Raw genomic sequence first — 72,089 nt, 5'->3', positions numbered from 1 at the left:
ATCCACTTTCAATTCCAACCATCGTCCATGCCAATGATAGATCACAACCAACAACCCACATGCATATTCCATGCATGCCAAAACTAGTGAAGGAAACATACATTCAACTCGATACCTACAAAGAAATCTGATGTAGTTGTTGATCTTGATGCCTTCTTTTGCTTTCTTGCTCTTCCTTTGCCTTCTTGCTCGAAGAATCCAAGTATGCCACACCCACCAAGAGTGCTCCAAGAAAACTCTAAGTCTCCAAGAGTATCAGAGAGAGAGAGAGAGAATAATGAGAGAGCTCCAAAACTAAACTAACAAAAGGTTACCAACTAATCCTCAAAAGCCTTTTTATGAATGAGGTCTCTATTTTCTTCATTTTCCATTATTTTCCTTCAATTTCCTCCTCACATGCAACTTGTGACCTTTCACCTCCATTTTCTCCTAATTTCGATTATTTTTATAAATAATGTGCCAAAAATTTCATTTTGCCTTTCCAAAGCCTTAGCCATTTCCTTTGCCAATTTCCTTATCCATAAACAATAACAGGTGATCCCCATCACTAGGATTATTCCCAACATTCAGCTTGGAATAAGTGTCTCATGATCTGTAGTTATTAATTTTCTTTTATTTAATTTTATTACGTGGAATTTTCACCATGGATGTTACAGAACCGTCCCCCTTGGGGGAACACTGTCCTCGGTGTTCAACAACACCTATAACCACAAAATTGGCTTAAGAAAAATATACCACCAATGGAGCTTTATAACTTAGCTCGATGCAATATTTACAATGATAGAGCTACTGAGAAGCAAGTAACATAACATCATAACAACATGCCGCATAGTGGAGCTTTATAACACAACACATTACAATATTTACAATGATCATCTTGCTAAGTGCCAATCCATGTGACATAATAACATTATGATAACATAACCACATGATAGAATAGTAACATGACAACATAATCATAATGACATAACACCCATACTGCATAGTGGAGCTCTATAACATAGCTCATGGAGGTATTCACATCCATATGCATGTGTACATATAGCAACACCATCAAAAGATATACCAAAACATATACCAAGCAAATATCGAAACATATACTAAACACCATATCTAAGCATATATCAAAACATAATATAGCATATACCAAACCATCATAAAGCATATATCAACCACCATAAAGCATATACCATACCACCATAAAGCATATACCAAAGAACCATATCAAAGTTTCTTTGCCTCAACTGACAAACAATGAAGGATACATATCCCGCATCTGATCTGTCATCTCCCATGTAGCTTCATTGGGCCCAAGGTGCTTCCATTGCACTTTAACTTGCTCGATTGCTCGGTTCTGGAGCATGAGTACCTTTTTATGCAATATACACTAAGACTCTAGTTGTAATTATCCATTTGGTTCCACCCACAACACAGAACAGTCAATCACATGATTAACATCCTTAACATACTTATTAAGCAATGATACATGGAAAACATCATAGACTTTCACTTTCGAAGGCGGTGCACAATACTGAAGGGTCCACAAAACCGTGGTGCAAACTTGGCACATGACCCAATCTGTAAGGATCTCTTCCTTGGTTTGGTTCACAAGTACACTTGTTCCCCAACCTGGAACTCCTTAAACAACCTGTTATGATCTTCATATATTTTATGCCTATCTTGTGCTGCCTTTAGATTCTTCTTGATCACCTGCATTTCCTGTTCCATGTCTTCCAACATATCCGGTCCAAATAATACCCTGTTAACCAGATCACTACAACTCATAGGAGTGTTACGGCTCCACCCATACAATGCCTCGAAAGGACTCATCCTCAATGACTCATGATAATCGTTGTTGTATGTGAACTCTACCAAAGGGAAATACTCTTCCCACTTCCTTTGTTGATGCATCACACACATCCTCAACATGTCCTCTAATATCCTATTGATGCTCTCTGTCTTTACATTTGTTTGCAGATGATAAGTTGTGTTGAAGGCGAACTCTGTGCCCAAACCCGCAAATAACTCCTTCCAGAACTTGGAACTGAAATTCGCATCCTTGTCTAAAAAAATGTTATTTGTAATAGCATGCAGTCTAACTACATCTTTGATGAATACTTGTGCCACATCGATAGCTGAGAATGTAGACTTTACTGGAATGAAGTGTGCAACCTTTGTTAACCTGTTCCCAATGACCATGATGGAATCATGCTGCTTCACTATCTTAGGCAACCCTGTGATGAAATCCATGGAAATAACCTCCCATTTCCATTTGGGGATCATAATCAGTTGTAGTTGTCCACCTAGATGTTTACACCCTATTTTCACTCACTAGCAATCAAAACATCTAGCCACAAACTCTACTACATCTCTCTTCAAATTTGACCAATAGTAAAATCTCTTCACTGTAGTTAATGTATTCTGATAACCTAGATGACCCAAATATAATTTCGCATGAATTTCCCTCAGTATCACCTTCTTGAGCTCATTGTTATACGGTACATATATCTTGTCTCGGAACCTAACCAATCCATCTGTTGTAAGATAATAATCCATACCTTGTGCACCTGTACCTGTACCAACATCCTACTGCAACATGTGCACAATCTCCATATACCTTCCATCTTGCTGACCTGCTTGCAAGATCCTATCATGTAAGTCTATCTTCCATCTTGCTGACCTGCTTGCAAGATCCTATCATGTAAGTCTGTCCCATAGGAGCTCATAGCTGCCAAGTGATTTACCTATACCCATCTGCTGAGAGCATATGGCACCCTATTCTCTTTACCTTTGATGTACCTAATCTCGAAGTTAAACTCGCTGATTGTGGCCAACCATCTAGCTTTCCTGGTGTGCAAATTCATTTGGTCAAACAAATACCTCAACCCAATGTGATCACTCGTAAGTACAAATTTCCTACCTAGAAGATAGTGTCTCCACATCTTCAATGCATGTATGATCGCTGCTAACTCCAAGTCATGTTTCAGGTAGTTTTTCTCATGCTCGTTTAGTTTCTGGGACTCATAACATACCACATGACCATCCTACATAAGGACTCCACCAATCCCTCTCTCGCAAGCATCTGTGCATACAACAAACTCTTTTTCCAGATCTACAATCTGTAGAACTAGTGCATGCGTCGACAACTACTTAAGTTGTTCAAATCTAGCCTCACACTCAGTCCATTTGAACTTCTTACCTTTCCTTTGCAATGAGGTGATAGGATAAGAAATATGCAAGAAGTTCCTAGTGAACCTCCTATAGTAGCCTGCAAAACCCATGAAATATCTCACTTCATCCAAACTCTTAGGAGCTACCCACTCCATGATGACCCTTATCTTCTCTGGATCTACTACAATGCCCTCCTTGGAGACAACATTCCCAAAGTAATGTACCTAGGTCTGAAAGAAGCTACACTTTCTAAGCTTAGCATACAATTGATGCTCTCTCAATGACCTCAACACTGTTGCTAAATGTTTGACATGCTCTTCCTCATTTTTAGAATATACTAGTATATCATCAATGAACACAATAACAAACTTATCCAAATATGGACGCAATACACTATTGATCAAACACGTAAATGTAGCTGGAGAATTACTTAAGTCAAATGGAACAAAAATGAACTCATAATGCCCATCCCTGGTCCGGAATGCAATCAAGTAAATTTCTTCCTCTTTGATGCATACCTGATGGTATCCGGATCTCAGAGCAATCTTCAAGAACGTTGTTTCTCCCTTTAGTTGATCGAACAAGTCAACAATCATCGACAAAGGGTACATGTACTTGATAGTCACTTTGTTCAAATTCTTGTAGTCAATGCATAACCTGAGAGTACTATATTTCTTCTTCACAAAAAATACTGGTGTGCCCCATGGTGATACACTTGGCCTAATGTATCCCTTGTCCAACATTTCCTTTAACTACAACTTTAACTCAACGAACTCAGGTGTGCTCATCATGTAAGGTACTTTTGATGTTGGAGTTTCCCCTCGCACTAACTCAATAGAAAAGTCTACCTCCATGTGAGGTGGCAACTCTATAATGTCCTTAGGAAACACATCCCTGAACAACTGTAGAACTGGGTATCTTCTCAACACATCAGCATCCTCAACCTCCTTACGCTTATCACTAGAAATGTGCACTGCAAATAACTTACACACTTTCATGCGGCTACGCTCTGCTTGCATACTTATCACCATCCTAACTAATGTGGATTTCTTCTTTCCCTGTAAGGCTCTTGGTTCTCCATTGTCATCAACAAACTCAATGGATTTATCATAATAATCTACCTTGGTTCTATGAATATATGACCAGTCCATGCCCAACAACATATTGTATGAGCCCAATGGTAATACATTCAAATATGTTGTGCTAGGAATACCATTCAAGTCAAATGCACAAGCTCTTACCCAATGATGAACTCATTTCTTCGCACCTATAGCCAACTACACTAACCAAGACTCTGCATACAATTCCTTACTCAAACCACACTTATCCACCATGTCAGGACTAACATAGCTATAATTAGATCCAGGGTCAATCAAAATAGAAATAAATTGATCACAAATCTTATTGTCCATCTAAATGATAGATTCTTGATGCTCTACCTATTTGTTGTTGAATGATTCATAGATACGTGGAATACTTTGACCAATGTCTCCAACAGTATGTGCGTCTTGTGCACTGTATATCTTATGCCTACCACATTTGTATTGTGGACAATCCATCCTGCGATGATCTCCTCCACAAGTCCAACATTGCATGGGATCCTTATTATTCTCCTCAGATCTATGTGATTGTCCTCTATCTGATGCATTAAACCTCTTAAGTGGTGAAACATTCTCCTTGTTACCTGAATCCTATGGTCTTACTCGCTTCTTGTTCCATTTTCCCTTGTTCTTTGCATTACCTCTCCAATATGGCTTTGTCTCAGTTCGACGCTTTGATTGTTCATAGTAATGCTTCAGTTTTTAGATGGCCTCCTCCAATGATCTAGGCTCATCAAACTCAATCCTATATTTGAATGCAACCAATAACCCACTAACAAATCTCTGAATCTTAGCCTTCTCCTCCTTGAGGTAAGGCACATACCTCAACAACTCCAAGAATCTGCTAGTGTACTCATCATCTATCATGGATCCCATCTTTAGCTCATAGAATTCTTTTGCCCTGTCATCAAAGTATCTTTCCAACAAATACTTCTTCTTGAATAACCACTCAAACTCACTCCAAGTCAAATATTCCTCATTTACACCTCCAACATTCTTCATGTCTTCCAACCAAATTTCTGGTTTTCCTTTGAGACTCAACATAGCCACTCTAGCTTTCATGTTCTTTGAATAGTCACGCAATCTGACGAAATTATTTATGCCTAGAAACCATGCCTATGCATCTTGCAATTTAGTTACCTCTCCATCAAAAGTAGGTGCCTTTTCTTTCTTAAATTCATCTGGAAAATACCCTTTATCACTCCTCCTGTACGGATGATACTTATGAAAATCATAGTGTTTATCTGAATAAGAACTAGAATCATACCTGTGTCTATCCCTTCTCCTATCTGGAGTGTCCAAAAATCTGCCATATCTGATTGTGTCATTTGTATCTGATCAATGAACACCATGCAAACTCATACCATATGCTCCATTAATTTTATGCTCCTGCTCATGGCTAATCCGAAGCAGTCCCTGTCATTACAAATCTGACAAGCTCTGAAGTATGACTACATTTACCTCTGTTAACTTTTCTTGTTCCTAGATGATTCTATCACTATCTGCCTTACAACTCCTTATCTCTTCCTTTAAGATTCTCAGTGTCACTACCAAGTCGGAAGAGTTCCCAACACCATACTACTTTTCAGATTCATAGGGTCTTTGTAGTCAACCATCTTGCTAGTCATTTGATATTTCTTCCGGCAAGGTGTATCATGTCAGCTAAACCAAATCACAATAAACCAACGTACCTTAGTATAGCTCGAGAAGGATACATTGTCTGCAAGATCAATAAATCAATGTGATACATGTATAACATAATCATGACAACATATAGAAACATGAAACATAAGCTTATGACTATGCAACGTTTATTCTAGGTAGGGACCAGTCATCAATGCATGACCTCAACAACAACACACACCATGACCTCATGCATGATAATACCATAATTATGTCACTATACACTTGACCACATGCAACATGACATGCACAAGCGATGCATAATCATCCACACATATTGTTGGGAACAAGTCCCCTCGGGACAATTTTGGGGTTAAAAGCCCAAGTTTTGGGGCTAAAGGCCCTAGTTTTGTGTAAAGAATGTAAGGTATCCACATTTTGTGGTTGCGGAGCACGAAGATGTAAAGAGTTACTAATTGTTTTCTTCCTTTCTTTTGTATAAGTCATGTTAGCTTTAGAGATATACCCATGGTCCTTGGACCATGGGATTGTATAAAAAGGGAGTCTTAGAAGAGTCTAAGGTAGTTCAAGCAAGTTGAGTCTTGTTATGTGTTACGCATGGGTCTGTGAGAGATAAGAGTGAAGAGTCTTAGCATAGGAAGAGGCTCTAAAGCTAAGTGCACAGAGGTCTATAGTAGAAGTCCACAACTGAGTGAACAGACCCCTGCAGTGGTGTGTGCAGGGTAGTCAGAGTCGGTACTAGAAATATGCATTATCAATAAAGAAGAATATTCTGTAATTATATGTGTATGCATTATTTTACTTCTATTATGAATGTTGTGATTATGCTATGTTGAATACTAGAGTATGAAGTAATGCTATGTTGATGCACGAATCTATGTACTTTACTTTGTCATTTGAACACAAGTAGGGATATCTATTTATGCGAAGATAACCATAATGCATGTTAAAGTAACCAATACTTAAGCGAATCTGGGTAGATACAGAAGTAGGAGTAATTACAGAGGTGTGTAAGTGCCTGATCTATCTATTTAGGGTCTGCGAAGGACAATCAGGGACTTTCGCAGAGGTTTTGAGGACGAATAAGATAAGTACTTGGATAAGCCCTAAAGGGATTATTGAACTACACGAAGGAAGGTTAGGGAAAATAACCGACATCACAACCATATCAAGGTGCGGAAATTTGGTTCCTGCATCCCCCCATACTGCTTCGAGTGAGACTTCAGTCTGCGCTCTGCAGATTGATGCCGAAAGGGCCAGTAGTGTAGGGATTTGCTTGGCTACCTAACATTGAACCTGGGTCAGGGCCCATCAAGCCAACAAATGGTTCCGTTACCGGGACTGAGATCTGCATAGCGAGACGTTTGATGTCGCATCATTGGAATCCAACTAAGAAGGAGATTGAAGACTGCTTTGATATAAAGATCCACGAATTCGTAGCGCAAGAAAACAGGAATCCGTGATTGACGAAATAGCAATGGTTGGATAGATATCTGTACATAGAGATACACGAAATCTTCTTTTCTTCCTTCCAAGTTGAATTATACGAGTGGATCATGAAGTTGGCAGATGGCCAAGGAAGGTGGAGGCTTGACGGTTCGATTATCTGGACCTTGGAGTTAGTACAGAAACTCGAAGCCTCTGAAGATAAGATCACGTGCGTTGTCGATCATTGGCTCGACCGTATCATAGGAGGGATTGTGACAGAGTTTGTGTCGATACTTTGGTCAGTTATAGCGAAGTAGAGCGCCTCTTCTTCAAGGGGCCATGAGGTAAGTATTTGAAATCATTAAATACTTAGATTAAGATGCTCTTATGTGAAAAGAAGGTTATGCAGTGATCCAGGTGGCTCCAGAGACACACAGGGCAAAGAGGGCTTATGAATGTTCGAAAATCAAAGTGTTCAGAATGATTCAACTTAGGACCAGAGCGTAGATCTTGTCGTCTTGATCGCGGAGGTGCGAACGGTTCATCAATCCAAGCTCGTATGAGGGAGAACAAGCCAGTCAAAGTTGGGTTGTGGGCCAGGTTTAAGTGTCATACAATTTGAAGGCCCCGAGGCATGAAACCTAGCTCCCGAAATAGGTGAAATTTTTGCCTCTTTAATTTGTCTAATAACCCTTATGTTAGACAAATTTTAAAAAAATGTCCTATTATTAAAATCTCTCCCTCTCTCTCTCTCTCTCTCGCTATATATATATATATATATATATATATATATATATAGATATATATATATAGATATAAAATACTTATCAGGTGGTGGGTATATATATATATATATATAATACTTATCAGGTGGTGGGCCACCACCCCCACCACCCCCCCAACCAACATACCAAATTATATTTTAAATTTGGTCGACGGGCCATGACCCCCGTCGGCCCCCAAACCCAACCAACAAACACATTTATATAAAACAAAATTGGGCAGTGGGCGGGCCACCTCCTGTGGACCCGGCTCACGCCCCACCACTATAACACTTACCATAAGCCAAGGGTGGCAGGGCTCAACCCTGCCCAGCCGATGCGGCCGGCCCGCCTCCCGGGCACCCTCACACGCTCCCCCATACGTTGACTCATATACTAAAGCACCAACTCATATAACACATGATTATGTACCATGTACACTCCATCCTCCATTTAATGTTACAACCGCCATGCCTATTAATCCACCTACCCGTATTCCAAACAAAAAAAACCCGTGGCCTAAAATAAATATGTTTACACGCGGATTTTGGGGAGGCGGGATTTGATCCCCTGACCTCCCCTTAACTAATTGCCTCATTTACCAATGGGCCAGTGGGGCCTTCTTGTAAACTCCGCCCAAAAGTTTTTATTAAAAACCCAATTTGCACAGTGCATGGGGAGATGGAGGAATGAGGAGTGGGCATGGATTTCAAGACAGGAGGAGGCAGTGCACGTAGTTCAAGGCAACTTTTTGCAGGAGGGCTGAATTTTCACTTTGTCAGATTTTGACAATTTTTATATGGTTTTAGCACTTCTCGATGCCACGAATGCAATGGTGTTGTCTGTTTCTCCATCAAATTTATGCATTTTGTGGCCATTTTTCAGTATGGAGTGGAACCATGATCGCTGCAGAAATAGGGAGTGGAGCCATGATCCTTGCAATTTTCCCGACGAGTTAAATTTTCTCCATGTCGGAATATAGTCAAGTTTACAGTCATTTTCCATGGTTTTCTGCAAGGATCACAATGGAAAGGTTATATTTTCCCTTTGAGTTTCAGATTTCTAGTCCACCCATGGAGCATAATCTTTAAGGAATCTAGGGGGAATCTAAAAGATTCCTTGAGCCCCAGATTCTCAATTTCTCAGAATTCAAAAATTGGAGAGTCTATTTTGCACTATTCGACACCACAAATCTGATGGTGTGTTCAGATTTCTTATTTTCTCATTCTATTATTCAGCCACTTTTCTAAGTGGAGTGCAGGTGTTAGCATTTATGTGCGAGCAGCCATTTCCATGCGATTGATGCTGTGAAATTGATGGCACGAACAAATTCATCAGTTTGACATCCGCTTCTTTAGATTTCCCTTGTTTGTGAGGTATATGCAGTGTGTTCATGTACTTCTTTTGCTATGCATTATTCTGCATAGATCCCTATTTAATGTTGATGAGGGATCTTGTTTATTACTTGTTTTCATGATTCCTGCTTGATGTGATGCGGAATCGTCTATGTGATGTACTTGTTGTCATGATTCGTCATGTTATGTTTTGAGACCCCTTTGTTGTATGTTGATGGGATACTCATGTTGTCGTCATGCATGTTTGCATTGAGATCTCTTTTATGCCATGTTGGCAGGATGCTCATCATGCATGAGTTTGTGTCATACTGATAGGAGTCTTTTGACTGAGAGTTCCTGTAGTGGAACATCTCTTAGAGCCACTCCTGCATGAGGGCATTTTCCTTGTATGATAACGACATCATCTCTTATGTACATCATCACTATTGACAGTACTTAATGCAGCGGCCTACACCATCTTGACATCGAGGCCCAGAGACCTAGTCCCTCCTGGATGAACTCCGTTATCAATGGCTTATGTTTTTATGTTGCTGATAATTGTCATGTTCCTCCTCTTTATAGCATGCAGATGTATTCATTAATGTTATTTTAAAAATGAAATTTAACATATCACGAAAGTAAAAGGTCTTAGAAGGGTCTTTTGTCACACCTGGAATTGGATCATGCAGTTAACTTGATGTTTGGGGCTACGCGAAGTGAAAGGAATTTCAGGGATGAAGGAAGAAAAGGCCGTGAATATAGCTCATTGATTGAGCCTCCTCTAAGTGACAACGAAGGAGCAGCACAAGCTTCTTTATTGAGCGCTATTCAGTTGATAAGACAGGGATTCCCGTGAATACCTACACCGCCTCCATCCTCACCTCATCCATCCACACCGCCTCCATCCTCACCTCCATCGCTTACCCCCACACCCACATCGTCGCCACCTCCACCACCATTCAACATGGAAAACTCCATAAAGCTACCTGTGTTCAAGGGTGTAGGAAATGAAGATCCGGACCAGTTTTGGTTCGTCGCAAAGGCTGTGTGGGAAGCTCAGGGTATCATGGATGATCAAATGAAGAAAGAAATGTTGGTTAGTGCTTTGCAGGACTGCGTACTAACTTGGTACATTAAATATTGCACTAATAATTTGACGTCCACGTTGGCAGATATCCAGACTGTTCTAAATAAGGAATTTAGTAGACCTAAGTCTGAGGCACAATCAATTATGGGATTCAAGGAGATCATGATGAAGCCTAGAGAGATGCCCTGGGATTTGGATCAGAGATTGAAGTGTACGATCCGTGAATCCAACATGAATCTGACTGATGGGTAGCACCACAAATGGTTTGTGGCCTCGATTCTGCCTCATCTAAGGGTTGCGCTATCACAATAGAAGATTGGGACCCAGGTGGAAGCTTTGGAAATCACGATGAGATTACACGAGACACTGATGCAAGATGCTAATCTGGGGGTTCAACAGATTCATGCGTAGTTGTAGAACCTTTTCCTAGAAATGCAAAGTCTAAAAAAGGATAGAACAACTCAGCTAGAGGCACATGAAGAAATGTGGTGCCTAAAGTGAAAATGCTAGGGGCATGATAAAGATCACTGTTTGGTTTTCGCGATTTATGTTGTAGCAGGGGGACCAATGCCTCTGAGGCCAGAAGATGCAGCAGGGCCAAGTCCAGGGCCCATGCTATGGTGTGTTATCTATCAGGTAGTTGGAAAACATGCGACAAATAATTTCCATTTGTTGCAAAAATTCGCACAGACACCGCAACAACTCTTCTACAACTTCTATCAATCTGTGGGTCACGATGAGTGCAATTGCTGAAGTTACGAACTAATGATGGACAGGAAACCTGCATACAGGGTGCAGGTAGAAATGCGGCCTCCGAACCAAGGTGCTGGAGGAGCGCGAGGCGAGTATAAGGGACGTGACCGAGGCCGAGGTGGAGGAGGACCTGGTAGAGGTCAAGGGCATATTATTTGTTACAATTGTGGAGGACCAGGACACTACGCGTGAGACTGCCTAAATCTGACATGGTTGTCATGCCACTATTGTACTCAGTTTGACCATGCGATGAAGAATTTCCCTATATTGTTAGCCAAGATATGTGAGAAGGGGGTGTAGCCTCAGCAATTGACTCAAAACCTGTAGATGATGAGGGTTGAGCCTCGCGAGGAAGACCCTAAAGTAAATATTGTGTTGCGAAGTGGAGTGACGAGTGGTGAGGATAAGGGGAAGCATCTTGAAGAAGGTGAGTGGGTCCACAAAGCACCAGAAAAGGAGACCAGGTTTGATCTAGAACGTGCAAAGAAAAAATTTATGGAAGCAAAGAAAAGTTTCGTTGGGGCCTCTACCTCAGGGAGTCAAGAGAAGTCAGCTGAAGAAATGGACCTATCCATGATTACCATGTTCTTGGATACCTGCATGAAACTACTCCACGATAGTAAGGCTATGAAGGGACTGCAGGAGTCGATCAATAGGTGTGCTGGTAAGGAAACCATTACTGACGGACCATGCATAGTTAGGAAGCTTGGTAAGCATAAGGCACGAACTGGACATGAGATGAGACTCACCGTGCAGATAGGAGAATACGAAATGGACCAAGTTAACTTGGAGCTAGGGTTCGACGTGAATGTTTTGCTAAAACAGACATGGGAAAGAATGGGGAGACCTACACTACAGTTGTCTTTGATTCAGTTAAGGATGGTGAATCAACAGAAAATCATCCCAATGGGGAGGTTGCAGGGGGTAATAGTTGATATCAAAGGTGCGAGCGCACTAGCAGATTTTGAAGTGATAGAGATTGTGGATGACAACAATCCCTACCCCATGCTCCTTGGGATCGATTGGGCCACTGACATGAATGGGGTAATTGACCTGAATAAGTGAAAGATGATATTTGAGAAGAAATCACTCCACGTAGTGGTGCCACGCGACCCTGCAGAAGGACTGCACTATCCTAAACCGGTCCACAATTATGAAAGTAATGCTGATTTGGACTAGATTTACAAGATAACGATGCAAGATCGGGATTGGGTGAATCCAATAGTAGACGGATGTATTTCATGGGACCGCGAGAGCTCCTGCAAATTATAATCAGAAGAAGAACTGGAGCACTGGCAGAATCGACTACATGAAGTATCTATGCTGCGCTGTAATATGATGACTAAGTCGTTGCACTATGTATCATTAGAGGGAAGAAATCTACCTCACTATGATGGGTTAACTGATGTTGATCACTTCTTGGATGCATTTGAAAGGGAAGTACTAGAGAAGCATCGCTTCCAGGCATTGGATTGGGCATTGTGTGCTATGCCTGCAAGATGGTGGGGTACGCACAAAGATAGTTTTGATGATTGGCATGAATATAGGAGGATGATGAGGGTACACTTTGGTAATCCGAAGGTGTGACTAACATAAAAATATGATGGGAGAAATGATCCGCGTGACCATTTGGCCAAGTGGACTGAAGTGTACGGAGCGAAGCCTCAACTAGAATGGGTCCATTTATTTTGTCATACCTTGGATGTTATACCAATGAATTGGTACTTGGAGATGGAACTCTGCCATGGCACCAAAGAATGGGATATTTTGCGCCAAGGATTTTTGATGACATTCAATTTTGAGGATGGATTTGAATCTATCAATGAAGTGTTGTAGGAGGTTAAGACAACACTTTTTAGGATACTACAGGGTCTTCTAGATTTGATTCAACCTGATTGGACTACCCAACTGAGCCATGCACTGGAGTGCTACATTGTAACAGTGGAAGAAGAAGATGAAGACTCAAGGAAGATTAATATCCTAGAGATTAAAGGTCACTACGAAGTTGAAGGACTGCAACTAGAGAATCCAGACATAACTGAGATGCTCAAAACTAGGTAGGTGAACATTGGCATGGAGGTAGAGCCAAAGTTTGCAAAGATTGGGGATTACTGGGATGACGCGACAGTAGATAAGGTCACTAAACTACTCCGTGAATATCAGGATCTGTTTCCCATGAAGTTTTTAGATCTGAAAGGGATAATATGGGACCTGGGTGTCATGAAGATCACCCTAAAACTGGATGTGAAACCTGTGAAGCAAAGACCTTACCTCCTCAATCCAAAGTACAAAGAAAGGGTCTGCTTAGATTTAGACAAGATGCTTGTGATAGGTATTATTGAACCAATGGAAGAATTTGATTGGGTGAGACAAATAGTGGTAGAAGGAAGAAATAAGGATATGCATAGATCTCAGGAAGTTGAATGATGCCTGTGTGCATGATCCCTTCCCAACTTCGTTCACCAATGAGGTCCTGGATAATGTTGGCAGCCAGGAAGCATATTCGTTCACTGATGGGTTCTCTGTGTACCATTAGATCAAGATCGTGCTGGAGGATAGAAGTAAGACGACCTTTGAGACTGAATGGGGTTGCTTCCAGTATATGGTGATGCCTTTTGGGCTGAAGAACGCACCAACGATCTTTTCGCACGTATTCATCGCAATGTTCAAGGATTTCATTCATAAATTTCTGGAAGTATACTTTGATGATTGGAAAGTTTTTGGGATGGTGAAGCACCATGTGGTAAGTCTGTGCTTGATACTAGATACATACCAGAGGTACCAGATCATGCTCAATCTCAAGAAATGTTTTTTTTGCATTCCTTTTGGGATCTTGCTGGGTCATGTGGTATGTAGATAAGGCTTGATGGTAGACCCTGTGAAGATCGCGGTCATAATCAATTTGGAGGTGCCGAGTGTGAAACAGTTGCACGCAACATTGGGGCATATGGGATACTATAGGAAATTCATCAAGAGCTATGCCCAGATCACCACTTTGATGGAAAAACTATTAAAGAAGGATGTTATGTTCTATTGGAATGAAGAATTCTAGAAGAGCTTGGATGTGCTAAAGGAGAAAATGGTCACCACGTTGATCCTAGTCTTCCCGGATTGAAAAAAGGAATTTCATGTGCATGGGGATGCGTCATGTATTGTGCTGGGAGTAGTACTGACACAGGTTGGTGAAGGGGACTTGGATCACCCTATAACATTCGAAAGTAGGAAGTTGTCCAAAGCTGAGAAAAATTATTCCACAACAGAGCACAAAGGACAAGCTATGGTGTACACGCTCCAGAAGTTTAGGCATTATTTTTTGGGCAGATAGTTTAAGATGTATACAGACCATTCGGCATTGAAATACCTGGTCAACAAGCCTGTGTTGGGGGAGGAAGATATGTAGGTGGTTTTTGTTGTTCTAGGAGTATGATTTTGAAGTTATTGTGAAACCAGGATGCTTGAATGATGGACTAGATCATTTGTCGCGCATTGAAATAGGAGAGGAACCTGCCAATTTGGAGGAAAGACTACTCGATGCATAGCTCTTTGCAGTACGCGTCGCAGACAACCACTTTGAATATATTATACACTTCCTGACAAAAGGTATGACTCCGGAAGGACATACAAGCCAATAGAAGGAGGAACTGGTGGTGTGCGCGACAGACTTTTCTGTCATTGTAGGGAACTTGTACAAAATGGGATCAGATGAAATATTGTGACGTTATGTGCCTGAGTTTGAACAAACTAGCGTCCTCGCTGAGGCTCATGGTGGGGCTGCGGGAGGTCATTATGTAGGAAAAGAAACAACGTAGAAGATTCTACGCGCTGGGTTGTGGTGGCCGACCTTGCATAAGGATTCAAAAGCATATTGTAGGGCATGTGACACATGCCAAAGGACTTGCAGAACCTCGCGCAAGGATGAGCTGCCGCTGAATCTATAGATATCACTAGAGCCCTTCAAGAAGTCGGTGATTGACTTTGTAGGACCAATTCACCCTCCAAGAAAGAAGACGGGTGTGCGGTACATCATCATCGCAACTGAATACTTAACTAGATGGGTGGAGGCGTAGCCTGTGAAGGACTGTACAAGCGCGAAAACTACCAAACTCATCTTTGAGTATGTACTGACAAGGTTTGGTTGTCCAAAGATTTTAATGAGCGATCGTGGTACACACTTTCTTAATGAGACGATTAGCGTGATGACGGAAGAATTTTGGGATTACCATCAGAAGAGCACATCATATCATCTGCAGGCTAATGGGATGGTTGAAGCATTTAATAAAATATTAGAGAGAGTGCTCACAAAGGTTTTCAATAGTTAAAGAAATGACTGGGATTCTCACGTGCCCGAGGTGCTATGGGCTTATAGAACGACTTGCAAGAAGTTGACTGGATAAACGCTGTTCAGACTGGTTTATGGCATGGAAGCTGTGATGCCAATGGAGTACATTGTACCTAGTTTGCGCATCACGGCATTCATAGGAATGACGGATTGCGGAGCCATGGAGGAGAGGCTCACATAGCGAGCAGATCTTGAAGAAGATAGATTTCTAGCTGGAATCCATCAACAAGTTCAAAAGGAGCACAAAAAGGCATGGCATGATCAGCACATCAAACTACAAACCTTTAAGGTAAATGATTTAGTTCTATTATATGACAGCAAGTTTGATAAATTTCCTGGAAAATTTCGGATGCATTGGCTGGGACCATATGTCATCAAGGAGATTACTGATTGTGGAGCAATTCAGTTGGTAAATTTGAATGGAGAACCATTCCCAAGGCGAGTGAATGGTAGCCGATTGAAGCCATACACCAGCAATCTGGTTAGATGACTACATGATGGAAGCATAATCTTAGTGCTCCAGGCAGCTGAAAGGAGGCGCAAAACTATAAACTACACTGCTCAGGTTGGGGAGCTGCGCGATTGGGGGACTACATGGAATGGAGGATTATCACAGTGTCAGCAGAAACGCATGGGGAGTTGCACTATCCAAGGAGGGACTGTGTAGGGCAGCCGGAAAGTGATCGTTATGGTCACTATTCATGACTTGACAGTGGGAAAATGGCTTGCTCTAGTGGGGGGCAACATTGAAGTCGGAATTTAATGGCAATATCTGTGAAAACTTGCCACCAATCTAGCATTTATGAATGAATCTTGGGGGGAACGGTCGAATTTGAATTCGGAAATGCCTATAAATTATAGGTGGCTACCTAGTGAAAAAAACTTGGCATTTTGAGAATTGAGGTGTTGAGCTCTCAGGCACGTATGAACTGTGAGTACTTTGAAGCTTTGATAGCGAGTTCAGCATTTGAGAAGTTGCCACAGGAGATGCAGGAGTTGTTTTCTAGTATCATTTTGCAAGCATCAAATTATCAGTAGAAGTGCCTAAATCACCGAGGTCGCCTAGGCTGAGGCCTACACTGACCAAAGAAGGTCCAAAAACAAAGAAGGATAAGAAAAAAGCACCACAGCTGGTGCGCGCATCACCCAGAAAGCACCCATAGAAGGAAAATCCCACCGTGTAGGAGAAGGGCAAGTTAATTGACCTGAAGCCTAAAGAGGATGTTGAAGAAATCCATATACATGAGGAAGACATTGACATGGGTAGAGGACATTGACGTTGAGGGATCTGACCCTATCTCTAAACTACCCAAGTACATTCCTCTGCACAGAGGCAAGACAAAGGTTCCGAAGGACATTGATGAAAGAAAGGTCACGTTGCATACACCCTTGTTGCCAGACAAAATTGCCTTTGAGGGACCACGCCTAGGGTACATCCCCTATTTAAAATTGGAGGATTGGGATTTGGCTGATACGGAGCACTTTCCTTAGTTAGAAATAGATCAACTCATGCACTGCGTATACTATAAAGACTCTGGTGTGACCACACTGGAGCCAAGAAAGTGGGCGAAAGGGGTGGATAAGGTCGGTCTGTTAAACATGCTGTGGGTACTGCATTACAACCGCACGTCCATAACCATGATAGTAATCAAGCAACTGTTGTGCTTGATGCACGATGGGTGTCTATGGCTAGAGGAGCCGATATCGATCACTGACATGCTGGTCCATAGGATCACTTGGTTGCTACGCATAGGAGAAAATCCAGCCATGGAATTTGGCAGAAATACAGGTGAGCATGACCTCACCAAAGCAATGAAGTATAAATTTAAGCTTGCTAAGAAGCATGTGGCTACTCCATCACTAGCATAACCAACCCTGCGGTCAAGGTAGCCGCTAAGATCCTGGCAAGAAATATTATGAGGAAGTGTCGTGCAGATGAAGTGCTGGAACCAGTAGTGTCACTAGCGGCCTAGTGCGCAGAGGGTGTACAGTTCAACTGGGCGCGCTACCTCTATATCGAGTTCCTCGTAAAATGTAGAGAGGCACAAGATCAAAGAAAATTATTTCACTATGCCTGGCTATTGCTGTCCATAGTGTTGGTCATGTGGCAATTACTAGAGGATATTCATTTTCCTCCACTAGCGTAGGACCTACCAGAAGTAGTGAAGTTTGCTTCGCTTCGGGCTACGAAGGACCTCGAACGGGTCAAGAACAACAAGGCCTTTTGGATCTTGATGGAGATGAGTATTCACATGGCCATCAACTGTAAGCTGTGGTTGTCGCCGACAATTTATGATCAGTTGATAGAGTATGTGGAATTCAAGGTGGACTTCCACCATGTCTCCATGTGTGCACAGAAGGATCCTAAAAAAAGTGATATGACCTTCCATACCTGGCCACAGGTGATGCGATCACAGTGGTCCTCAACTATTGGCCGGTAGATTGGCACACCACTTCAGACTTAACAACTGGGTCTAGCAAGTCTGCAGTGAAGCGAAAAAAGGAAGAGGCCAGGTTGAAGATGGAACAATTGGCCGAGAAAAGGAAGAAGGAGGCTGAGGATAAAACCAAGGTGGAGTGCGCTGCCACGAAGCAAACAAGAGGATGGGAAGAAGAGGAGGAGCGTGGCTCTGACAGGAGCTAGAAGTTTCCCTCCTTGGAGACAAAGGAGAACAAACAACAATCTGAGAAGGGAGGGGTGGACCTGGAGACTACTCCATTCCAGATTAAGTGCACCAAGGAATCGGAGAAAGTAGGGCCATGGAAGAAGTCCAAGGCCAGCAAGACTTCCCTCGACCTAATCACCTTGACTGAAGGTGATTTGAACAAAATTGGTGATGCGGTGAGGGATGCAACTGCAGAACGACTACAGTAGCTCGAGAAATAACAAAAACAGGCCTTGGTCGCCATTCAGATGGGTCTGCACAAGCTACAGATCTATACATCGCAGGTACAGATCAGTGTGGGATGGAGCAGTGTAGTGTCAACTCGTTTGGCACCTGGCACCTTAGAAGCAACAGGGATGGTGTGCACACTAGATCCCTAGGCAATAGTGCTGCTAGATAGAGCGCTAACTATAGAAGCCGAAGCTGACAAGGCCACTACCAATGTCCTCAAGGGGGTTGGACTCAATTTGGTCGCGCTTCCAAGTGAAGCCCTTCACACTTTGTAGGATGGTGTGATCATGGAACTTTGAGCCCGCGAACAGTGTGCGATACATGTTATCAGTGAGAAGATGGTGAATAATGCTCAGATGGCTGCACAGAAGAACTTCGCTATTGATCTCTTTAAGGCCATCACAGATAAGAATGAGCGCACAACTAAGGTAGTGGCTAAGAAATGAAAGTCTGTCCCAGAGCTTGACATTCTTGAAGATGAGCCAGCGGATGTGCAATTTTAGAAGCTCACTGTCGGAGTGCACGAAGCGAGGACAAAATTGGCAAAGGTTCAGTTTATACTGAACCTTAAGATTGCAGAACTTGGGTTGAAGGCCTAGCCTTCAACCCCACCTGAATTCAGAGAGCAGCCCAAGGAAGCTGTTAGGGACACCGTTGTAGCCATAGATAGTGCAGTAAAGGATTGCACTGCGCTCTTCGAGTAGTTGCTCGAAGTAGTCACCATCATACAGGAGGATCCCAACATGCAACGGCTAGAAACAGAGGTGCGGGAGCTACAATAGCGATATGATAAGGTTAAAGCGACGACACACACTGTCACCATTACCCAAAGGCTCGCAAAGCTACAGGAAGCAAAGGTGCTGAAAGAGCAGGTGGATGCAACACAGCACAGGGAAGAATTATTGAAGGCTCAATTGAAGCCTTAGCTAGACGAAGCATATGTGCTCACGGCCACCATTGAAGGCAAATTGGCTAGTCTACACAAAATGCAACAGAAGATACATGTAGATGGCACAAGGCTAGCGACGGAGCAGCTGGTCGAATAGATGAAGCAGGTGGAAACATAGTGCACTGCCAAAGTCGTAGTGGTACAAGTGGAGCTGGGAGGTCTTCGCGATAGGATCTTCGCGCCAGCAGAGTGACTCGAGGGCGAGTCACTAGAATTGTGTTGGGGACCTATTGGGAATGGGTCCCCTGGGGTCAATTTTGGGGTTAAAAGCCCAAGTTTTGGGGCTAAAGGCCCAAGTTTTTTGTAAATAATGTAAAGTCTCCACATTTTGTGGCCGCAGAGCGTGAAGATGTAAAGAGTTACTAAGGTTTTTTTGTCCTTCTTTTGTATAAGTCATGTTGGCTTTAGATATCTACGCATCATCCGTGGACCATGGGATTGTATAAAAAGGGAGTCTTAGAAGAGTCTAAGGCAGTTCAGTCGAGTTGAGTCTTGTTATGTGTTATGCATGGGTCTGTGAGAGCTAAGAGTGAAGAGTCTTAGTGTAGGAAGAGGCTCTGCAGCTAAGTGCACAGAGGCCTAGGGTAGAAGTCCGCAACTGAGTGCGCGGACTCCTGCAGTTGAGTGCGCAGATGCTTAGGATATAAGTCCACAGCTAAGTTCACAGACCCCTGCAGCTGTGTGCGCAGGGTAGTCAGAGTCTATACTGCAAATCTGGATTATCAATAAAGAGGAATATTCTCCAATTATCTGTGTATGCGTTATTTTACTTCTATTATGAATGTTGCGATTATGTTATGTTGAATACTAGAGTATGAAGTAATGTTATGTTGATGCACGAATCTATGTATTTTACTTTTTCATTTGAACGCAAGTAGGAATATCTATTTACGCGAAGATAACCATAATGCACGTTAAAGTAACCAATACTTAAGAAAATCTGGGTAGATACAGAAGTAGGGGTAATTACAAAGGTGCGTAAGTGCTCGATATATCTTTTTAGGGTCCGCGAAGGATGATCAGAGACTTTCCCAAAGGTTTCGAGGACGAATAAGAGAAGTACTTGGATAAGTTGGACATTCTTGAAGATGAGCCCGTGGATGTGCGAATTCGGAAGCTCGCTGCTAGAGTGTGCGAAGTGAGGACAAAATTTGCAAAGGTTCAGTTTGAACTGAACCTTAAGATTGCAAAACATGCGTTGAAGGCCCAGCGTTCAACCCCGTCTGAAGTCAGAGAGCAGCGCAAGGCAGCTATTAGGGACACCGTTGCAGCCATAGATAGCATAGTAAAGGATTGCACTACGCTCTTCGAGTAGTCGCTCGATGTAGTCACTAGCTTACAAGGGGATCCCAATGTAAAGAGGCTAGAAACAGAGTTTTGGGAGTTGCAGCAGTGATATGATGAGGTTAAAGTGATGGTGCGCACCGTCGCCATTACACAAAGGCTCACAAATTTGCTGGAAGCCAAGGCGTTGAAAGAGCAGGTGGACACAACACAACACAAGGAAGCATTATTGAAGGCTCGATTGAAGCCTTGGCTAGACAAAGCATATGTGCTCAGGACCACCATTGAAGGAAAATTAGCTAGTCTACAGGAAATGCAGTAGAAGGTATAGGTAGATGGCACAGGGCCAGCAACTGGTCAAGCAGATGAAGCAGGTGGCAAAAAAGTGCACCGCTGAAGTTGCAGTGGTACAAGTGGAGCTAGGAGTTCTTCGCAACAGGATCTCCACTCTAGCAGAGTGACTCAAGAGCGAGTCACCAGAATTGTGTTGGGGGCATGTTGGGAATGGGTCCCCTAGGGTCAATTTTGGGGTTAAAAGCCAAAGTTTTGGGTCTAAAGGCCCAAGTTTTGTGTAAAGAATGTAAATTCTCTGCATTTTGTAGCCACAGAGCGTGAAGATGTAAATAGTTACTACGGGTTTTCTTCCCTTCTTTTGTATAAGTCATGTCAGCTTTAGAGATCTACCCATCGTCCGTGGACCATGGGATTGTATAAAAAGGGACTCTTAGAAGAGTCTAAGGCAGCTCAGTCGAGTTGAGTCTTGTTATGTGTTATGCATGGGTTTGTGAGAGCTAAGAGTGAAGAGTCTTAGTGTAGGAATAGGCTTTGCAACTAAGTGCGCAGAGGCCTAGGGTAGAAGTTCGCAACTGAGTGCACGGACCCCTGCAGTTGTGTGCGTAGGGTAGTCAGAGTCTGTACAAGAAATCTGGATTATGAATAAAGAGGAATATACTGAAATTATCTGTGTATGCATTATTTTACTTCTGCTATGAATGTTGCGACTATCTTATGTTGAATATTGGAGTATGAAGTAATGCTATGTTGATGCTCGAATCTATGTATTTTACTTTGTCATTTGAATGTAAGTAGGAATATCTATTTATGTGAAGATAACCATAATGCATGTTAAAGTAACCAATACTTAAGCGAATCTAGGTAGATACAGAAATAGGATTAATTACAGAGGCGCATAAGTGCCCGATCTATATATTTAGGGTCTGCGAAGGACGATCAGAGACTTTCACGGAGGTTTCGAGGACGAATAAGGGAAGTACTTGGATAAGCCTTAAAAGGCTTATCGACCTACGCAAAGGAAGGTTATGGAAAATAACTAACATCACAACCATCTTAGGGTGCAGAAACTTGGTTCCTACATCCCCCCATACTGCTTCGGGTGAGACTTCAGTCCGCACTCCGTGGATTGATGCTGAAAGGGCCAATAGTGTAGGGATTTGCTTGGCTGCTTAACGCTAAACGTGGGTCAGGGTCCATCAAGCCAACACATATTCATAAACACATATAACCAATCATGAATGAACAGTACTTGAAATCAAACCTGCAAGAATGATACATGCAACCAAGCATACAAGAATGTAACCAAACATGCAAGAACATGACCAAGCATACTATATTGATACATGTAAGTGACATAAATCAACATGTGATGCATTCCACAATAACACCTCAAATTTCACATGAAGACATCACTACAACCATGAACAACATCATGTAAATACAACACGCACATGGAATGAAAGGGTGAGAGACACACATGCAACTGACATGCATGCATGACCAACACATAGCCTATCCAGTTTGAGGGGTGAACCATGCTCTAATACCACTCTATAACACCCTCCTCCCACATCTACCCAAGAAACCAGCCAGCCGAGGTAAACATGCGACGAGATGCCACTATGATATGATTCGACCTCCTAAGCCACGTTAATGAAGTGGAACTGATGGAACCACACCATACAGAAATTAATCATTAATTACAGGAACCTCAGGAACCTATCCAATACTTTAGACAACTTTCCTTGGGGTCCCACTGATATTTTGGACCATTTAAGGCTTAATCACTCCCATGCTATAGGCATGAGTGCGACCAACAACCCAAAGTCTCTCTCACAAGCTTGCTTGCCAGGGACGAGAGACCAAAAGTATCAGTACTATGCCAACGACTCTAGGATTTGAGCCACCTTAGGCCCAAAACCCAGGTCACTACCCAGAATTGAACCATCTCTTCAGATTGGTAAAATAACATGGAAATGACAGTACTAAAGGAAATACTTGTTCAAGACCTTGACTAGATCCCTACTAGCTATGACAGGAATTTCGTCAGACATATTGCAAATGTGTAATTTACAAGTGTAATAAACAATTTTGAGCATAGGGGTCTCATACTTAGCTAAGAATCGCTAAGAACCATTGATGCCTCAACACATCAACTACCATTCCATCCATTAGGTCATAGATACATTAATCATTCAGTTACAAGTAAAAACATGATGAAGGTCATGCATGACTGTTGTCATAAAACACATACATAGACAGCATAATAGGGATATAAATACTCATGAAATTATAGCCATATAGACCACATACAATCCATCAAAATTCTCATAGAAATACAAGGAGAAATAACATTTCATTAGTGATGCAAAATCCAAACTTGGGATGGGACTTCCATGTTCTACCTGACCATAGAATGGTTGAGCCAAATATCTCTTCATCCATTCACCCCCATGCCATATTCCAAGCATGAATGTGGGATCTCATAGAACACATCAATAAAAAACCACCGAGGGCTACTAGAGGCCATCGACCTCAACCCATCAAATAGTGATTCCACCTCGCGGTCAGATAGCACAAAACCATCATCATATCAGTCTCTATCCTAGCCATCCAGAGCTCTAGAGAATTTGTCCAACCAAGGCTACGGGACTAGTAATTCAACCCACCAAGGGCTCCACAACATTTTTCCAACCCAGTCTATGGGACTAGTAACTCAACCCAAGTTGTTCTAGGGCTCCAGAGAATTTTTCCAACCAAGGCTATAGGACTAATAACTCAACCCAAGCTAAGGAAACATGAGAACAAACCAAAAAACAAGAAGGGTTACTCTACAGACTGGACAAACTTTGTGGTCTTAAAGGTGGCGATTGCATCCTATCAAAGAGTCTCACACCTCTAAGGTTTCAAGACAGTTTGGTGTTGGTAAGATAGTTTCCAAATAAAAGAATGTGTATTGACCTAGAAAGAAAGAAATGTAGCACTATACATTAAAAGATTTATACTTTGTTGTACCAACTATTAGAACTTCATAATTTCCTTCGATTTTAGGAAGGAAACCCAGAGATAGCTAAAAACCACTTGCGGAATTGGAAACTAGCCCTTTCAACTTCAGAGAGGGCTCTCTCTTTCAACTCAGTCACTAAATATTGGTTTCAATGAAGAACAATGTCTAGATCTTTGGAAAATAACATATTTTATAGGTGTGGTTGTAGGGCAGAGAAAAACCCATTGGGCATGGAGTTAGTAAAAATTGAGATCAATGACATGGCAGGTACTTGGTGAGTTGGGAAGTTGTTTACAGGAAAGATAGAAACAATTCCCCATGCCAATTAATAGTTGCATATGCGAGAAGAATAAAGAAACTAGATAACCATCTCAAGGAATCAAACAATGGATGAATCTTAAAATGATTATGGTAGAAAAAACATATGGAATGTCTAAATGACTGCTATAGAGCACCATTAAATAAATTTATTCTGAAACAATTTTTTCATTTAAACATCATAGGAATAAATGTAACATACAAAAAATAGGAAACAATCACATAAGGAAGTTGAATCACATGAATCTCCGAAAAGATTTTACTAGGTACTTTTGATCCACCAATTTCATTAAAACTTAGAAAAAATTACAATATGCACAATGTCCTTTCGTCTCAAATCTAACCAACCAGCCCCACCTTTTTTTTCTTTACATCATTATATACAAATAGGAATTTGAATTACCACTCTAGGTGGTCGAATTCACTTCTTAAAAGTTGAATGGTCTAGATGTAATGCATCTTTACTTGCTATGCCGAAATAGCAGAAATTGTTATATCAAGGCTAATACACTTTAGAAACATCAACCAAGTTGGAACTTATTGACACATGACTTTGAACTTACAAATACATGAGTTTAAACTTATCTACAATTATCCAATAACTAAAATGACTTCTAGAAGCTCCAAAATTAGAATTTTTTCAAAATAACATTGACTGTTATGTTTGCGCAACAGGTCTACTACGAAACATGCACTGAATTTCTGGAAAAAAATAGGGGTCCAAAACTAGCTTATATATCCTAAATATGGATAGTTGTTGCAAGACTGAGAGAGGTTTTTGTATATGAGATTGTTCTTGAGAGAAATTTCTCTCAGTTTCCAAATATTCCTCTTTGGATCCTCAAAATATGCACCTAAAATCATAACTAAAACCGGAAATTCCAAAACCTAAAAAATAGACTGTAAAGATTCATCTCACTCTTCCAATATATGACACCTGTGCAGAAACTGATGGAGGTTTTTGTTATTTGGCTTGTTATTGGAAAAAAAAAATTAATTTTTCCAAAATTCAGCTCCATTTTGTCGGAAATAAATTTTGAAAATGATGACAAAAATAATCAATTTCGCAGCAAATTCGTAGCAAGTCCAAGTAGCCCTCCATGCTCTGTATGTTTTCACACCTCCTCTGGAAAAATGGATCAAATGGGTAGGCTTGAAATGTCTGTGTGATGGTGTATAACTCTTGAATTAGTTTTTCCAATGCCTGCAGACCTCCTAGATGAATAGTAAGAGGAAAACACACTTTGATTATGTTGTAGCTGCTGCAATAGCACCCAAAATTTTTGGGCATATCTAAAATTTCGGGTCCCCCTCTGCTCACCTCAAGCCATTAAGGGACGCTCTAGTTATTAATTGGATAATCTCCCCCATGGATTTTTCTTATCAGACCATGTCGATGCACTCACCCATGAAATCATGTGATATATATATAGTGCATTCTTTTTTCATGCCCCATCTTGTGCATGTTGGCTAGATAAATCGTTCTTGCGAACAAGACCGATCTCCCTAGTATCAACATATATCTAGCAACAATAAGGACAAGCAAATCTACCTTTCTCTAAACATATTGCGATTCATTAGTAAAAACTAAAGAGGTGTTTTAGACCCTATCTTAAGTCCAACGCTAGTTTGTGGTAGCCATGCTTCAACCGTCTGAAAGAGTTTCCTTTTGAGAACCTGCAATCACAAACAAGCACACATCAAATAACACCTACATAGCTAATATATTAAATCATATTCATCATGGTGATCAAGGAATCCATGAAATAAACCATAAAACAGAGCTTATTGAGAAAAATAAACTTGATTGTATTAACTTTGAAAATAGAAGAACTTTACAACCTTTGGTGCCTTGATGTTGTACAAGCTCCTCCCAGGGTCTGAAACAGGAATCTCCTCTACTTTGACAAGCCTCACACTCTTCCAAATGAGATCAACAAGGTATGTAATCTTTCCTCACAAAAGCTCAATTAGGAAGACTAAGTTCCAGCAGCATTTCACTTCAAAAATATTTAGGTTTCAACCTCCCAAGTAACCAGCCCAATGCTTCATTTTATAGTGCAAAGGAGGGAGGTTACAGGTCCACCTATGAAGGGATAGAGTCCTCCATCAAAGGGATAAGCTCCTCACATCAAGGGGTTAGCTCCTTAAGGTATGGGATGCATGAACCTTAAAGGAGCGAACTTGCCACCTCAAGATTCCTTCTAGAAGCTTCCAGAAATGACTCAAAGTCAGTTTTTAAGAATGTACTTGTGCCTTTTTGACTTTTATAGGGGTTCGCACCCATTACATAGAGACAGAGCAGTCAGATGTGTAGGGGACATGACCATTAGGTGCGGGACTGCAGGTAATGCTAAGAGAAAGTGCGGAACCAGAGTTTTAGAGACTTTTAACGGCTTTCTCTTATTTTCAAGGCCTGACATGAAGAACTGAGGTTTAAGACTTGCAAAGGAGGAAAGTATGAGTGGTGATAGACTCACACTGATTGCAAAATATCATGGTGACAATATTTTGTGCAACAGATTGCCCCCTAAAGTGCGAAGTCTGTAATAGATGAGGATAGCATTTGTCATCTAAGAAGAGTGAAGTACTTTATCATTTCAAAGATCATCCTATGGATACCCTGGTCGGAACCTATAAAAACATTCAATAAAAAATATATATATGTGAACATATCATCGCTGAGGTAGGCATTCCCATAGTCAGATCAAAACTGACTAGAAAAGTAACTAAACTGCTCTAATACAAGAATGATTTTTTAATACATCATAAGTATAGACATATGTAGACACAGTATGGGCATAGCCATCTGTTTATGAATAGTCCACTGTATAATGAATAAAAAAATTCCTCGCAGCCTGGATGGTGGAAACTAGATCTAGGGTCTTGATTTTTGCTTCCCGAACTAGTATGATTCTATCCATGCGAATGAATGTGTCGAAGTCGAACATGGTAGAAACCACTTGATTACCAGTCAATGATGTGAACTATTAACAAGTGTGAGAGAAACCACCGGTAATGTCAATGGCTCTCAAAGTACTCAGTACAATCCATGTAATGTGAATAAATGAGCTGATGTCGAACATGTCATAGAATCCTTTGATTGAAGGTCAATGATGCAATCTGTCGTCGAAGGCAAGAAACCTGCCATCAGGGCATGTAGATTCCATGGTACTGATGATTTCTAGATCATCTTTTTAGATAATGAGTTGAAGTCGATAGAAAGCGATCTGTCATAGGCAAGCCCACAACACGAAATCATAGATCAAGTTTGAAGAAATATATTGGCAAGGACTAACTCAGGGATGGTCAAGATGGATGACAGATATTTTGTAGATGAATGGTTTATTTGAACTGACCTCTTGAACACATAACGACGCTGCAGATGGTTTGGTGAAAATTGACCCAAAGCTAATACCCAGAAGCCGGCTGAAGACTTTCAATATGGTTTGATTAACTGTTAGGCAAAGGATTTCCCAACCCAGGTGAACAAAAAGTGTCATGTTCAAGAGTGGTTAAATGCTTTTCTAAAACACAAAGTATAACAAACAGGTTCATTTTTCTCTCTTGTCCCCCACCATTTCTGGCAATTACCTCTTTATTTTTGACAAGCTTGAGGAGGATAACATTTGCTTGGTTATAAGCTCATCCTTCAGATGAGTTCAACTTAGTTTAAAATTCGAACCCTAAGAAGGAGTGGTTCGTTCCTGTTTAAAATTGAATAGGTCCTTTACTATTTAATTTTAACGAGTCCAGTATAGGAAAAACTCAGTATTTTTCAATTTTAGGGAGTTAGAAGAAAAACTTAAGAAAACTCCATGGATGTCCTTTTTTGTAAATTTGTGTCTCCCAAGCCCAAAAAAGTATAAAATAATACTTGAGAGAACCGCTTGACCATTACGATCAAGGAGTAATTTTCATAATTAGTGGCCCTAATCCGAAAAAGTAAAAAAACGATCAAATACACGTCGTTTTATAACCAATATCAAACTTGAAACGACAAAAGACCAGCAATCTTTTCATGTTTATATGGTCAGAAAAGAGCTGTAAGTGGACCATCCTTTTAATTTCGTTTAACGAGTTTAAAAAGGAAAAACTCGGAAATATTTTCATATTTAACGAGTCAGAAAAGAGCTTAAAGAGGACTCTAATGTTTTTTGTTGAAAATGATCAATTATCCCTGAAAATCCAATATTCTGCACAAAAACTCAAAACATTACTCATACCTGTTTAAGATAAATAAAAAATCATCAAAAAGTTACCTTTTTAAAGTAAAAAGTAAATAAATTAAAAATTCATTTATTCAAAAAATATTATAAAAAGGGCTTTTGTAAATTCATTTTTACCGTTTGACTTGAGAGTGAGAAGAGAGAGCTTTTGGGTAAGAAACTTCCTGTGAAGATTGCGGAAAATCCGTCCGTTGGAATCGAAAACCGTCAGCTCCAGGTAATCCACATCATCCTTATCTTGCATTTCAACCGTTTGCATTTCGTTTTAGGGCTTTAAATTTTATTTTTCTTTTTTAAGGAAAATTTGATTAAAAATCCACTCGCGGGGGTCCGTAGGTGCAACATGGGGCGCCTGCAGACCCCGACTTTTTTCTACAAAAGAAAAAGTTAGAGTTCCACACCTATCGCTAAGGATGAGTGCAGACCTATGCACTGTCCCTAACTAGCGGGTGCGGACCTTGAGAAATAGGTTTTAAAACTTCAATTTTTTCCATTTCCGCCCAAATTTTTTTGAACAAAATTGTTCTAATATGTATTTTGTGCAATGTAGGACATACAAAATGCTTATTTGGAGGGAACGCGAGCATGAAGATGTAGACCTAACTACAATATCAACCCACATTGGGTGCATTGAGAGCATGCAGACTATTTAAATTTTGGGCCATACCCGACATGAGGGCCCAAGTAGACTTCTTGCAATGGCTGGTGGACAGGTGGAACATACAGGACCAGTGTTTCATGATTGGTGGCCACCGGCTCGAAAATGAGTTGGAGGACATATACTTTTTGACTGGTTTTCCCAAGAGAGGTGAACAATTATCTCTTTTCGGGACTAGGCCAGGTGGCCAGTCTGTCGCTAGTCTCCGATTGGAGTTTTGCAATGAACAAACAGTGGACAAACGGATCGATATCAAAACTATCGCCTGTCCTGAACTTAAGGTTATCGCGTTCACTGTCACCAGACTATGCGGGAGTGCAGCATTGCATGTAGCTACTGGATCCCAGATGCGAATGGCAGTAGACTATTATCGAGGTACCATCTTCAACTGGTGCGAAGCTGTGTTGGCGAATGTAAAAGGCCAACTAACTAGAGCAAATAATGGACAACTAAAAGAATTTGGATATGGTTTCTTGGTTGTGAGCTTTGGTCTAGAGAGGGTCCCAATGTTGGTCCCACAATAGCTTTCCGTTGAGGCTGGACTTCCCCCAGAGCCTAGGATAATCTGTTGGGTTGTAGTGATGGCCCATCATCCTGAGGAGGGTTCAGAGGTTGTTCGATTTCCACCTGAGTATTTTCGTTGGTTGGGGAACCAAATTTTTGTGATTTAGGATTTTCCATATGCTGGGATGGATTATCGTGGTGACCCAGACATGACTCTTCCACCAGGAGAGCAGTGGGATGATTCAGGTAAAATCATTCTCAACATTTTCTAAGTTTTAACTATTTTTTTTTGTTTTTAAATCATCCAAAACTGATAATAAAAAGTTTCAAATGCAGATGTGGGTCCACAGTGACCAGCCGCTCTCCAGCCCTATGAGAGGAGACACCCAGCTGTAGTAGTATCGGCCCCACAGGACCAATCTACAGAGACCTTGACCGAATTGGAAAATCATCTAGAGCGTTTGACAGTAGATATTCCAGAGACTAGCATAGATGATATTCCACTTAGGTTACAACGTTACGTGATTGGGGTCCCAGGACCTTTTAGGAGGTTTCTTTGTAGGTGGCCCGTGTTATAGACATTTTTGGGAACTGCAACCCCAAGAATAAAATGTCCATAAACCAAGGGCTCCTAAGTCCCTAAAAGTGTTGTTCCAACCCCTAAAAGAACAAGGTCAACTGATTACATCTTCTCCCAGAAGTTCTCCATGAAAAACTACTTAGAAGTGGTCAAAACTGGATCATTTCACTTGCTCCATGGCCAGGGTGCGATGCATCTCACCTTGTACACACAGGAAGTGCGTTGCATTTCAAAAATCCCTTCTATGGGGTGCGATGGACAAGAAAAGACAAGTGGCGGAGACAATTTGCGAGGTGGATGATCATGGAATATTCTAGAAACTTCTCCTGTGACACTTGCCTCTCAGAATAGCCCAAGGATGAGTAAGAGATCAATGAGATCTCCAAGTGGAATCAAGAACTTTCAGAGAGAAGACACTAATCAAAAACCCAGAGTTGACTCACACCTCTGCAAATATCTATATATAGATCTCTCATCCTAGAGATCCGAGGGGTTGGAGGCTGGAATTTTGCATCTTGTAAGGAATTGATGTTGGTTTCTTGAGACAACATCATAGTGTTGGGTGATATAAGCTTTGTATGAGGTGAAGAAGGGCTTACTTGCTGAGAGGATGATGCTGGGTCAGAACAACTGGTTGTAACTCCCTTGGCTCTTTCTTGATTATCAATAAAAGCTATTCAAGTTTTCCTCCATACTCTTGTGTCATTTACGTTTTATGCATTTGTATGGTCAATTTACATCTGATCCTAGATTGTTTATGATTATAGATCCATGTTCTTGTATAGTGTTATGCTACTGTGATCCTACAGGTACTTTGTGAAGCTGGGCATACAAGGGAGCAAGTAGCGAAAGACTATCAAGAGAGAGTGGAATTGAACTAGGAGATAAGCGCAAGACAGAGGTTGGTCTTCTTTGTTCTTCTCTCATCTATATTTCATAAAGGAAAAATGAAAGTAGCTTTACTTTGTTTTTTTTTAAGGTAGCTACCACACCTTAGTGGGATAAGCAGTTCTGTGTAGACACTTTTCCGTGTAACAAAATGGCGACTCCATTGGGGACGAACTAGGTTGTTTGTTTATCTTCCTTGTTGTTTATTTTATAAACTTACAGACGGAGCCTGAAGTCGAGCCAGGTAGCTTTCGAACTACATTTGCTATGCAAATGAAAAGTAGATAAATTCCGCTTTAGTCAATCTCCAGGTTTTGTTTATGAATTAAATAACTAATTTACAAACTCTCTGATTGCCCTTGTGGTAGCTCTAGTAACCTCCTTATATCTACCCCTGATTGTTGATTTACTGATTACCATTTGCTCGGCCAAAACCCCTGAACTGAACTGCAAACTATGACTCGGAACCCAAGCAAAGTCTCGTCTCTGGCCCAACGCAGGCTCTATTATGTGAATCTGAAATTCAGTGCACTTCCCGAGTGTAGTAGGTGCGCTGCATTTCAAGTTCACTTTGTTACAGGTGTGCTGATCAGACTAGACATTGTTCCTGAATGTTGGTTTCTGTTCATTCTTTTCAGTTCTATTCATGAGTCTTGCTGCTTGTAATTAGTATACCTCTATTTGAAACCCCTTTCCTTACTGATATTCCGCCTCCATTGTGCAAAGAACTGTAAATGTTTTTGTGTATTTGTTGAGTCATTTTCAGTTCTCCTTTGCAAAAAAGTAACGTGGTTGTACTGTCATCTCTCGATTTGAAAGTGTCGTAAGTGTCGTTTTCAATCGTAGAAGAGAGTCTGATTGCTCTTGATAGTCGATTACCTTGTTACTATTGTATTCGATCTAAATTTGTAGTTTTTTCTAGTGTCGAAAGCAAGTATTCATTTCCGAATCGTAAAGTGTCGTGATTGTCTTCATTTTTTATTTTGAAAAGAAACTTGTTAGTAATTGTCGCTTGAAAAATAACTCAGATTTTCGCATTAGCTTTCTTTTTATCATTCACATATTAAGAAAGCTGAAAACAAATACATGCATGTGCATTTGCATTTAGACTGTTTGATTGGTTTGATTTAGGACAATGCATATAGTGTGTGATCTTTGCTCTTTGTGAAAGAATACTGTCTCTCTTTCCTTAGTAGCTAGGATTTTCATTGCACAAAGAAGATAAAAGACTGTTTATCATCTTAGATTGCATTTTAGGAATTGTACATCTACATCTCGCGGTGAACCTGAAAGGTAAATTTCTTAAGCAAGATCAACTATAAGATAAATTTAATGAATCTAACAACGCTTTGGAACCTAACGCACAACATCTAGAAGTCTAGGCTAGAGATGTATTCCGGCGTCATAAAGCCTGGTAACTATTGCTCTCACTGATGGTTGGGTGATTCCTCCACTTTGAGACGATAAGTGCCAGTACGGACTTGTGCTCCCACGTACCGTCGAGTATATTTTGGGAGACCACAATAGGCTTAATCCTTTATCCATAGGAAGCCGTGTCTGCCGCCCTATTGATCGCAATGCACTGAACACATCATTCGGGAAGATTGACTGCTGTACCGTAAAAAGTATTCTGCAGTTTTGTGATTGGTTTGGTATTCCCTCTACCTAGATTTCCAGAGCAGTCCCTTTCGTTCCTTTTCAGACTCCTTAACGGAAAAGGTCCATCTGAGCACTTGTCACTTTAGGCTCATTAAAAATCGAAGGTGACTAGAGTCATCTTTTGTTTTTTCTCGACTCTTAAAAATTGAAAAAACAAGTTGTGTCAAAGCATCTAAAATTCATCTAATTTGGAAACATAATTCCCCTTGATTTTTAGTTGATCGAGTAATCCACAATCGTGGAAGAAATTCAATTGAAACCCCGTCATTCGCGGAGGCTTACGAGTCAACCGTCTTTGTCTCCAAAATCGAAGCTATTACGGACAAAGCGAACTCGTTTAACTGGTTCCAAATCTCCTGGTAAAGTTAGAACAAGTGTTCCAACAACATCAGAGACTCCAGTTACTCCAAACATTTCTGGTATCCCTGCCTTTACAGAAGAAGTTCACCAGCCACCGAAGGACAGTAGTACTGATCCTAGTATGAGGGTAAACACTTGTATCACTAAACCAGTTCCATCTACAACTGGTTCGGAGAGTGTTGTTCCCCAAACATCTGTCACTACAGATTCTGTACCTTCTTCGGCACCAGAAATATTCTACGGACCTGACGGTCTACCCCTTCCACCTGGTCTGATTGCTATAGAAGAGATTGTGGAGGATCCTCCATCTAGTACTCCATCGCAATTTGGAGTCAGGATCACTCTGTATCCTTCTTCATCAGAAATTAGTCTACCGCCAGCGGAAGCTCCTGTAGAATCGCTAGGTAATCTTTTGGATAGACTAGAAATGTCTGAACAACCGTCAACATCTAGGACTGTGTCGTCTGACATAGCGATGGCAGAACTTCCTGCTATCACTCCAACAATGTTCACCAGTATACCATCTGTCCCAACTAGCTCTCAATCGCTAGAAGCAGCCCACTCAGGGGCTATTTCGATGGTATGGTCCGTTCCTGTTTGTTCATCCAGAATAATATCTGGAAACTCTTATGTTGAGTCTCAACAAATTGATCCATTTGGAGGTCAATTTGTGCAGTTCGGCCCTCAAGGGAAAACCATTCCCTTAAGTACTGGATTACCGCCGTATGGGGGGCAGTATACCCTTTCATTTTCCCCTCCGGGAGGACAGCCATACGGGAGTTCACAACAAAATTTGGGTTATGCTAGAATTACGTCAAGCAGTTGGGTACCGATACTACCTCAACAACCAAGAGTTGTATATTCGATGCAACAATGTTTACCTATGTCAAGTATACCAACTACGCCAGCTATTGTGACGGTGTCGCAAGTTCAAGCACTACCTGTTGTATGCCAACCTCAGATTTCTCAGGTTGTAATGCAGCAACCTCTTGACTCTGCAACTCAACCACAATCACCAACTGGTGGAATGACACAGGTTCAAACGGGTACAATTACCCCTCATCTTGGTCAAATAGTTAGTATCGGGAAACAACACATGGCTTCACAACCATGGCTAGTGCAATACCAACAACCGCAGTTCCAACAAGTATACCAAGGTTCTGAGCAACAAATTTTTGCAAATAGTGGGCAGCCATATATTCAAAACGGTCAAAATCAACCATTCTACAATGGTCATGCCCACCAACCTTACCAAAATTACCAGCATCAAATGCATTATGCTGGTATGCAAAGACCAACTGGTCAGGCAATCCCATCTTATCCTGGGTATGCTTCACCTAACCTGAATCAATAGTTACCCTTCGTGGCGACTTTAGGGTTACCTGATTTAAATCGGTTAACAAACGATCCAATCGCTTATGCCCCTTGGTGGCCAGCGATTCTGCATAAACTTCCATCAGATATTCCTAAATTTAATGGAAATCTGGGTGAAGATCCGTCAAATCATGTGATGACCTTTCATCTGTGGTGTTCATCAAACACCTTAAACGATGATTTGATTAGGCTTCACCTTTTTCAGAGGACGTTAACTGGTCCGGCAGAAAAATGGTATATCGAATTACCCAGAGCTTCGTTTGACAACTTCATTACCCTAGCCACAACCTTTTTAACCCATTTTCAATTACCGATAAGGTATGAAACGGGAACAGAACTTCTTACCAATTTCAAACAAACAACAACCACTCACATATCTGATCATATACATGAGTGGCGACATCGTCGTAGAATGGTAAAAACATATGTTCCTGATCAGCTTTTAGCTGAATGGTTTATTAAGTCATTATTGCCTTCCATCACGAAAGATGTGGAAAAAGGGGGAGTCATCACCGAAGAGTAGGTTATCGCTCGTGCACAATATTTGGACTTGATTTATACTCAGTCTGGCACGCTCTACGATAAAATACCTGACGCTCCTAGACTGGAATTCTAAGTCCCTCCTCCTCCTAAATCAAACAATGACTCTCATGCCAGCGATGGCGTGATTGGCGCAAAAAACACGAAATAGACAAAGGCTACATCTAAAAAGGCCTGTAAGATTTCCAGTCAAAATGCAAAAGAGGAACTTCTTGCCTCAGAAGTAAATTCCGTATCGAAAGATAAAAAGGCAAAGAAACCAAGCAACCAGGGGGAAAGAAGAAAGGCAAAGGGAAGAAGAAGAAGCAGGATGAGTCAGCTCCTGAAAAACCTTTTGAAAACCCTTCTAGGCAAAGGAAACCCCTTGCAGGGTGTCAGATATGCGATGAGGATCAGTGGACGAGAGATTGTCCACATAAAGCTGAAGTTAAGAAACTCTTTAAGATTTCAAAAACCTTAGCAGTATTGACTGATCCGTTTCCAAACCCGGGAACCAAACTGGTTGCTAATCAAAATGCTTCCCAATCCCAAGTGCTTATGTTGTCTATCTCAAAGCAGCAAAATGATGCTTTGACAAGGAATAACGATTACGGGAATCCACAGCTGTCGAACAACAAGGCTAATGAACAACCTAGTAGTTCGACAACAACTTTGACCGAAGTTGTGCCACCCATCATTCCTGAACCAATGATAAAGCCACCAAAGGGAGTAGTACAGAAATTGACATTTAATCCTCATGCAAAAGTAGCACAGAATTATAATATAGTAGAGGACATGGCCCAATCACCGTCCCCTATGTCGACAATTGAGGTACCGCAAAATTGCCTCTCCCAAAAGCAGGATCTATTATCAGTAATAGGTGGGATTGACCCAACGGATTCCAATCTTGTATCCTTTAATCACAAAGGATATGACCCTCAGTTACCAGCTCAACTAACTTTCCTTATTCAAGTGAAAACCCTCAACAAAATTGTTCATCGAACAATTATTGATGAGGGGGCATCTACATGTATTATGTCGATGAGTTGCTGGAAAAATTTAGGCTCACCACCCTTGTCGAGATCGTCAATGATGTTAAAAGCATTTGATGGATGATCATACACTCCATACGGGATTTTAAGTAACTTGCAAGTTGAACTGGGGGGAAAAGCAGTAGAATTTGATGTTGAAGTAATCGATGGAAACCTCGATTACAACATCCTACTGGGAAGGCCTTGGATATATGCCATGGCCGCAGTTGTGTCGACCTACTTCAAGAAGATTGCATTTCCTTTCCAAGGAAGAATTACAATCGTCCACCAACAAACATTTCTCCCCAACAGTTCACAAGTTACGGGAAGCATTTCAATGATCCATGGAAGCAATCATTCGCTTCAAAATATTGGAGTAGGCCTCCTAAAAGACCCTGCCTTAATGGGTACTTTTGCCCTACCGCCTCCAAATAATCTGGCGGAAGTGGCCACAGTGGAAACTTGCAATATGAAATCTTCTATATCTAATGGATTCGAAAGATTCCTAAGCATTTTGTCAGCATGGATCATCGCCATTTTAGAAATATTGTAGCAATCAATTTTCTTGGCTTGGGGGGCAAACCCAAATCAACGCTCATCGAGTGTTTGGATAGATAGGCCTAAGGAATATGGTACCTCTTCAGATCCTTGGTCACATGTACATTCTACAGACAAAGGAATCATTCAGTCAATGATTGACGGGGCACCATGGGAAGATTACCACCATCGTTCCCCTCTTCCAAATTACCACGAAGATTATTCTGGCAACCTTAATCATCCTTCAGTTTTTGATTTTCTATCAAATATTGTAAATACGGTGGATTCCAAGGACGGTTCTTATCTCATGTCAACCTCATTAAAAAATGAAACAAGGAGTCATGAGGATAGTTCTTTTACTGTGTCAACCTCATTAAAAAATGAAACAAATCCCCTTTCCAAATCTCAAAGGTAAACCTTCATTCCAAGCATAGAGTTGAATGCAATGAAGCTTGGGGGGCATGCACCTCGATTTGCATTATTATGCTGGGGGTATGCAAGCTTATCACGAGTAGTGTTACTACAGGGTTCAAGCTCGTTAAATAAACCCGCCACGAGCAGTGTTACTACAGGGTTCAAGGTCGTTAAAAAATAAACCCGCATCGAGCAGTTTTAGCACATAGTTCAAGCTCGTTAAAAAATAAACATAAGTCATGAGCAAATGTTTCTCCCCGTGTTTAAGCTCATTAAAAAATGAACTATTTCCCGGTAAATAACCATCTTGAATGTAGTACTTCAGCCTTTAAAGCCTTGGTCGTGTTCTCATCATCACCTCCACTCTGTATTGGCTGATCATTCACCTCCATTTGATTGTTTACCCCTTTTTGAGGAATAGCTGCGAAGAGTGATCTCACTAGCCATCCTTGTAACACTGTCGTGATTGGAAAATTCCAAACCTTACCTGGAATCAGCTGCTACCCAATTTTATCAATCATTCCTCAAAAAACGAGTCTTCTTTAAGCTCTTTTCAACTGACTCGTAAAATATGAAAAGGTTGCTGAGCCATTGGCCTCTCCAGCTCGTTAAAGGGACCGAAAGTGCTATCCGTCCTTTAGATTTTAATCTTTTTGGACCTGAGGGATTATTACACAAAAAGATTGAGCGCTTGTTTTGTTCGGCTCGTTAAAAGTATCGAAAATTCATCCCTTCTGTATTGTTTTATACTTTTTCGGACTTAAGGGATTAGATGACGAAAAAGGAATTCTGGAGTTTCCTTTACGTCCCTTTTCAGACTCTCTAAAATTGAAAAGGACCAAGTTATCTTTGTCGTTAAACTCGTTAAAACCTAATAGCAACAAACTTGTCCATAGCAGACAAGAACGAGTTTCACTATCGCTAGGCTTGTTAAAACATAACGATGGGTTTGCTCAAAGGGAAAATTATAGAACAATCATATGTTATCCTCCTCAAGCTTGAAAAAAATAAAGAGGTACTGGTCAGCAATGACTGGGGAAAAATTGGGAAGAAAACTTGAAGAAACTTTGTTGGTAGCAAGTCGCTCTTTAACATGACACTTTCACTTCGCATCCAAGTCGGGTTGGGTTGTTTCATTTCACCAGTCACATCACCATGGTCCCATCACACCATCCACATTTAGGGTTAATGCTACCAATCCATCACGTCAGTGTCGCCAATATGTTCAAGAGAAGTCATTCAGAGAATTCACCTGTGTCTCACCCGCTACAATACATTTACACTCCATTCTTTCATGACCGCCGCCCTGAACCTTATATCATCAGATCGTTTTTACCTACATTAAAATCATTTGCTCCGTTCTGTGTCATTGATGTGGGATTCATTAAGGCCCTCCTATGATGGATCGCTTCTTGTTAACCTCAGCTCATTATCCAAGAAGTCGATCTAGGAACACCCCGTTCAGTACTTTGAAGCTTGCATGCCTCAATGGCAAGTTTCTCACTTCCGGCGATAGGTTTACATCAATGGCCTTCGACCGAAAGATTTTGCGTGGTGTTCGATGCCAAATCCTTTATTCACACCATGTGAATTGTACTGTAGTACCTTGAGGGTCATTATCATTATCAGTGATTCCTCTCGCGCCTGTTAACAGCTTACATCATTGGCTGGTAATCAGGTGATGTCTTTCCATGTTCGACTCCAGAACCTCTCTCACATGGATAGACTTGTACTTCGAGTGAAGATCGAATGAGATTGAAGACCCCAGATCTAGTTTCATCCATCCGAGATGCGATATATATTCAGGGAAATAAAGACATCAAATGTACATCGTTGCTGCACAGATAATCATCCAATCAAAGCGATGATGGCTCTACCAGAATCACCAGTCTACACTCAGATGATTGTCTGTCCTATGTACATGAAAATGAATTTATAAAGCTGAGCATGGGAATGCCCTCCTCAGCTAGATCATGAAAAAATTATGAAGATAATGTATTGTATTGTATCTTATTACAGGTCTCCTTCCAGCTTGAAAGAACTTCGGATCCTCATGATAAAGCATTTCACCCGACATCAAAAAGATTAACGACCTCATGCTTTAGGGGGCAACTGTTATAGACATTTTTGGGCACTGCAACCCCAAGCATAAAATGTCCATAAACCAAGGGCTCCTAAGTCCCTAAAAGTGTTGTTCCAACCCCTAAAAGAACAAGGTCAACTGATTACATCGTCTGCCCGAAGTTCTCCATGAAAAACTACTCAGAACTGGTCAAAACTGGATCATTTCACTTGCTCCATGGCCAGGGTGCGATGCATCTCACCTTGTACACATGGGAAGTGCGTTGCATTTCAAAAAGCCCTTCTATGGGGTGCGATGGACGAGAAAAGACAAGTGGCGGAGACAGTTTGCGAGGTGGATGATCATGGAATCTTCCAGAAACTTCTCTTGTGACACTTGCCTCTCAGAATCGCCCAAGGATGAGTAAGAGATCAATGAGATCTCCAAGTGGAATCAAGAACTATCAGAGAGAAGACACTAATAAAAAACCCATAGCTGACTCACACCTCTGCAAATATCTATATATAAATCTCTCATCCTAGAGATCCGGGGGGTTGGAGGCTGAAATTTTGCATCTTGTAAGGAATTGCTGTTGGTTTCTTGAGACAACATCATAGTGTTGGGTGATCTAAGCTTTGTATGACGTGAAGAAGGGCTTACTTGCTGAGAGGATGATGCTGGGTCAGAAAAACTGGTTGTAACTCCCTTGGCTCTTTCTTGATTATCAATAAAAGCTATTCAAGTTTTCCTCCATACTCTTGTGTCATTTATGTTTTATGCATTTGTATGGTCAATTTACATCTGATCCTATATTGTTTATGATTATAGATCCAGGTTCTTGTATAGTGTTATGCTACTGTGATCCTACAGGTACTCTATGAAGCTGGGCGTACAAGGGAGCAAGTAGCGAAAGACTATCAAGAGAGAGAGGAATCGAACTAGGAGATAAGCGCAAGACAGAGGTTGGTCTTCTTTTTTCTTCTCTCATCTATATTTCATAAAGGAAAAACGAAAGTAGCTTTACTTTTTTTGTTTCTAAGGTAGCTACCACACCTTAGTGGGATAAGCAGTTCTGTGTAGACACTTTTCCCTGTAACAGCCCGAGCAGTGCTTTCTTATCGTGATCATCACTAGGGATAGGATGATCACTTTTGTACACTCACAGGACATTTAATGTCTTTTTGTATTATCATTTTTCCGATCATAAGGTGTTTTTCAACCTATGATCGAAGACGATGTATATTTGACACACTTCTATGCTATGATATATCACTATCATTGGCTATCTTGTATAACATGTTATGAAATGTTTCTAAATTTACTGTTCTATTATTGCAAATGTCTATTTAACATTCGAGAAGCAACTGCATCTGCTAATGTATTTAAATATCTTGGAATATGCTGATATTCAATGTAGTCAAATACACGTTCCAAGAGGTGAACTCTCAAAAATAATCTTAATAACACTGGATTTCTAATGGCATAAACTCTGTTAAGTTGTAATACAACGCGTTCAAAATCTAACCTAACAAACAAACTCTGAATCCCGAATGAGATGGATTTAGATAATAACTCAATCACTGCACTATACTCTGCAATGTTATTCATTGTTTGCCCGAGGCTTACCCCATGCATAGATACCAACTCATCATAGGGTGAATAGATAACCCAAGCTGCGGAAGAAATATTCTGTGTACTACAACAAGCACCATCAGCGAAACCAATGTATGTTTGAAGAGACGTCGACATCTGCAATATCAAGAGTAAAATCAAGATAAGCAGGAATAATGATAAAAGCACTCTCTAAACTAGGCACACATTTCTAATCTAAATACACCAGCTAGAAAGAAACTAATCTAACAACAATCTCCACACCTAGATTTAAGCATAATATCTCTTCAGATAAAGACCATTTATGGGTTTACCCAAAGAGACATCGTCAAAATCTACCAATTCATAGGCCCCTTTTGCTAGCTTTTGCTTAACAACATAAGGACCATGCCGCATAGGTACAAATTTTCTAGCCCCTAGCTTATCGTTTGCTTGATCGTATAGTAAGACTAGGTCTCCTTCCAAAAAATTACGAGGTGTAACATTTCGATCGTACTGAGCTTTTATTCGTTTGGCATGAGTTTCGATTGCTAATGCAACATCACGTCGATTTTCATCTAGCTGAGTTAAGTACAACAAATGTTTCTCCTCTTCAGAAGTGGCTGGGAGTAATTCTATGGCTATTTGCAATGACGGAATTTCGCATTCAATGGGTACACTACAACAAAACAGGAAATTTACGCCAGATTTAGCACCAGATTTTAGTGTATTTTTCTCTCCATTGGGATGAGCAGCCTGGCGCTAAATCAGGCTCTATTGTACAATTTTTAAAGCGTCCTTTTTTGCGCCAAATTTTGCATCTTTTTTCTACACCAAATTTTGCATCATTTTTTGCATCATATTTTGCACCAAGATTTGCATTTGGTTTTACAACAGTTTTTGCTTCTAGTTTTGTGCCATTTTTGCATCTATTTTTGCATCATTTTTTGCTCCCTATTTTGTGCCATTCTTTGCTTCTATTTTTGTGTCATAATTTGCATCGAGTTTTACACCATCTTTTGCATCTGATTTAATGCCCTTTTTTGCATCGAGTTTGTGCCATTTTTTGCATCTAGTCTTATGCCATTTTTTGCTTCTAATTTTGTACTTAATTTTACATCTGTTTTTGCATCAGTTTTTCTGCCTTTTTTTACACCATTTTTTGCATCTAATTTTACACCATATGTTGAATCCGATTTAGTGCCAAAATTTTCATCCATTTTTGCACCATTTTTTTCATCCACTTTTTCGTTTCATTTGTCTCCCTTTTTTGCATCCTATTTTGCACCTAATTTTGCATCATTTGTTGCATCCAATTTAGCATCATTTTTAACAACATTTCTTGCATCCAATTTTTCATCCTTTTGAGCATCTAAATTTTTACCCTATGTTGGACCATGTGTTGTGTCCACCTTTGAATCCCATTTTGTGTCTAATGTTACGTTCAATTTTGAGCCATTTTTTTCGTTATTTTTGCATTTGTTTTTGCACCAAGTTTTGAATCATTTTTTGCACCTCATTTTGCATCCAATGTTGCATTCAAATTTGAGCCATTTTTATGCCCATTTTCGCACCATTTTTTCTACTTTTGTGTCTAATTTTTCACCATTTTTTATGCCCAATTTTGCATCCTTTTTGGTGTCTAATTTTGCATCCTTTTTGGCATCCAAATTTGCATCATTTTTTCTGCCACATTTTGTGTCCACATTTGCATCTCATTTTGCACCTAGATTTTAGTTTGAATTTTTATCTAGTTATGCATCATTTTTGGCATCCTTAGCTTCACCATTTTTTAGTCCCATTTTGCTTCTTGTTTTGTGTCTTTTCTTACATCCTTTTTGCACCCAATTTTGCATCCTAATTTTACACCATTTTATGCATCCTCATTTTGGTGTCCATTTTTACATCCTTGTTTGCACCCAATTTGGTATCTTTTTGTATGCCCTATTTTGTTCCCTTCTTTGTGTCTAGTTTTGCACCCTTTTTTAATTCTACTTTAAATCTCTTTTTGTCTCATTGTTTTCATCTTGTTTTGATGGGTAGTTTAACATCCAATTCTACTCCCAATTTTGCATCGATGGTTACATCCACTTCTGGCTTCTTGTTTAGAGTTTTACTTTTACTTCCATTTTACTAATTTTATTACATAGTGAAATATATTACAGTTTCTAAATATCATTTTGCTGTAGGATTTAATGCAGAGTTAGATGAACATAAAACCCTCTCAGTTTATCCCAAAAACTTAGTAGATTGATTAAGAGAAAGGTTGTTCTAAGGCTCAACGTTCTTAGTAGATCAATATTTAGAGTACAGATTAAGAAAAGAAGAATGATTTCATGTGAGTCCTCGCATGCAGGTCTTGTTGGAGTTTTTAGTGTAGCTGGGAAGCGCTCCTAGATAGCTCCAAATCTTGGTCCTACACACAAGAGAGAGAACAAAGAAAACTTCACAACGTAATATCTTGATAATTGAAACTATCATAAACATATAAATATTACTGAATAAATAAATAAAAACCAAAATCCCATACATTCATTAGTTAAATAGGATAAGTAAAGAATGAATAGTAGCATATGGAAGGAAGAACAACTAATCTATATTAATAAAGGAGTTGGAGGAAAGTTACAACCATTAGATGCAGTTGCAACAATACCTCCCCCAATTCCTAGCTCCAAAACTCTCCCTCTTAGGATAAATCTCAGCAGCGTGACAATACATGAACTCCCATCATTTCCTTAATGGACAAGCCTCCAATATATAGGAAAGTGAAGGCTATGAAGTTTTCCCAAATTCCTCATTAATTCAATTTTGGCAAAAGCTTTTGGATGAATAATGTTTCCTCATATAAAAATGGCATTTTCCACTTTTTAGAAGCTTTTGTGCTTAGGAAAAAGCTTCCCCATGCTTTATGGCTCTTTCCCACTTTTGTATGCTTATATTTTTTAGGAAAAAGCTAAAGATGAGGATAAAGAGATTACATTCCACCATATGAGTTTCCAAAAGTGAACAAGAGTGTCAAATTCTAGTTAACTCTAGCTTTTTTCCTCACATTAGAGGAATTTTCATTTTAAAATGTTAACTTTGAATTTCCATGTCATAATGTGTAATCCAATCAAAATCCTTTAAAATTTAAAAGACATACAAGTGTGACTAGGCAGTGGATTTTTTTTTAATAATATAACTTACCTAATTTAACTGTGAATAGTGCCCAAGTGACCCAAAACTATATTAAATATTAAAAATTAAATTAATATCTTAATCTATACAAATTAAATATCGAGAATATTTTTAATGAAGAGTAAATCATGGCATGTTAAATAAATAAATTTAAATATAAAATCATAAATGCTAAATTTAATTTAAATTTTAAATTTACTTTCTTAATTTAAATTTTATTAAATCTTCTATTGATAAATTAATTTAAATATAAATAAACATATGGTTATTTTGAAAAAAGTGCATTTATTTGAGTAACTTAAATTTATATTTTAAATTTTCCTTTGAAATTTAAATTTTCTTAAATCTTGTGTTAATAAATTAATTTCAATATAAAATACATGTAGATGATGATAAAAGTGACATTTATTTGGGTAATTTAAATTTAAATTTAAATTTCCTTTAAATTTTAAATTTGCTTTTTTAATTTAAATTTGTTTTTTTAATTTAAATTTTATTAAATCTTGTGCTAATATATTAATTTAAATATAAAATACATATATAGTTATTTTGATAAATGTGACATTTATTTTGGTAATTTTGGTAAAAGAATAATAAAATTGATATATTAAAAAATTGTCTACATGGCATTATTTTATTAGTTTCTTAATTTTTTCTTAAGTGGTTATTTTTTGAGTTGAAAATTCCTCTAATGTGAGAATTTTAATAACAAAAGTTAGATGAAAGGGACAACTTGTTATAGACTAGGATATCGTGGTCCTCATCGTACATAACTTATATTATAGGCTTATATAGTTTAGGAGAAAGGGGTATTTCAACCAACAACATAGTATTCTCCTCCAAGGTGATGAGGAGGTATTTTCATGTATAACACATTTAAGAATATATCACAATTCAAATTCATAACTTATTATTTGTAAACAAATTTAAGGGTGATTGACAACATTCATAAAAAATATAGCAGTATCCTCATATATAACAATTCTCCATCAAAAAATCATTGACAATTTTCAATATACATATATTACTACTAAATCAACATTTATCGTAGATATCATTATTCCAAGGTAAATTCACAACATTACATCCAAAAATAGTAATATCATCATACATAATCATTCTCCATAAAAAAACATTGATAGGTTTTAACACATATATAAAGTAACAAGATAATACTAATAATATCCTCATCATCTTTAATCAAATCAACTAAGATTGAAATGTGTGATTATCATATCAAAATATTTCATGAACACCATTATTCTAAGGTAAATTCACAACATCCATCAAAAGATAGTAATATCATCATACATAATAATTCTCCATCAAAATAATGTTGATAATTTTCAATATATACATAAAATAACAAGATAAAAATGATAATATCATCATCATATTTAATCAAATCAACTAAAAGTCAATGTAAGATTACGAACTAAAAATGTTTCATAGATATCATTATGCTAAGGTAAATTCACAACATCCATAAAAAAATAGGAATTTCGTCATACATGATAATTCTTCATAAAAAATTGTAAACAATTTTCAACATATTCATAAGGTAACAAGATAGTGCCGATAGTATCATCATCATTATTCAAATAAACTAAAATTCAAATGTACGATTACCATATTAAGACATCCAACTAAATATAAAAAAAAAAAAACGCATGGCTAGCTAGCACCACGAAAATCATAGTCAAGCTCATCCTCATGATCATTTCCATGATCATCATCCTGACCATCTTGATAATATCATCCACATAATCATCACCAATGCCATCGCCATCCTAATCATCATCATCTCTGATATATGATGTAATCTAAACATAGTCTATATCATCATCTTTGTGGTCATTACCTATAGCGTTCTGGAAAAAAAATCAATATTACATGTTAGTACTAATTCTACAACAAAATGCATATTTTTATTACAATGCTAACAATAAAATGAGGTAGGACATAATAACCTTTAATAGTACTAAAAATGAAATGAATATATGGCTTAAGATATATTGGAGATCCAACTAAGATAACACTTGTAATTCACATTAAGTAGTAAAAGCATTTATTAATCCATATGAAGTAGGTACCCATTTGTTCTTCATATTATATTGTGAATGTTTCTTATGATTTCCATGCAGAATTGGTAAATTAATATTTATTGGAAGCTTTATTTCAAATTACAATTGTAATTCAGATTAGAAATAGAAGAAATTTTAACAAAAAAAGAATGTCACATGAAAAAGTAAATTGTTTTGAATGAAAAATAAGTCGCATACAATATGAATGTCACATGAAATATTGAGTTGTTTTTAATGCATGTAATTTTCTCTATAATAAGATGGATCCTAATGTTCATTCAAGAAAAAATGCTCACAAATAATTACTTCATTTTATCCATTATCACACTTAATCCATTATACCTAGTGACGACAATGATTCCTTTCAAATTGCTTTGAACTCCCTACATATAATGTAAAAGAGAAAACTCCATGACCAGAACCATGACCGCAACCCCCTCCCTTGCCTCGTCCACCATCAGAGACAATGAACTTGGAGTTATGACCATGATAGCAACCCCTCCCTTGCCTTGTGTCCACCATTAGAGGCATTGAACTCGGAATTAACAGTACTCATGTTTTCTTTGCTCTAATTAATCTCCAAGGAATCAAAACTTGATCAATATATCAAGGACTCCATCAAGGAATAGATATATCATAAGAGAAGCTCAATAGGCTTTGCCAAAAGAGTGTGAAATAACACTTATATCTGTTTTATGAAATAACTCAAGTGAGTGGAATGAATGGTGGGAAAAACTTACCAAGGAAAGGAATATTTTTGGTCTGTCCTTATTTCTATTATTATTTTTGCTTCTTAGAATGGAGGGAAGTGTTTCAAAAAATTCAAAAAATTATTTTAAATTAAAAAAAAAATAAATAAATAAATAAAAAATATATAATTGCTTAATTTTAGTTTTTTTTTTTAATATATATTCAGTTTAGTATTTTTATTTTTATTTTTCTAAAAAAATATGTTTAGTTTTTGGTTTTTTTTTTTATAACAAAAATTATATTTTCTTTTTATAAAAATGAATTTTAAACATCCATTCATGCTAAATTTGTGATTTTATGATATAACTTTAAATTATATATCAAAAAGTAACTTAATGCCATGCATTGTGTCACTGAGATGGGTATTATACATCTCTTCCTTGCTAAGTTATAGAATGTGCTTGGGTTTTCTCAATGCAACAAAATTAATTCTTCTCTTCATTATATATTGAGATGTTCAACTTGCACCTAATAAAACAATAAAGTTAAAATAGGTTTGCCTTTGTCCTTTGTAGATTTCTTTCCCCATTAATCCTTGTCTTAATAGATTAATTGTCTTATGGTGGCCTTGAGTGGTCATTCCAATTAGTTGCATCCTTTTTAGTTTTATGTTAGTGACATTTCTTAGGATTGATAACATGTTATTTAATTTATGAAAATGTGTTATTTTCCATATTATTGTTAAATATTAATATTAAATATGTTGGTTTTGAACATGGTTTAGCAAAAAGTTCCCAAAAGGTTTATAGATTGTAATTTATAATGTAATGCTTCATTGCTTGATGAAATTGTTTTGGATATTTTTTTTAAAGATTCATTGATTGATGAAATTTTTATGGATATTTTTTTTAGTATATTAACTTATATGTGATAAAGTCAAAAGGCGCCTCTTTTTGAGATTTTCATCAGTTAATTTCCCTTAAGGCTATCAAGTTCACCATTCAGTCCCATGTTAAGGAAATATAGGAGTCATGAAGTGGCATTGTCCAATAACATAAATCTTGGAACATGTTTTTTTTAGTCACATTATACTTCCTTTCGGTGTAAATTATCCATGAAAATAGTCTCATGGAACATGAGGGACCTCAATAGTAAAGGAAAACAAATACTCATAAAAGAAAAATGGTATGCAAAGCACCCATCAATAATGTTGATATAAGAAATAAAAATATTAAGTGAGGTTCTACCTCATATAATTAGAAAATGGGGGAGGAATTTCCAAATAGTAGTGATTGATGATTAGATATACTTGGGTGGAATGGTTATTATTTGGAATGATCAAGACATCAAGGTTACCAATATGTTTACCTATTTTCGCATTATGACTCCAATAATATCCAATGTCTATGACTCCAATATCCAAATCATAGACTCCAATGTATCCATTGTCTATGACTCCAATATCGCAAATGGAAAACCTCTATTTCTCAATTCTATTTCCAGCACAAGTAATTTATACTCCCCATCTCCGTGGATTATTGGGAGTGACTTCAATATTATCAAGTGTCTCGAGGAAAAGAAAGGATGAATCACAATGTTTACCAAGCAATCTTGTAAGATATACCATCAAGGCCCTAAAGTATTATCCATTAAAGTTCTCAAGAAATGAGTCTCCAACCCACACATGTGGATCAATGACATGTAATACATGTGTGTGTGGTGACTAACTTAATACACTGTTCTAATAACTCCACAAGCTTAAGTATTTCACTCCGTCACATGATTGACCGTAGTGTGACATAAGTAAACCAAGAGTAGACATGAAACCCTTAGGCAAGAAAAATTCCCTAGATCCTCAATTAGGTGCTTAAATGATGAAGTGAAAATGAAAGGGAAAAGAGGACTTCATGATTTAACTATCACAAACATGTGATCAAGTGTGACTAGGAGTGTATATATTCATATGTTTTCCAAAGAGGGTGTGAATACATGAGTTACCATTCATTGGGAATTATTTTTCTTTCTTTTGATTTTTCTTATATATAGGACTTAGGGAATTATATTTAGTGATTTTTTTGGTGCTAATACTAACATCACCATTACAACAAGATATTTTTCTAGTGCTAACACTGCCATTACAACAAGATATAAGAGGGATATAATGCAAAATGTTTAATAATAATATGTATGTAGAAGATGGTCTTCAGACTGGCGAATTCATGATAATCAATGGGACTACAGTCAAAATAATTGGATGTTATTTACTTTTTTACATAGATTGTCAAAATAATTGCATAAATCGGGTTTTTTTAACCAAAATTGAACAAAAACTTTGCTAGTGCTAACATTAGAACCACCATTACAACAAGATATCTTTCTAGTGTTGACAACACCATTATAGTAAGATACCTCAAGAGAGACAGAAAATCTAAAAAGTATGATAGTAATACGTATCCAGAAGATGGTATTGAAACTAGTAATTGTTCACGAATCCATAAGATTGTAAGGTCATTCTCATTATCATAATCATTGTCATCATCATCACATCCTTGTCATTGTTATTTCCATCATTACATTATCATCATAATCACCATTCATGCCATCATCATCATCATTATGGACATTCTTTGCAATTGTTCATAATTGTAGATGTTGTAAGAAATATCATCAACCCAAAAAATGTGATCAGTGCTAGAAAAGGGTTGTTTAGGACACATTGATATACGTAAGAGAAACAACAACTCTATTTTTGAGAGATGATCGATGATGATGATCATCAACACCATTATCATCGTCATTGTCATTTTTATCATCCCCATCATCATCATTAATGTAATTTCTATCGACATTGCTGTAATCATCATCATCATTCATGCCATTATAGTTTTTGATGATGACCTAGATGAAAATGATGATGATGACACCAAAGATAATGCTTATGATTATGACAATGAAAACATCTAAAATTGGGAAGATTCGCCAACGTCATTAGCATCGTCATCATCATAATCATTGCCATCATCATCATTGTCATTGTAACCACTATCGTCTTTATCATCATAATCACAATTCATGTCATCGCCATCATCTTCATTTTCATCATTGTCAATATTATTGACATTGTCATCAATTGTTCATAATTGTCAATGCCATAAGGCATATCATCAATGCAGAAAATATGATGAGTGTTGGAAAAGGGATGCAAAAGCGAACATAGAAATGGGGGCAACAATAGAAGTAAAATTGGATGAAAAGTGGATACAACATAAGTAGATGCACAACAACATGAAAAACCTAACACAAAAGTGGATGCAAAAGTAGATGCAGTTGTCAATGCAAACTTGGATGCAAACATGAAGGCAAAAGTGGAAGCAAACATGGGTCCAATGGTAGGTGTAAAACTTGGCACAAATTGTGGTGAAACAAATGTGGATGCAACAACGGACACAAAAGCAGATGCAAAAATGGATGAAACAAAAGTGGATGCAATAGGGGATGCAAACGTGGAAGCAAATGTGGTTGCAATGGTAGGCGCAAGATATGGTGCAACAAAAGTGGATGTAACAATAGACAAAAAAATATGCAAAATAAGATGCAAAAATGGATGTAAAAGTGGAAGCAAACATTGATGCAACAGGCAAAACAAAATTGGATGCAAAAAATGGATACAATGTAAGTAGATGCAAAAGTAGATGCAAAACGAGATGCAAAACCCAATGCATAAACCTGACACAAAAGTGGATGCAAAAATAGATGCAATATTTGATGCAAAAGAGGATGCAAACATGGATGCAAAATTGGAAGCAAACGTGGATATAACAGTGAGTGCAAAACATGGTGCAAATTGTGGCATAACAAAAGTGGATGTAATGATAGATGCAAAAAAGAATCAAAGTATGATGCAAATGAAGATGTAAAAAGGGATGCAAAAAGTGAAATTTAAAATGGGTGCAACAGTGGGTGCAAAATTGTGTGCAAAAGTGGATGCAATAGAAGTCGATGCAAAAGTAGATGCAAAACGAGACACAAAACCCGATGCAAATCCTGGCTGGATACAAAAAGGGATGCAAAAATAGATGTAGTAGTTGATGAAAACCTAGATGCAAACGTGGATGCAAAATTATAATCAAAAGTGGGTGCAAAAGGAGGTGCCAAACTAGGCGCTAATTGTGGCACAAAAATATTAGATGCAATAGTGGGTACAATAATAGATGCAAAAGAGGATGTAAATATGGATGCCAAACAAGATGGAAAAGTGGATGCAACAAAAGTAGATGCAAAATTATATGCAAAACTAAACACAAAACTCGATGTAAAACTTGGCACAAAAGGGATGCACAAATGGATGCAAAAAATGATTTAAAAAAGGATGCAAAAAAGGATGCAAAAGTTGATGCAAGTGTAGGTGCAAAAAGTGGATGCAAATGAGGATGCAAAAGTATGTCAAACAAAATTAGGTGCCAAACTTGATGCAAAACCTGGAACAAAACCTGGTGTAAAGGATGACGCAAAACTTGGCATAAAATTTGGTGCAAAACGTGGTGCAAAACCTATTGTAATACCTGGTGCTAAACTTGGTGTAAGATTTGGTGCAAAACATGATGCAAATTTTGTGTCAACTTTTGCACCATATTTGATAAATGGATGCAAATAGCACCAAAAATGGGCTCTAGATGCAAAAAAAGAAGTAAAAAGGGACGCTAATCGCTGGTTTTGTCGTAGTGGTAATACTGCTTCCAAACTGTAGACTAGTTGAAAAGGAGTGAAACTAGTTGATGTTTTTACTGAGGTTCGATATGCCCAAAGTGCTGAAAATAACATGTTATGCCAATTCGACCTATGAATACCAATGATTTGTTGGATCATAGTGACTAGAACTTTATTGATAGCTTCAACCAGACCATTAGCCTGTGGGTAATATGGAGTAGAACTATCGTGACGCAGGCCAAGTTGATCTATTAGTTCAGTCATCATGATGTTTTGAAAATGACTCCCATGATCAGTAATAATTGCTTGAGGAACACCGAATCTAGTAATTATATGATTGAAAATGAAAATTGCAGCAGTTTTGCTGTCTGCCGAAAATGTAGGCATCACCTCGGCCCACTTAGTAAAATAATCTACCGCAAGGATGATATACGCATGCCCCCTGGCCGAGTGAGGGTTACATGTAATAAAGTCGATACCCCACTTTGCAAAAGGACCGACGAAAATTATAGGTTGGAGAGGAGAAGGCGGAACACGCATCTTACAATAAAAAATTTGACAATTGTGGCATTTCCGGACCGCATAGATACAATCTTTAAATAAAGATGGCCAGAAATAACCAGCGTGCAATATCTTTTGGGCTGTGGCATACCCAGACATATGACCGCCACATGCTCCAGAGTGACAGTCATTTAGAACCTTTTCAGCTTCTTCATGAGTTAAACAACGTCGAAAAACAGAATCTGCCCCACGACGATAGAGTGTATCACCAATAATATTGTATTGTTGGGATTGGAAACGTATTTTCTGTCGCTGAGATCATGAAATTTCAGGCCGAAAAGATTGGGTTTGGAGATAAAAAATGATATCTCCATACCATGGATCAAGAGTACTGATAAGAAACAAGGATTCGTCTGCAATGGGATCTTCTGCCACAGTTTCAGTATCAGCACACAGGAAATCACACATCAATTCCGCAAAAACCAAAGATTTCTTTGCCTTGGATTTTTCAAATTCCAAGTCAAATTCCTGCAGGATAACTATCCATTCGGAATACTTGCCCCCTAGCAATTGTTTGGTCAAAATATAGATCATAGGGTTACAACCAGAAATTACCATAGTTTTGTGTAATAAGATGTAATGACGAAATCTTTGGACAGCTTGAACAACTGCCAAGGCCAATTTCTCCACATGTGAATATTTAAGCTCAGTCGGATTTAGAGTTCGACTAAGATAGTAAATCACATGTTCACTGTTGAATTCATCTTCCTGAACTAAAACCATCCCAATGGTGGAATGAGAAGCGGCGAGGTACAAGAAGTAATCCTAGTTGTAGTTGGGAGGATGCAATAACGGTGCATGGGTCAACGCGTGTTTAAGTGCATCAAAAGATTTGTCAGCTATCTCATCCCAAAAGAATGGAGTATTTTGTTTCAACAACCTGGTAAAACCCTTTGTTATCTCGGCATAGTTAGGAATGAAATGACATAAAAAGTTTGCTTTCCCTTGCAAACTTTGGAGTTGGCGAAGAGTCGAAAGAGGAGGTAATTTGACAATAGCTTCCACCTTCGAGGGATCGACACGAATGCCATCTTTCAAAACAACAAATCCCAGTAAATGACCCGTTTCTATACAGAAAACACATTTGTGTGGATTCAGCCTAATTTGATAATGCCTACATCTCGTAAATATTGCTCATAAATGAGTGAGATGATCGGCTCTATGTAATGAATGGGCAGGTAAATCATCGAGATAAGGCTGCATAATGTGCTTGATGTCATGAAATGCGTAAGACATAGCTCTTTGAAAAGTTGCTCCAGCGTTCTTCAATCCAAAAGGTAATTTGCAATAAGAAAATGTCCCCCATGGACAAATGAAAGCCATTTTTGGTTGATCAGTAGGGAGTATGTTGATTTGATTGTAACTGGAAAAACCATCCATAAAAGAGAACATTTTACTACCAGCACAATCATCAATAATTTGATCGATATAGGGGGTTGGATAATTGTCTTTAGGACAAGCTCGATTAATATCCCTATAATCGATACATATTCTTATTGTTCCTTGCTTTTTGTTAACAGGAACAATATTTGATACCCAATCCGTTAAGGGAATTGGATAAATGAAACCTACTCGAAGTAATTTCTCAACTTCAGCTTTAATAGCAGTAGCTTTTCGCGGATGTATCTGACGCAAACGTTACTAAACAGGTTTAGCATCCGGGTAAGTTTTAATTTCATGGACAACAATTGATGGGTCGATTCTTGGCATTTCTTCATATGACCAGGCAAACATGTCGTGGAATTCTTGAAATAGGGCTTTATAAGTTTGGATTTCATCGTCCGTACAGGAAGCACCTATATGAATGTTTTCAATAATTCCAGGTTTAACTGAAATGTCAATAGGAACCATTCGAGAGATATTTCCCAAATTTAACTCAGAATCAGGATGTTGCAATGGATTTTGTGGTTCTTTGACATAATCAGTAGTAAAAATAGATGAAAAATCATTTTCAAAATGATCAAGCTCAGGTAAAAATGAAGATCGATGATGAAGATCTTCCCATGGTAAATCATCAACAGACAAAAGTTCACGAATCTGCTCATCAGTATGAACAGGATCAGAAAATGTTGTTGAATCTGAGGTTGATATTGAAAGTGATTCTCCATGGACCACATTCATTGGATCAATTTCAGTTGAACAAGGGTCAGAAAACGACTGTACAGCCTGATATGCAATTTCAAAGGGACTCAAAGGCATCGCATTACCAAATGAATCCACCTCAAAATCGGAAGGTATGATCCAAGGATCATCAAAAGCAATAGTGTTCGATGAAATCGTATGAATAGTTGCAATAAAAGGTGATACATTAGGAGGAGGAAAGGAAAAAGTTCCTAGTAAACCATAATCTTTAATCAATCCTACCCCAACGTCCTTGTAAGGGATAGTTGTTTTACCGACATGTTGAATACTTTCAGAAGAGGCTGGGTTAGATGAAAAATAAGTTAGCTGGTCTATGGTAACGATATTTCCATTATGAGGAAACTTGATAAGACGAAATACCGATGAAACAATAGCAGTCATAGCATAAGACCAACTGCGACCCAAGAGAAGGTTGTAATCTAGAGGGGCATCAACCACTTCCACATCTAGATTTACAGTTTTGCCTTCAACCCCTATAGGTAAATCTTGTAAAATGCCAAAAGAATGAAACCCTTGGCCATCAAAAGCCTTTAGAATCATCGGTGATTGATTGAATGTAGGAGAACCAAGCAATCTCCAACACTGGATCGACATAATACATGTAAAAGCTCCCTCATCAATTACTGTCCTAAAGCAAGGTCTATTTTTTACTAACATTAGAATCTGAAAAGCCTTTGGATGAGATAGGCGAGGTGTACTATTCTCTAAATCAAAGATAATAAGGTTCGAATCCTTAATATTAATAGTTCCTATCGCTGACAATAGTAATTTACGTTGTGTTGGACATGATTGCAGCACCTCCAAAGCCGACATTGCTAAAGGAGAAATAGCTAAGTCTTCAACAATGTTATAATTTTGAGCAGCTCTCGCATGTGGATTGAAAGCTGATTTCCGAAGTATACCTTTAGTAGGCGGTTTGATTACTAAGTCTGGGTTAGATTTCTCGATCTATAGCGGATCGGAACCAGAAGGAATTGAAGTTGATGGGTTTGAATTAAAAGATTCTGTTTCCTTACCACGAACATGATTTTTACTACCATAATCTTGCGATCATGTCGCAATCCTGACATGAGGCATCATCATTATGGGTTCTTCTGAGGCATTTGAGGAAGAACCAATCATCTTAATATCTTGGCTAGGAGAAGGATCCTTCAAGACAACAGGTGTTTGAGAACCTTTGACGATTTTCGCAACCTCAGCTCGATGTGGGCAGTCTCTTGTAAAATGCTCCTCGTCACAAATGAGACAAGGATAGCGAGGTTTATGTTTCTCGTCAGTAGATTCAATTTTATTTGATTTCTTTTTTGAGTTTTGTTTATTTTTTTTCTTTCCCTTCTTTTTACCACCGGATTTTGATTTGGCCACAGATGATTCTATGACATGAATATCAGCAGGAATTTCAGTGAAAGACTCTCCTGTCGGGGAATCTAGTAAAGTTATAATAGGAGAAGAATTCTTTGAAGATTTCTTCTTGCTTTTGGTACTAACTGAACCAATCATACCATCAGTGGCATGAGACCCTGAAGGAGCTGCAGTTATTTGATTTTGTTTCAGAAGGTCAGGGATTTTTTCGTGTAAAGTACCTGACTACGTATAAACAAGGTCAAGGTACTGAGCCTGAGAAATTAATTGCTCTTCAGTAAAAACTCCTGCCTTAGCTACATCCTCAGTGATTTTAGGTAATAATGATTTAATGAACCATTCTACTAAAATTTGATCCGGAATAAAAACTTTCACTAGATGTCGTCTACGTTGCCATTCATGTATATGATCAGAAATATATGTGGACGTGGATTGTTTTAATGAAGTTAATAATTCTGTGCCATTGTCATATCTGACAGGCAACTGAAAATGAGTTAAGAAAGAAGTAGCTAACTGACTAAAATTATAAAAAGAGGCTCATGGTAACTCAATGTACCACTTGGCAGCAAGACCAATCAAAGTGCGTTGAAAAAGACGTAAGAAAATTGAATCATCAATAATGGAATTAGATGCACACCAGAGGTGATAAGTCATCACATGGTTTTACGAATCCTCTCCTGACTTAACCTCAAACTTTGGGATATCACTGGGCAACTTATTCGGCATTGGCGGTCAAAACGGAAGATAATTAATCGGATCGTTCGTAAGGCGTGACAAACCAGGCAAGTCCAAAGTTGCAATAAAAGGTAACTGATGGTTAGGGTCGTGAAAACCTTGGGTCATAAGACCAGCCCCAGGAGGAGGATATCCAAGATAACTTGGAATTGGATTTGCATTTGGAATATTATATCCTCCCGGAAAACCAGGATTAACCGGACCAAACTGGGGTTGTTGAGGTTGCTGATAAGTATATCCAGGGTATGGTTGATACTGGTAAACTGGGTTTTGAACAATAGGATCGAATTGGTACTATCCCTAGTACGGTTGATAAGTGAATTGCGGTTGACTTGTGACAACCATACTTGGACCAGGTTGTCCTACAGGCATCTGAACCGAAGTCTAAATTGTAGGTCCCGACTGTGGTAAAGAGGCTTGAGGAGTTGATGCAGGAATAGTAGAAACTGGAGCTGTCGATACTCCAGAAGTAGGTGGGGTAGATTGAACAGAAGTTGTAGCAGTCGTTGCGGTAGTTACAGCAGTCGTTTGAGGCAGAGTTCGAGGTGAACTAGGCCCAAACTGATGAACCACACCAGGTGCAGAAGTTTGAATAGTAGGCTGGACAGGTTGTTGGGTTGGACCAGAAACCAAAGGTTGTCCAGATTGAGATGACAACTGCACATTAGGTTGCAAAATCTGTTGAGTTTGAGATGGATCCCACACCATGTTCATTCCGGGGTATGGACCCATAAAAGGTTGAGCATATTGAGGACTATAACCGGCTTGAGCGTAGGGTTGATAATTGAGAGGTACATTTCCAGCTCCTTGTACAAATGGTTGACCAGAAGGTGGTTGGAAACCTTGAGTTGGGTACTAACCTTGAGGTTGATAACCTTGAGGCACGTACTGAAACTGGGGTTGACTTTGAGGTACATATTGATACTGGGGTTGACCTTGAGGTATATATTGAGTCTGGGGTTGACCTTGAGGTATGTATTGTCCCGAAGGTATGTACTATCCTTGAGGTTGCCCCCCAGGCAGTAACTGACTACCCTGAGGTTGCCCCCCAGGCAGTAATTGAGTACCTTGAGGTTGCCCCCTAGGCAGTAACTGACTACCTTGAGGTTGCAGATTTGGAATAGTACCAGACATCATAAGAATTTCTTCGACGCTTAATGGTTGAGTTCCATTATTACCAATTGATATCCCATGTTCAATTGGTTGAGGAGATGCTCCTGAAAAAGTACCAGTGAGTGACTGATACCCAGAAGGAATAGAAGGACTGCCATATAAAAATGTTTCTAGTGTTTGGGAAAACATGGATGACTGTTTCGACATATTCAATGGAGGATACTAACCTTTGGGCGTAGGATGAAAAGGAATTCAAGGTGGTGAAAAACTAAGACCCGGATTTTTTAAGAAGCTGGTCAATGAGACGTACCAAGCGTCACTCCTAAAAAATTGATTCACATTCCCTAAGTTCTAAAGTTGGTTGATTTTCAGGGAGAGTTATTTCTTCTTCCGGACTAACAAGTTCTTCAATAGAAATGAGTCCAGAAGGAAGATTTTGGGTAATGATACTTCCTACCCTAGGTGAATCAGGACCACTAGAAGTTGGAGAAGCAAATCCTGAAGATGGAGTAGCAGCAGGTTCAGTTTCAGGCTCAGAAATTTCAGGTTCTTCAGCTAATTCACTAGTAGAATAAATACTACCAGTAACTTCGGAAAGTGAAACTGGTTCAGAAATATACTTTGTTGCTTGAACTTGATAATCAGGATGAAAAATTAAAGAAGACTCTCTGGCTTCCAGTGACCCAAATCTACTGTCACTAGGTGATACAAGAGCTCGTAGCCCTTCAAGTTGGCTTGGTGTATACTCGGGAGGTTGCCCCTGAAGTCTACGGGATTGTCTTGGTAATTCAGCCATGATTAAATATTTAATTACTTCACATGCAAACAAAGAAAATCTCAATAAAACCACCTAAAGTCTCTAAAGAACCAAACAATTGAATCACACGCCTAAAAAATCTAAGAGTTCAAACCACACACAAACAGTAACTTTCCGTACCAAAAACACTAGTTGGTGATGAAATCCAACATCGCAGAATTCAATACAGAAAGGGTGGTTGGAATAGTTACCCCGACAACCTTCTTAATGAAATAGACTGGCACAAGTTTCTTCACAAAACCGCCTCGAGTGAAGAGAACCCCCCAGAGAGTCCAAGTGAGTCTAGTCAATGTCTGCTCCAGGGATAGTGAGACCCATCCTTCACCATCACCTTAGGAAAGAATATTAAGATTATGGTCACTAAGGTTACCAACAGTAACAAATACAACTGGGGGAACAGTCTACGATCTGATCTACGCGCAAGGGCAGAGTAACAAATCTCAATCCCCTTGAAGGCTCCTCAACATGATCAATCCAAGGTTTACCAACAAGTGACCCCAGGCTCCTCGACAATGGTTAATCCGAGTTTTACCGTTTTTAATACGCGCAAATCTTCTATCTTTCCCAATGATATAGACTTGATTGTCTCAAAGGTTTGGACATGATCTCATGATTGACTCCTTTAAGAGGAGCTTCCCAGATTATATCAATTACAATTGGATTTATTTCCTACCGCAAGATATAGCTACTTGCTTTTTTAACTATCTTGGAGAGTTAATTACTCCCTACTCAAAGATACTAGCCTAAGCTATATTGGTGATAAGAGCCCTAGAAATAAAAAGATTGCTAGATCAATTTTAATTAAGCATTATTTTTATGGGTTGTTTCTTAAGTCAATAGGTATGGAGATGAAACTTTGATGGTGTGAAGACTCGACTCCAAAAACACTAAAAATGCACCTAAGATGATAAACAATATGTTTTTCCTTCAATGAATTTCTAGCTAAAAGAAAGAGTTGAGAATGCAATTCTTTGAAAAACAAATCTTTCCTTCAACATGTAAATGAAAAGAAAATCCTTTTGTCTTTTTCAATAAATTCAAAATGAAACTACTAATTATGCTCACAAAAAACCCCTTTCTTTTTCAACACTCAAAAACTACAGAAAACAATTTCTTTCAAAAGAGATTCTACAATTTCTAGAAAACACTCAAAACTATAAAAAACTAATCTTGAGATCTAAAAACTTCTAAAAACCTAATTGAAATAAAAGATTTAAATATTTTTGAGGACATTTTACTTAGTTATTCAGTAAACTAAGGATTAATTAGTTTAGAATAAGAAATCAATCAAAAAACACCCAGCTATGTTTTCTTTTATAAAAATGAAATTCAAAACTTACAAGCAAGTTGGTTCAAAGCTTTGCAAAGAGAAAACGAAATCTATTTCTCACCAAGGGCAGATTTCACAAACCAGTCAGACTCATCAAGAAGACAAAAAAGACCAGGGTAATCTAAGGTTTCTTAGGCTTCTAATCTCTGAGTCACTACAAACACCAAGCGAAAACCAATCTAGGCATGCAAAACTTCTAGAAAATCACCTAAAACAAAAATGCCAATGGAACTCACTCACAAGAGATTCTTGACAAAACACATGCAGATCTGGGTAGACACTAATAGTCGTAAATAAAAACTAAACTTAATTGGATGAAAACAATTTAGGTTTTTCAAAAATTTTGACAGGGTCCGCAGGTTTCCAGTAGAACCAGATGCGGTACCGCTCTGTGCACTAAAGGAACAATGCGGATATGTCTGCATTGTCTTATAAAAAGAAAGTGTGGTCCTATTAAAATTTCGAAAAAACAAAAGTTACTCTAGATCCTAAAAACTACCCAATCCCACACACATCAAGAAAAAACCAGAAACAGGACAAGTTTCTCAAGTCAAAGAAAAAGGAAAACCAAAAAACCAAATTCAGCTCCCCAGCGGAGTAGCCAATTTGTTGGCCGGATAAATCATTCTTGCAGACAAGATTGATCTCCCTAGTATCAATAGATATCTAGCAACAAGCAGGACAAGAAAATCTACCTTTCTCTAAACATATTGCGATTCATTAATAAAAACTAAAGAGGTGTTTTAGACCCTACCTTAAGTCCAATGCTAGTTTGTGGCAGCCATGCTTCAACCGTCCGAAAGAGTTTCCTTTTGAGAACCTGCAATCACAAACAAGCACACATCAAATAACACCTGCATAGCTAATATAATAAATCATATTCATCATGGTGATCAAGGAATCCATGAAATAAACCATAAAACACAGCTTATTGAGAAAAATAAACTTGATTGTATTAACTTTAAAAATAGAAGAACTTTACAACCTTTGGTGCCTTGATGTTGTACAAGCTCCTCCCAGGGTCCAAAACAAGAATCTCCTCTACTTTGACAAGCCTCACACTCTTCCAAATGAGATCAACAAGGTATGTAATCTTTCCTCACAAAATCTCAATTAGGAAGACTAAGTTCCAGCAGCATTTCACCTCAAAAATATTCAGCTTTCAACCTCCCCAGAAACCAGCCCATTGCTTCATTTTATAGTGCAAAGGAGGGAGCTTATAGATCCACCTATGAAGGGATATAGTCCTCCTTCAAAGGGATAAGCTCCTCACATCAAGGGGTTAGCTCCTTAAGGTATGGGATGCATGAACCTTAAAGGAGCGAACTTGCCACCTTAAGATTCCTTGTAGAAGCTTCCAGAAATGACTCAAAGTGAGTTTTTAAGAATGTACTTGCACCTTTTTGACTTTTACAGGGTTCCGCACCCATTACACAAAGATAGAGCGATCAAGTGCGCAGGGGACATGACCATTAGGTGCGGGACCGCAGGTAATGCTAAGAGAAAATGCGGAACCAGAGTTTTAGAGACTTTTAAGGGCTTTCTCTTATTTTCAAGGCTTGACATGAAGAACTGAGGTTTAAGACTTGCAAAGGAGGAAAGTATGAGTGGTGATAGACTCACACTGATTGCAGAATTTCATGGTGACAATATTTTGTGCAACAGTGCATCGACCTTACCATTGCATTAGGGTTTTGGGAGTGTGATGTCTTTCCCCTGACTTCAGAGATTATCCCTATGCCTTTCAATAAATGGCGGAACCATGTGTGGGAAAACAAGACTCCAATCTGGCTTTCATTATGTTGAACATACTAGGGTTTGGGGAGAAACCCTAAATTGGCACAAGAATGATTCCCTTCATGATTTAACCTAATCCATATATCTCTAGAGTTGCATTCTCACTGACACTGCTTGGTGTTATTGTAAGAATCATTATATGTCATGTTTCCCCTACATTCATAATTGGTTCCCCATATCAATGTGGGCATTAGGGTTTGTAAGTTTTTCACCTTTCCCATGCATCTTTGAATCCCTGCTTGGCATTAATATCTACCCTCCAAACGCATGATCATGAGCATTTCAAGGAATGCGCTTGAAGAGTGCATCATCAACTCAGGCATCATGAAATATCAAAGACAACTACAATTAATAGATCCATGGGAGCACCTAGATTTTGAGTTGGTCTCCAAACTTGAGTGCACTTGACTAACCTATATAATTTGCAACACCTTGATTTGGATAATTCATTGTTTATTCTCCTGAAGTGAATTAGTTGTTTATTTATTTATTTGTCACATCTGTAAAATAATTTTTTCTTTTTATTAACTATTTAGGGAATCTGGAGTGGGCTCAAATACACACCGATCAATGCATACCTACAATAGAAATACCCTGAAATGAAACTAGTCGGGTCTTGTGAATTATTTCCAAACCATGGTATCGTTCATGACTCTTAAGACGAGCTAAAGAACTTTTGGACGATTCGTGTCAAGTCTTAGCTCATTAATAGAATGTGTTGGGAAGCACACATCAACGTTATATGGGAATAGATGTTATTTAGGTACATATATCCACCAATTACATGGTGAAGGAAAACACCACGCAGTTCACATTTCAGGGCCTCTCTAGCACTAGAGTGGCAACCCTAAAAGAACACACATAACATGCGTATGTGTGGATGGGCTGCCTCAAAAGCACCCACGACAAGTTACCAATAGAACATTATTCTGAACCAATTACCAACAAGATGATTTCAAATAGTCGAGGGCGCACTCAGTAGCTTTATTCCCCACACATGCAACAAAGAGATGAAACATGAGGCAAAAGGACTTTTGGGAAAGGGAATCGAGAGGTGTAACGAAACCACAAGAAAATGTTTTTCATTTCTCTAATATATATATCTATATATATACTTGAGTAGTTGCCAAGTCAGCATGATGGGCATTTTTACTTAAACCAACTGTGATGGGAATGTGATATCTCTGTTTGTATGATCAATATCCCATACCAAAACCATGGAAAGTGATAACGAAATGTTAGGGTTGCATGAAGGTGCGATGCCAAGTGTGGTTCAGTTTCATTGATACGCTTAAATTGGAAAAAGAAGACATAGGTATGGGATTTGAGGCAAAATGGTAGAGACCGTGACATACATCGAAGGACTGGTAAGGCGCAATCATCTAGTGAAAGATTATGACAAAGTTGTTTCGATGCTAAGGTAATGAAAGGATCCCCCATTTACACACAACCCATTCACATTTTAAAGCTTTAAAGGGGCCTATAGAATGCAACTTTCATCTGATCACGACAATGCGATCTCTAGGAGTCGCATGCAATTCTACACAGATTGTGTCCTACTCTATGATGCAACTCTGTGACCAGCCCCGTGACTGACAGGCGCACCCACAGGATACCTTGAACTTTACGTGGGAATGATCTCCAGTGATGTAGTTTCCATCTCCACTTTGGTCATTGGCCTCTGTCAGTCCTGAGAGTTGCAAAATCTGCTGAACCAACGACAATGGTTATATTCAAGTAACGATGACAAGTGAAACTATGCGACCTTGGATGAGTCACATTTACACTCAGGTTGTTGGATCATGCTTCAAAGTATTGGGAAATCATCCAGGAAGTGTGACTAGAACTCTGGTGCGATTGCATGACTTCCATGGGTTGCATTGGCTCTTGATTACCCCCAATTTGCAACTGCGCCTCTCCACCCCTCTTCAAGTCATAGAATCACACTCTAGGAATAGCCAAAAAAAGAAACTTATCCGAGTTGCGACTGTGTGACCTCTGGTGTGTCACACTTCCACCCAGGTCGCTGGGTCGCACCTTTGGAAAACAATGAGGAATGAAACCTGCACTTAAGTGCGACCGGGCGACCTACACAAGTCGTTGAGTCACTACCTCAAGAAGTGGATAAAAGATGTGACCTCCACCGAGTGCAACTATGCAACCTCTTCTGGGGTAGCCAAGTAGAAAAACGTGCTCGAAGGTGCTAACAACTGGTGCGACCCGTCTCATTCAGCGACTACGTGAGGAATCTTATAAGCTACCACAGCTGGTTGGGAAAGCCGTAAAATCAAGCCCACAATTTTTTAATTGAAGTCGACCTTTTTTCAGTAATACAACAAAAAGAGCCTTTGTCATCTTGCCAGTCATGGTTCATAAATGGTGCAACAATTCCAACAGTGAAACAATATAAGGGAAATCTCTAAAACTTGCTTTAATTAAGGGCCATGGATTTGGAAGAGTCAGGTTGACGTATAGAGAAGGCACTACCCAAACGTGGTGCATTCTGGGTTGTGCAAAGATGAAGATTTACTCCACTGAAGATGATTTTAATCCCTTTACAAATACAGTGGGAGGAAGAGGAAAATAAGTGTCATTACTGAATTTTCCATGAGATTTTCGGCTTCCAAAGAAAAATTATATCACTCATAACGCATTTATACATGTCACAAATTATATAACAAAGTTATATGATGATTTCCAAACACCCTAATGCAACATACACAATTTATTTGTGGACTTGTATCGCTTGATGAGAGTATGAGGTCATGTTTGTGCACATTGCGTGAAACCCATGTATTGGAAGAATTATATCAAGCACTGTTTCCTCCAGCAGCATGAAGTAGGTTGGTGAGTTCCCAAACAATTCTCATGCCCATGAAAAACCATTAAGGACGAGCATACATCAGCAGTGTGGTAACTGAACCTAAGAAGAAAGAGCCTAACAGTGGCATACCAACACCTTAGGACTATAAACCCTCACCCTTTTAATATATATTTGTGGTTATTTATTTGTATTTTATTAAGAGGCATTCATCCTAGTTCCTGCTAGTATATGTGTGTGTTTGTAGGATTGAAATTTGTAAGAAGATTATTGTTATGCGTGTCAATGCTTGACCAAAAGTGATGGAAAAGGAAATCCAAGTAGAGGTAAGGGATGAGAACGTTTGTCTATGTGAAAATTCTAAGACTTATCACTAGACCTGTGTGACTTCCTAGACATCATGTCAATCTCAACGGTAGGTTGCAGAGGAAAGCATTGACTTAAAAAAGGGAGCTAGGGTTTTCGCAAAAGCTACAAGATCAGGGTTTCAACGAGATTGAACTGAAACCGTTTAAGCTCCTAAAACCTGGTGGCAATGTTGGGAACACAATGACATAAGATGATTGGGTGCAAGTGAGGCACAAAGGTAAGAGTTTCAGCCATTCATGAAGGTTTTCATAGTTTCACGACAATAGGCAACAAGAACCAACCCTAGGGTTTCTCAAGACTTCTCTTTTCTCTCTTCTATTAGTGTACACATCTTCTCATTATGGTATCAATGATTGTATTGGGTACAACTCAATGTGTACTAAACAATAGGCATGAGAGAGCAGCAACGAAGCTCAAGAGTCATGAGGGTAGCTGAAAGATCATGACGGGAGGTGAAAAATCATCTCATCTCTATAAATGTTCCCTCAGGTCTCATTATCAAGGTACTTTAGCACTTGACTTGAGGCTAGGAATAGATAGTTGATTTATGCTTGAGAGATAGAGCCACTCAGCTCTTGACAGCTATTAGAGTGGATTTGTAGTGGGGCAAGGGTTTTGGCATCGGGCAATGGTATGAGCAGCCCATGTTCCACTATTAGGTTTTGACCAATTGCATGATATGTATTTGAAGTTGCAGTGACATTAATAAGATGTTCTTTATCTTTGGCATTGATTTCCATGCTTACTCATGGTGGTTGTATTAGCTGTCTGATACTTCACTATATTTGTATGTGCGCTTTCATATATGTAATATGTTATGGACTGATACATAGTGGTTGCATGTATGTTTTGCTTTCGAATTAGTGTTTACTTGTTCCTCACCATGTCGGTGACCTATTGTGAACTACTTTGCAATTAACTTCTAGCATGTTCCTGTTTATTGTATGTCTGGTTGGGTTTTAGCTCACTAATCCCTCCAATGGGGCAGATTAGTAATGATGTGCTAATTCCCCTCATCAGAATATAAAAATGTGCTTGAGGTTTGTACTCCAAAATAGAAAGTAAAAGCATGAATTTTATGTGTTTTTACTTAAGTTAGTTTCATGAAGAAAACTTAAAACATGAAACCAAAACATTGAATGGAAGCATGTATCAAAAAATAATACACCATCCATTGATAAAGGAGTTCACCCCTCCTGGGCTACATCTCCTTGGATCAGCTCTAAAGGCATGACCCCTTCTCATTATGCTCAATATCAAGAAAAGAAGAGTACATAAGCTGCTGAAATGGAATGGCTAGTTTCTCCTTCAAAGAAACAACTTCCTACAAAAGTTCTCACTCCATACACATGTTAACCTACATTTAAACATGTAAATATTCAACAAACACAGGCATCTTACACCAAGACCCCATACTCTAACTTCCAAGAACATAAATAGTACTATAATCCACTTGAAGTACTTAAACAATTCTCTTTCTCCATACACATATAGAGGAAAGAAGAAATACAGCTACAACACTGCTATAATGGTTGCTGCAGAAATCACATGGAGGCTGGAAGACCCCTGCAAGGTCATCTCCAGCTTCATACTACTCCATAAACTCAATCAACACTCTGGTTGACTAGAGCACCCATAGGCTACACTTTGCAAAAAAACCTATCTAGAAGTGTTCCTTTGCTCCTGAAACCTATTCCAATGAGTTCATAATGCCCAAAAATGGCTATCTAGCCTCTTTTTGCAACCCATTTGGTCAAAAATTGTCTTAGTTACGACTTTTGTCAGTCTTTCCACAAATTTCTCCTCCAAATTTGGCTTACTTCCAGTTAAATTCATTATCCATAGTTAAAACTGGCAGTTCCACCAAAAGCGATAGTCCCACAATCTTTCTTGCCTATCTCATGTTTAAGGGCCGAGTGGTCACATGCAGAGTGGTTGGTTTGGCAGTTAAGGCTACGGTTCTGCAGTCCTGTCGGATATCACAATTGGCGAAGTCCATTAATGTACAAACCCTTACATCAGGCACCTTGCGAACCCACCAAGATTATTAAATACAACATATAGCATACCACATCCTAGAACCCCATCGCAATCGCAATCAACACTTAAACCTTCGGCGTATCAACCCAACTTGCGTTCTACGATAACACAAACCCACCGGGATTATAAATCTCAATGCATAAAACATCGCATCCAACAGTCCTATCGCAATCGACACTTTCCCTCAGCGGATATCAAAGTCCATACACTATGATAGTAGCAGACTTGTCGAGGTATAAAATATAGTGTATAACAATATCAGGTCCGAAAGTCCCCCCCCCCCCCCCCCCCATCACAAATCATAATCGACATTATCAGCGGTGAGACACACACACAGATATATATATCAATGAGTACCGGGTGTGATATTTGATTGTGATATATATTTAATGCTGACCTATATTTTTCTCTGATATGTGATATGCGATGGCCAACGACAACTTGCCACTTGGCGCCTCCTCATTTGTTGAAGGGCTTTTCCATGTCATCCAATCCTGCCATGTCATCAAGTCAACCCTGAACTTTGATTTTCTCTAACTTTTGCATACGAGCTCGGATTTGAGTTCCATTTGCACCGTTGGATTCAGAATAACGAGATATTCAATCTAAACCTAAGCTTATCAAGTTCTGACAATTTGAATTTTTGGTAAATTTTGAGCTCTTGGTCACTCTTCCCCACTTAAAAACTTTTGGTCTCCAAAAGTTTAAATAATCTACAACTACTCTGTACTTTGTTTGCACCGCAAGTGTTCTAAAGTCATCCTTCCTTCTCCTTCACCTTTATTCTTTAGAGCCATAAGCGATGAGCCAAAACCTATCCATGTCACTATGGCCATCCACAACAACATCCTTCCAAAGAATAATTCCAAAAATATGAGCACCTTGGAATTGCTTATCTGAAAGATACTTATCAAGGATAATATCCTAAAAGACTTTTCCAAATGAACCCAAACAAAATTCACATAGTGAATACTTGTATAACTTGAGTGCTACACACATTTGGAACATACTAAATGTGTTGCAACTACTCATACAACAGGTCTAAAATGCTTTTTCAAAATACAAGTAGAAATGCATTTTACAAAATGGAAGAAACTTGACTACGAAATTTCTCCATTAAAATCGACTATCAATAAGCCAAACTAGCATTGTAATGCTTAAAGAAAACAATGTTTCATATAAGTGATTTATTTATGAATATCAGTTTTACAAATTACCCAACTATGGGGACATGCAACTAGTGCAAAACAGAAATTTACAAACTTCAGTTGGACAAATAATCCGCCCATTTTTTACCCAACCAGGTAAATGAACCCTCTATTTGAACTTTTTCTTCTTCTAAAGTTTCTTAAGGGATGATCACATCTTGCATCACTTTTTCTGTCGTCTCTTCCTCTTTTGGTGCTTGCATGATTTGCTTGCCCTTACCAAGATGAAGTTGTGGAAACAATTTCTAACACTTCTCGACCCAATGCCAACTGATATTGTAGTGAGTACATAAGTTGTTTTGAGCTCCTCTCAACACACTTGCCTTTATCCTTGGATGAGATTTTCTACTTTCGGTCTCAATTCCAATAGACATAAACATCTTCTTGATGATTGCTTTCCTTCTATCGAACTTATCTACACAATGGTTATATGAAAGGCAAAAGGTGCATGGAAACATTTTCCTCAACTTGTTATTCAAATCTACTTGTTGTTTTCCATTACGAACAACATTCGAATTAACAGAATGGTTATACCTCTATTTGTTGTCCTTTGGATTACGTTACCTATGTGAGGAACTTGTGTGACAAGAAGAACTCAACTTTCCTTCTTCTTCAAGTTTTACATCTCTCTTTGGAGATGTTCTGCACTGTAAGTCCTTATTCTTGAGGAACCAAGAGGGAACCATTTCTGGATGCAACACGCAACATCTTGCCTTATCGTTTCCTTTCTTATTACAAAAGGAACACGATATCTATGAACTATCGCTAGAAGACCAATCTTATTTTGCAACATAGCCTAACCCTTTGTATTTAGGCCACTCCTTGGATACAATTGGATTTTAATGCCTTTCTGGTTTATGCCAAGGCCTCCTCCCATGTAACCCATCTTGGTCAAGAGCTTGGATCCAATACCTTTACTATGTTTTTCAAAGGATGCAAATGAATTTACATCAATACTTTCACATAAGGAAGAAGCATGTAAATTTTTACCATTTTCTTCATCTTTTGATTGACACATGAAGATGTTTTCAATTTTCCTTTTGATTCGAGATGTGTCCTCTTGGACTCTTCGACTCTCTTCTTTTAGCTCCTTGGATTTGGGTGCTGATAGAACCTCATCTTCCACATCATGTGGACAAAAGGTACAAACTTGTCTATCTACCTTCTCGGAGGGACTTTCTACACTAGCATATTTCATAATATTTGTAGGAAAACATGAAGATTGTGGAGAAGATGGTGGTTTATCACCATTATTGTTACCTTCTTCCTTGGAGAAAATTCTCCTCTTGGAGGTATAGATATTTCACCTTGCAATTTTGTATTCCTCTCTTCATAGAGGACTTTCACCATTTCTGCCATGTCTAAGAAAGCCTTTCTAAAAGCCTTCACATCCTCTGACATTCTTGCAGGCTATCCTGCTTTGGACATGCTTTGCTTGAAGCTTCTACTGCAATTTGAGGTAGAACTTGGTGGTAGATATTGTAACAATATTTCTCTCCTTTCCAGAACCTTCTCCTCAATGAGCTTCAAAACACATTCACTTGCAAACAACAGTCAATTCCTCCTTGCGCAAAGAAAACCATAGCTCTCATACCAACCTAATCTGAATTGGGGCAATTAGTAATGTTGTGCTAATTCCGCTCATAAGAATATAAAAATGTGCTTGAGGTTTGTACTCCAAAATAGAAAATAAAAGCATGAATTTTATGTTTTTTTACTTAAGTTAGTTTCATGACAAGAACTAAAAACATGAAACCAAAACACTGAATGGAAGCATGTATCAAATAATAATACACCAACCATTGATAAAGGAGTTCACCCCTCCTGGGCTACATCTCCTTGGATCCGCTCTAAAGGCATGACCCCTTCTCATTATGCTGAATATCAAGAAAAGATTAGTACATAAGCTGCTAAAATGGAATGGCTAGTTTCTCCTTCAAAGAAACAACTTCCAAAAAAAGTTCTCACTCCATACACATGTTAACCTATAGTTAAACATGTAAATCATTAGAAAACACAATCATCTTACACCAAGACCCCATACTCCAACTTACAAGAAAATAAATAGTACTACAATCCATTTGAAGTACTTAAACAATTCTACTTCTCCATACACATATAGAGCAAAGAAGAAATAAAGCTACAACACTGCTGCAGAAAGCACATGGAGGCTAGAAGACCCCTGCAAGGTCATCTCCACCTTCATACTACTCCATAAATTGAATCAACACTCTGGTTGACCAAAGCACCCATAGGCTTCACTTTGCAAAAATCCTATCGAGAAGTGCTCCTTTTCTCCTGAAACATGTTCCAATGAGTTCAAAATGCCAAAAAATGGCTATCTAGCCTCTTTTTTCAACCCTTTTGGTCGAAAATTATCTTAGTTATGAATTCTGTCAGTTTTTCCACAATTTTCTCCTCCAAATCTGGCTTACTACCAGTTAAATTCATTATCCGTAGTTAAAACTGGCAGTAATGCTGAAATTGGCAGTCCCGCCATCTTTCCCACCTATCTCGCAGTTAAGGGTTGAGTGGTCACATGCGGAGTGGTTGGTTTGGCGGTTAAGGCTACGGTTCCGCAACCCTATCGAATATCACAATCGGCGAAGTCCATTGGCGTACAGACCCTTACATCAGGAGCCCTACGGACTCACCAGGATTATTAAATACAACATATAGCATATCACCTCTAGTAACCCCATCACAATCGCAATCGACGCTTAAACCTTCAGCATATCAACCCAACTTACACTTTGTGATAACACAGACCCGCCGGGATTATAAATCTCAATGCATAAAACATCACATTAGGAAGTCCTATTGCAATCGACACTTTTCCTTGGTAGATATCAAATTCCATGCATTGCCATAGCAGTGGACCCGTCGAGGTTATAAAATACAACATATAACAATATTGGGTCCGAAATTCCCCCCATCACAAATCTCAGTTGACCTTATCGACGTGACATTCATACATACATACAGATATATATATATATATATATATATAATATATATATATATATATACATATATATATATATATATATATATATATATATATAGATATATATATATATATATATATATATATATATATATATATATATATATATATATATATATATATATATATATATATATATATATATATATATATATATATATATATATATATATATATATATATATATATATATATATATATATATCGGTGGGTGCTGGGTGCAATATGCGATTGTGATATATCGCATCGAAACCTTGACTATGTCAGGCGCCGATTCTTAACATTATGCGATATGCGATTGCGATCACATCACATCGCAACTTTCTCTGTGCCGGAGCCGATTGTTTAATTTCGAACTATATTTTGCTTTGATATGCGATATGCGGGGGCCAATGGCGGTCTGCAACTTGGCACCTTCTCATTCGATGAAGGGCTTTATCATGTCATCCAATCCTGCCATGTCATCAAGTCAACCTTGAACTTTGACTGCTCTAACTTCTTCATACGAGCTCAGATTTGAGTTCCATTCACACCATTGGATTCAGAATGAAGATGTCTTCGACCTAAAGTTAATCCTATCAAGATTCTGACACTTTGAATTTTTTGGCAAATTTTGAGCTCCTTATCACTCTTTCTACAATTTTTCAATCTTGGGCTAATTTTGTTTTATTGCCTGAGCATTTCATTCTTGTCCCACTTTGACACCTTATCATTTTATAACCAAGAGTGGAAACATTCATGGTGGCAGTCGAGCCCACATACTGGATGGGGCTCTTATACCAAACAATGTGAGGTCTAATTGGGACTTCACACCGAGGGGACCGCCTTAGTTGTTGGTGGTAGATTTCGGCCCGTCAATAGATTCCTAGATTATAGGACCCTAAAATTGGCTCCAATGGGGATGGTATCTTCCTTGTGAGGTGCTAAGAACATTGTAGACTAATAGCCTGATCCATTGGGCAATGGAGTCTAATTGCATTTTTCTCTGACCTACGACCTTCTCCAACTAAACCCAAATTGTTGTAATGTAACCAATATATAGATGGAAAATAAAATCCCACTAGAAAGACACTACTACAATGAAAACTAAAGCGTGCTCATTCCTATGAGCTTATTTATATACAGAGCAACCTACTCTAAGCTTATCTCTAAAAATTTGAATTAGGTGATACTAAAATGCCATTGCAACCAGGCTAGTAATTGATACCACATAGCTTCTTGATTGTGCTTCAGTAGAATCAAAACTTGAACATGTAAGGAAATGGAAATTGATTTTAGGCTTGATCTTCATAGCTGAAACATGATCGAAACTCTGTAGTGAACAATTCCTCCATATAGATAGATATGGGACCATGAAA

This window comes from Pinus tabuliformis, chromosome J (genome assembly GCF_031772625.1).
Source record: "Pinus tabuliformis cultivar Carrire ecotype Pingquan chromosome J, CPIR1, whole genome shotgun sequence".
NCBI classification, from domain to species: Eukaryota; Viridiplantae; Streptophyta; class Pinopsida; order Pinales; family Pinaceae; genus Pinus; species Pinus tabuliformis.
Note: the sequence above shows the minus strand (reverse complement) of the source record.